The 67735-nt window shown below is 46.9% G+C and overlaps 3 protein-coding genes across 5 annotated transcripts; all 3 read left to right on the top strand.

Annotated features, from left to right (window-relative positions):
* Nucleotides 1–21673: 21673 nt before the first annotated feature.
* LOC112259648 lies at nt 21674–26919 on the top strand. The gene is made up of 10 exons (XM_042328992.1): nt 21674–22294; nt 22371–22489; nt 22568–23595; nt 24588–25642; nt 25719–25837; nt 25920–26023; nt 26093–26270; nt 26355–26558; nt 26635–26726; nt 26806–26919. Exons 1-10 carry the CDS (start codon nt 21722–21724, stop codon nt 26856–26858), a joined length of 3525 nt encoding a protein of 1174 aa, XP_042184926.1. The 5' UTR covers nt 21674–21721; the 3' UTR covers nt 26859–26919.
* An 8179-nt stretch (nt 26920–35098) lies between these two features.
* On the top strand, nt 35099–54468 carry LOC121847500 (mediator of DNA damage checkpoint protein 1-like). The gene is made up of 10 exons (XM_042328989.1): nt 35099–35751; nt 35826–35944; nt 36023–36383; nt 50453–53191; nt 53268–53386; nt 53469–53572; nt 53642–53819; nt 53904–54107; nt 54184–54275; nt 54355–54468. The coding sequence occupies exons 1-10, from the start codon at nt 35251–35253 to the stop codon at nt 54405–54407; spliced, it is 4470 nt and encodes a 1489-aa protein (XP_042184923.1). The 5' UTR covers nt 35099–35250; the 3' UTR covers nt 54408–54468.
* A 3483-nt stretch (nt 54469–57951) lies between these two features.
* On the top strand, nt 57952–61714 carry LOC112260841 (glutenin, high molecular weight subunit DX5-like). 3 transcript variants are annotated; one of them, XM_042328991.1, is made up of 4 exons: nt 57952–58595; nt 58672–58790; nt 58869–59983; nt 60563–61714. In XM_042328991.1, exons 1-4 carry the CDS (start codon nt 58023–58025, stop codon nt 61606–61608), a joined length of 2853 nt encoding a protein of 950 aa, XP_042184925.1. In that variant the 5' UTR covers nt 57952–58022; the 3' UTR covers nt 61609–61714. The 3 variants fall into 3 exon arrangements, with proteins under 3 accessions (XP_042184925.1, XP_042184924.1, XP_024291973.2); XM_042328990.1 differs by having other exon boundaries at nt 57953–58595; nt 58869–60325; nt 60818–61714; XM_024436205.2 differs by having other exon boundaries at nt 57953–58595; nt 58869–61714.
* Nucleotides 61715–67735: the final 6021 nt, after the last annotated feature.

Raw genomic sequence — 67735 nt, 5'->3', positions numbered from 1 at the left:
TTTATTGAAGATTCACCTCTTCAGGAGGTCATATGATTGAGTATAGTCTGCGCCAGGGGTGCGAAGCTGTCTCTGCCTGGCCAGCTTCCCTCTCTCCACTGGGATTCTCTGACCCTATTACAGGGGCTGAGTCACTGGCTTACTAGGTGCTCTTCCGTGCTGTCCCTAGGAGGGGTGTCTCACGTCATGCCAAGCTTTTTTGCGCTATACTCTACTCGAGTGGGTTGAATCACTTGCGGGATCTTCCTGACCGGTATCTTGTCTCAGGGTAGTAAGTTAGTGGTCTGTTGATATCCCTCTAGTGGTGTCGGGGCAGTGCTTTGGAAAAGTAGGTGTGGTTATATCCTGTCTGTTTGGCCTTGTCCGGGGAATCATCGTACAGGGCCACAGTGTCCTCCGACCCCCCTCCCCTCCCCTCCCCTCCCCTCCCTTGGAACCCTGACCTGTTCACCGGACATGCTACCTTGTTCCGGACCTGCTGTTTTCAACTCTACTGCACCTGCTGTCTCGACCTCTGAATGCTTGGCTATGTAAAGTCAACTGACATTTCCTCCTGAGGTGCTGACCTGTTGCACCCTCTACAACCACTGTGATTATTATTTGACTTTGCTGGTCATCTATGACCATTTGAACATCTTGGCCATGTTCTGTTATAATCTCCACCCGGCACGGCCAGAAGAGGACTGGCCACCCCTCATAGCCTTGTACCTCTGCCTTTCTAGGGAGCTTTTCCTAGCCAACATGCTTCTATATCTGCATTGCTTGCTGTTTGGGATTTAAGGCTGGGTTTCTGTATAAAGCACTTTGACATCTGCTGATGTAAAAAGTGTTTTATAAATACATTTGATTTCAATTTGATGTAGCAGGAGTCATGCTCATTTAAGTGGTCGATAACAAACAGTAATGTCATTATCCGAGTAGTTTAATCAATTCTGTTTGGTTTAATAAGTGAGGGGAATAGGGTATCTAGTCGTCTGGCTAATCACATTATAAACAACATTTGGTAACGGAATAGCAAGACAAGGCAATGTTTCTTAAAATTACATACGATGTAAACGGTACATGTAAAGTGTTGGTCCCATGTTTCATGAGCTGAAATAAAAGATCCCAGAAATGCTCCAGATGCACAAAAAGCTAATTTCTCTAAAATGTTGTGCACAGATTTGTTTCCATCCCTGTTAGTGAGCATTTCTCCTTTGCCATGATAATCAATCCACCTAACAGGTGTGGCATAGCAAGAAGCATGATCATTACACAGGTGCACCTTGTGCTGGGGACAATAAAAGGCCACTCTAAAATTGTGCAGTTCTGTCACAAAACACTGACACGAATGTCTCAAGTTTTGAGGGAGGGTGCCATTGGCATGCTGACTGCAGGAATGTTTACCAGAGCTGTTGCCAAAGAATTGAATGTTAATTTCTCTACCATTTGAAAGAATTTGTCAGTTTGTCCAACCGGCCTCACAACCACAGACCACGTTTATGATATTGTGTGGGCAAGCGGTTTGCTGATGTCAACGTTATGAACAGAGTGTCCCATGGTGGCAGTGGGGTATTAGAATGGGCAGTCATAAGCGACGGACAACGAACACAATTGAATTTTATTGGAGATTTGAATGCACAAAAGGACCGTGATGAGATACCAAGGCCCATTTTTTATTAAGGTATCTGAGACCAGATTCCCAGTCATTTGAAATCCATTGATTAGGGCCTAATGAATTTATTTCAATTGAATGATTTCCTCATATGAAGTTTAAGTCATTAAAATCAATAATCATTGCATATACACTAAATCATTGCATATACACTAACAATGACATTTCAATTCAGACTCATCCTCACAGTAGTTGCATCAGTCTTCAAAAGCAGTCAATCAAAACCATCTAACCCATAGAGTGCTTTTGTCACACTCACTCCTTTCCACGCAAACTACTTTCCTTTTGACACACCCACCTGCCCTCACCCTGGCCGCAGCCCTCGCCATATTGGGATGCAGCTACCCCCTTCTCCCAGTTATCCCTCTAGCTTCACTTCTTCCATATTTTTCCCAGAGTTCCCAGCTGTCTTGAAAACACCAAAGTCTTGTTCACACTGCAGGCCTTAGTGCTCAAATCAGTTTTGGTTTTGAAATCCATTTTGCAATACTGATTGTACAAACAGAAGGTTACAAGTGAACAAATCGGATGTGTGTGTGTTCAGACAGCAGTAATTTGCTGACATGGCTACGCTAGTTGTCATAGTAACGACGGGTGTGGGCGGAGTGGTGCAGGCTGATTGGTGGTGCTCGTGCTTCCTATCACACAGAAGTTATGTAGCAAGCTAAGGTGACAATGCCTGCCATGGACGTTTCTCAGATACTTTCAATGTTCAAAATCATGGTGCAAGAACCCTTAAAGCCTTAAAGGAAAATATGATCCAACTTTCAAAACGAGTCCTTTTTGGCTAGCCAAGGCAATTAAATAGCTAGCTAGGTAGCTGTTTAACTTTCAAGTACATTTAGCAATTTGTTTGTAAACAATTAACAAGCTAATTAGCTACCACATGTTCTTATCAAACTGTCAGGGTAGATAGCAAGCAACAATATATGCCAAATAACTAGGATTTGAGTCACGCTTGTTTCCCTCCACGATGCTCACGAGGATGTAGGACACATTCGAAAGGACAGTTACAAAATCGCATTTGAAAGCAATGCAGATATTCTTTTCTACATGTACCTTAATCAGCCTACCAGATGATCCCAATACATTTGATGCATTTTAGTCACCTCAAACCATTATATCGGCTGTAGTCAGACTTTTCTAGTTCTCGCGAAGGAGGAGCAACACTTTTTTGATGACATTATGAATGAATCAAACACGCCTTGCCGCTCTTTCAGCTGCTTCACACAGAGACAGAATCTGCATGGACACGACATGTGACATACAGCATCAAATAAATGCGACTAGTAAATCAAAAAACACTGTTTACACAACCTATGGTAGCCTAACACCCCATATCACCAATGGAGACAACAGTGTCACATCAAAGGTGACAGCCTAATGGTGCAGAAAGGACAGCGACTGTAATACCTGTGCACTCCATGGCGCTGAAGGAGAGACACTTTTGGTCAAACACAGACAAGGATGATAGACAGGGGACAGCAGTCACACACAGCATCAAATAATGTTAAAAAATAAGCAGACCATTCAGTCCAGCAGGCCCCATGATCGTTTGTATAGACGGACCAAGGCGCAGCGTATGTAGAGTTCCACATATTTATTAGACAGTGAAACTTAGGGGGAAAAAAAAGAATAAACAAAACGACAATGCAGTGCTAACTGGCAACTAAACATAAACAATATCCCATAACCCACAGGTGGAAAAAATGCTACTTAAGTATTATCCCCAATTAGAGACAACTATAACCAGATGCCTCTAATTGGGAATCATACAAATCACCAACATAGAAAATAGAAACTAGAACAACCCCCCCACCCCCCCATGAACACTGGAGTGATAGATGAGCAGATGATGATGTGCAAGTAGAAATACTGGTGTGCAAAAGAGCAGAAAAATAAATAAAAACAATATGGGGATGAGGTAGGTAGATTAGGTGGGCTATTTCCAGATGGACGATGTACAGCTGAAGCGATCGGTTAGCTGCTCAGATAGCTGATGTTTAAAGTTGGTGAGGGAAATATGTCTCCAGCTTCAGCGATTTTTGCAATTCGTTCCAGTCCTTGGCAGCAGAGAACTGGAAGGAAAGGCGGCCTAAGGGGGTGGCTTTGGGGACGACCAGTAAGATATACCTGCTGGAGCGTGTGCTACGAGTGGGTGTTGTTATCGTGACCAGTGAACCGAGATAAGACTGAGCTTTACCTAGCATAGACTTACAGATGACCTGGAGCCAGTGGGTCTGGTGATTAACATGTAGCGAGGGCCAGCTGACTAGAGCATACAGGTTGCAGTGGTGGGTGGTATAAGGGGCTTTGGTGACAAAAAGGATGACACTGTGATAAACTGCATCCAGTTTGCTGAGTAGAGTATTGGAAGCTATTTTGTAAATGACATCGCCGAAGTCAAGGATCGGTAGGATAGTCAGTTTTACGAGGGTAAGTTTGCCGGCGTGAGTGAAGGAGGCTTTGCTGCGAAATAGGAAGCCGATTCTAGATTTCATTTTGGATTGGAGATGTTTAATATGAGTCTGGAAGGAGAGTTTACAGTCTAGCCAGAGACCTAGGTAGTTGTCCACATATTCTAAGTCAGAACCGTCCAGAGTAGTGATGCTAGTCGGGCGGGCGGATGCGGACAGCGATCGGTTGAAAAGCATGCATTTAGTTTTACTAGCATTTAAGAACAGTTGGAGGCCACGGAAGGAGTGTTGTATGGCATTGAAACTAGTTTGGAGGTTAGTTAACACAGTGTCCAAAGAAGGGCCAGATGTATACAGAATGGTGTCGTCTGCGTAGAGGTGGATCAGGGAATCACCCGCAGCAAGAGCGACATCGTTGATATATATACAGAGAAAAGAGTCGGCCCTACTCTGACAGGAATGGGAGTGAAATTCTAGGGTCAAGTTCGGGGCAGGATCAACAGTCTACAGAACGGGCAATACATTAATAGTTATAACAGAGTTTTTTGGGCGGAAGTATGTCATGTGTGGAGCATCTAATTGTGACTATCTCTCCAGCAGGTCATCATTCTGACCACTATATTATGTACCCTACTGGTCATAGTTAAGACCTCGTAATGACCACCTGAGTAAAGCTTCCAAAATGTTTCTTCGGCTGTCCCCATTGGAGAAGCCTTTTTGGTTCCAGGGCGAAGCCTTTTTGGTTCCATGTAGAACCCATTTGGGTTTCACATAGAACCCTCTGTGGAAAGGGTCCTACATAGGACCACAAGGGGTTCTACCTGAAACCAAAAAGGGTTATTCAAAGGGTTCTCCTATTGGGACAGCCGAATAACCCTTTTAGGTTCTGGATAGCGATTTTTTTCTAAGAGTGTACTGTAAAACGTATTACAGAGGATAAAGTTGGATATTAAAAACATTGTTAGTTACATTTCTATGTGTTTCCACAATGACCAATTAAAGATAATCTGCAACATATTCTTACATTTAAAATAGATCAAGTAATGGCAAAAACAAATCTACATCACAATGTTTCACACATCTACATACAGTAATTGTTTCATAATTCACTCAGACATTAGATGCATAGAAAGACTGGGACAGAGTATATAAAGGCCCATTGTTTTATTTGATTAATGATTAATCAGAGCGGTGTGATGGGGTAGATCCTCGTCAAGGACCTCTGAACACAGAAGGCGATCTGGAGCCTAGTGGCCCTCTTGAAGAGTCATGTGATGGGTCAGATCTGCAGTGAATATAATCAGCGCATTACAACTTGATCAATTTGAGAATTTTAAGAGAACTAGAAAAGGATGTTCTTTTTGTGGCAGTTATAGCTTAGAGATTTCTTTAAAAAAAGAGAAACTTGCTCATATACATACTTTGCGTCCTTCTCCACCACAGCAGTCAGGGGCATATTTTAGAACTTTCCAGAGGGCCTGAAAGACACACCAACCTCCCGAGTTTTCTGGCTTTCATGACACTTACTGTAAAAAGAGAAGAAAATAAATGAATGATTTGCATAATGTGGGCATGCAGGACACGAGAGAACAGTAACGAACAGTAAAATATCTTTAACAGTCAGAATCTACGAAAAGTGGTAGCAAAGGCATGTTTGCTCCTCTGTCCCTTTTATATTAAAGTGGGACATTAAATGCATTGGTCATGAATCTGAAACATTTTAAGAAAGAGGATATCAAAATTAGATAGAAGTTAGATAATGACCATTTTTAACTCATCTCAGATTGTTGAGGGTGAAAAAAATGCATAACCTGGCGGGGGGTCTAGGTGTTCTCCCCCAGAACTTTTTTGGGCATCTAAAGCGCATTTCCTGAAATTTAACACAATCCAATATGCCGTCTATATTTAGAACAAAAAGTAATCAAAAATGCCCACATTCATCAAACTAGGTAAGAGATCATTATTAAATATGTTTAAGTGATTAATAATACTGAACGAGATCAAAGGTAATTTAATAATAAATCTTGTGTTGCACCTTTAACCAAAACCTTTAACCTTTATTTAACTAGGCAAGTCAGTTAAGAATACGTTCTTATTTACAATGACGGCCCACTCCGGCCAAAACCGGACGACGCTGGGCCAATTCTGCGCCTCCCTGCGGGACTCCCAATCACAGCCGGATGTGATACAGCCTGGATTCAAACAAGGGACTGTAGTGATGCCACTTGCAATGAGATGCAGTGCCTTAGACCTCTGCGCCACTCGGGAGCCCAAATGAACAACTGTTGAAAAAATACACACTTTTGATTGTCTTTATTAAGACATCCTCTATATCAAATTTCAGCCAGGCCGATCAGCCAGCCCGAGCCGCCTGCACACCCGACCCCCAGAAGTCTAGTCAATAACTCAACTCTCCCAACTCAATTTCTTTCCGAGGTGACACCTTGATTTGGAAACAAAATTCGAAACAAAAAACCCCACATAGACCTCAAATATACATGAACAAACAGAAACATCTCATAGGACTGATAATACCGTAGAGCACTTTTTTTAACTGGCAATATGGCTGGGTCGCCCCGTCCTGTCCCTAGGGGTCCAACACCCTGCAGCCCCCGAACTCAACACACCCCACAAAGCTTTAGGATCTTAGTGAAACATTCTTTATTTGTTTTGGGTGTGTTAGGTCAAGGCCATAGTGACAACCCACAGGGTGGCAGACCCCCAGGAGCCAGGACTAAGCAGCCCAGCAGCTTGGTATTGTTTAAAAAGGTATCTCCCTTGACGTGGGCATGTTTTCAATACAGACTCCTTTAGTCCTACTGTATTCCATATAAGGAATCCAGATCTTATGGAAGTTGCCCAGTAAACCCTTAATCTTGTAATAAATCAAATCTAGTGATACATAACTTGACATTGTGGAAAGATAACCAATCTTCCAATTAATGGCAATGCATTTCTTAGCCACTCTAAATGCTTGGTTACACAGTTTCTTCAGATAACAGTCTCCAGTATCAACATTTCCAATCAAACAAAAACAGGGAAATAAAATGCTAAAATAAAAAAAAACATACTCATAACATCACAAGACCCTAACATATGCAAACATGTCCCGTTTTGTGTTTTACACCTCCAGCAGAGGAATGACATTTCTGAGTGCATGTAATTCAGTTTCACTGGCATATAGTATGTTCTATGGATGGCCTTAAACTGCAGTAATTTATGTCTGAGATGATATGAACATAACTGGGTCTTCAACAATATCTGTAGGTTAGGCTACTATGGTGAGCGAGCGATGCACCTTTTCATTTTCAATAAGTATTGATTACCCATTTATTTGTCTCTGCCTGCAAATCGTCCTCATAAAAGGTAGGCTATATCCTATAGGGCAATTAAATAGAGCAGGCTTATAGCCTATGCATGGGCGGAGAAGCATGGGGCAGTTTTCTTTCCAAGGAAAAGTTCTTCCTAAACAGGGCTATGATCAGGCTTTAGTTTACCTCATTTCCTAGAAATAGGTCTAAATATTGATCACCCATATTTCTGTCTGAAAATCTTCCCACTCCTAAAAGGTATGCTATGAAAATAGCTCAAGCGAATGTGCAAGTCTGTCCAACTCTGCTCTCTTCAAGCTACACCTATCATCTTGGCTGATATGGTCCAGTAATACAAAATAAGGGCCATGTGAGAATCTCTGTTAACTTAACCTATTTCTTAAGATATTTTTGCCCATTTTATATTACCTATAGTGTGGTGTCACATACGCCTAAAATAACATTGTGGGACTACAGTTGGGTTTGGGACCAGTTCTTGTGCTAGCAAGTGGGAGTTGGATAGAAAGCCAGCTGGCGAGGGCAGGAGCTGGATGAAGAAAGCAAACCTCTACTGTGCAATGTAACGTTAGAGCTGTTTATTACTGTGTCAGTGTGTAAAGTAGGGAATTCGATAGGGAAACGACCAATAATGTTACATAGCCATACTGAATAATAAAACTCACATTGCACTTGTTTTGTAAATTCAACACCAGGGACAACTGAAGTCAATATTATATATTAAATGAATCACTCTTTATTATCAGCAAGCTGGAGAGGGTACAACAAATTTGGCACACAGTACAGGTTGATCAGAAAAAGCTCCTCCGGGGTGGTCGCTTCAGTTCTCTTATATACTGCTTACGCAGAAATACAGTACTTGCATGATTCACATGATTCATTATTCATCATTAACGTTAGCTCCTGCATGTGACTGACCAATAGCCTCACGAGGCTTCCTCTCTCCAAGTTGAGACCTTGAAACTGAGATACCTCGGTTCCCATAGCAATGTTCTGGGCATACTGACAAGTTGCTTATCAGTGATAGTGAGGATTCCTCCATACACGATCAGTCAGTCACCTGCATGAACCCATCTAATTGGTTATTAGAAAAGTAGCATTGGTTTGAAACACATACATCAAATTTTCCCTCACACACTGAAAAAACATCAGAATATCAATCTTCAATCTTTTGTTTAGCCAATGATTTCAATGTTTGATTCAGGTCTAGCATGATTGAGGCAAACAAATAACAGCTAATGTTAGCCAACTTTTGGCCAGCTCCCTCTCTAACGGTACATCAACTGGTGAAAGCTAGTCAAGTTCATTTACTTCTGAAATGGGACAAAACAAAGGCTACTGTCGTGTTTTTGACATCATTAAATTGAAGACTGTTATTTTATCAAATCAATTCTCTGTAATTATTATTACGTGATTAAACTATTCATGTAAATGTAATTAACTAGGAAGTCGGGGCACCAAGGAAAATCTTCAGATTAAAGTTATAATTTTCTTAATATAACTCTTCAGATATTTTAATATCTGATCAATTAGTCTTCTAATTAATGAATTATTCTTTACCTTACGTTAGTCTCCTTCCAAACATTGTAAATTGTTGGTTATCTGCACGAACCCAGACTTTACTATGAATCATCCATACATCAATTGTCTTAATCATTGATTTACTAACTAACTAAATAATCACAGAAATGCATAAACACACAAACACTAGATATGGTTACAAGGAAATTATAGGGAATTTTCCCTAGTGGGCTAAGCCGATATGACGGCTTGGTGGACAAAGGGAAGTGGGTGTGGACTGAAAAGGGCGGGAAAGACAAAAGGAGTCACTACACAGTTGATAATTATATTAATTGAAATTCTAATCCTTTGCACATGAATGCTCACTCATTCGGGAGTATTTGCAATCAATACATATTTACGCCCGGTGTGTCGTCGTGATCTCTGTTGGAATCGTCAGTCCTCCTGTTGGAGAGTGTGACGACCCTCCCACTCTGTCTGACGTATTCTGTCTTTGTTCTTGTTTCCTTATTAGGATGCCGGTGGGTGGAGTTGGGAGGGTCGTCAGCTTCATGGGAAACACCTGGGCCAGGTGTCTCCCAGGATAAATAGACCTCTTCCACATTCATGGAGGAGACTCTCTCCATGCAGACACCTTTGTAGATTGTGTTGTGGTTCTTGGTGGCCTTTTGTTTGTTTGCTTTGGCACCTTTCAACACCCTGCATTATCACATTCATACATGCAAAACACTCACTTACACTACTGATTACACACACCATTGTATATTTTCCTTAGTTGCTTTAGTTAATAAATATATATTTTGTTACTCCTTATCTCCATGTTGTCTCCCTTTGTTACGGGCTTTGAGCTGGTTCGTGACAGAGTTCATCCGAGTCTCTCTCTCTCTCTGCTTCCCTGAAGATCAAAGTCTTTCGTGGTTAGAATGGATACTTCAGAGTACCATTCAGAAATGTTCTCATAGGATAGATGTTTCAGCGGTTGTTGGTCTTCACATCCCAGGTTGACATAATTTCTAGCTGCACTAGTAATTAGTATCTAAGATTTCGATAGTCTCAAAGTTGAACCATTTCCAGCCGTGTAGCCAATGCTCCACGTGGTATGGTTAGGAATTAAATAACTATTCGCAATCACAGCTCACGCTGTGGGTTTGCTGAGTGTAAACTCAAACCTTTGCCCCCTCAGCTGACCGAGGTACGCATGGTCTGAAGAGGATTTCCTCAGGAGGGGGTTTTATTCGTAACAATAGAAAAGGCGGGTCTATGATGCCAGATCATGTCTGTGCTCACGGGGGCTGACCAATTACTTAGTTAAAATTTAAAGGGACTACAATTCTTTCACATTAAAGGTTTATCATATTACATCATTTCACAAATAGTTCCATCTTTAATCATTCATTTTATACAAGAATTAGATGCAAACTCCATTATTGAGGACATATTCAGAGATATAGTTGTGTGTTTCCTGTCCTCTTTAAGGTCACAAGACATTTTGTATCAAATCCCAATTTTGGAGTTCACCATGTCAAATCCTTTGTTCTCTCTTTCTGCATGGCCAGGGGGAGAGAGTCTCCTCCAGGAATTTATGACCTGAGATAACAGAACCTGGGTGTAGGCGAGTGATAGGGATGCCACGATCTATACCCAGAAAGGGCCACGTCATGACACTACCAAACATTTCCATACAAACAACATCTGTTAGATAGCAATATGAGGTGGCTATTATTACTATCTGACAGAAAACTACAGGCTAGAGCTGACTTGGCTGTGGTAGCTACTAGCTAGCATAGCTTATTCATTCACCTCAGTTGAGAGGGGACGAAACATTAGCTAACCTTTACCGTACATGTTAGTTACAATACTAGCTCATCCCTGCGAATAAACACTAGTTAATTTTCTTTCTGTTATGTTGAACAGCAGTTACCTTGCCAGCTACATAAGTAAACTATAGAGTAGCCAGTTTCTGCTCTGCTTGCTTTTACAACTCGGTGAAAGAGCACAACATACACACTGAACTATGCTCAACTCTCCGATGTTCAGCCAACCTTCCAGAAGCTTTGCCTTCCCACAGCCTGTCAGCCCGCTCTGTGGTGTCCAGACGGTTGAACACTCCAAACAGCCTACCTGACTGCTCAAAGGTGTCCGCATGGTCCTAAAGCACACCAATGCTGCTTCTTGTATCACATTGCAATGATAAAACTGGGGGGCAAAAATGCAATTTCAGAATGTGGGGGGACATGATCCCGTCCCACCATCCCGTCCCCAGTGAAAGTTGCACCACTGTGTAAATGTTAATGTGTTGTAAAAGATCATATGTGCTCAGTGCTCAGCTGTAGGCTACTGATTTATGCCGGAGCTGTTATGAGTAGACCATCCTGCTGGGGTCTGTCTCTGTCCTCAATATGGTATCCTTCTGCATGGCAGGATGCATTCCGAGTAAGGATTTCAGAGGCACCGTAGATCACCGACAAAGAGGATTGGTATCACCGTACCAGTTGATGGTCCACTAATGCCTCTGAAAGAGGCCAAGCCCGAAGCTGGAGGCAGTGCAGGTCCGGATGATACCGCAGTGTCCCCACAGTCTGAAAGAGCAGGTCAGGCCTCAGGGGCAGCTGCCATGGGGTCCCCAAGAGGAGGGACAACAGGGGGCTGAACCATGGTAGTCTCGGTCAGCATGGTGCCTTCAAGAGCAACTGGTGGTCCATCAAGATTACCCTGTCTGGTGTAGCTGTGATCAGGGGAAATTGTGGGAACACATAAAGCATAGTTTCCAGTCAATCGTGAGCCAGGGTATCCAGACCCAGAGCGTCTGTATGGTCCGACATCGAGAACAAGCTGGGGCAATGAGTGTTCTCCTGAGATGCAAACATGTCCACCTGTGCTTTCCTGAAACTGTCCCAAAGCTGTTGCACCACCTGAGGATGTAGATTCTTGTTCCCCTACGGCGGGCCGTCTCTCAGGAGCATTTTTGCTGCATTATTCAGGGCCCCGGGGATATGTGCTGCTCGCAGTGATGCCAAGCTTGTCTGGGCCCACGGCAAGAGCTCCGGGGCCATTGGACCAGGAAATGTTGTACTGCCAGGTAGGGTTGGAACTGTTGGAAAGCTAGGCGAACCACCCTGACCACTCCATTGGGGGCTCCAGCGGCCGCTGGCCACCATGCCTCTAACCACAGCACCCTAACCCCAATGAAGAGGCGTCAGAGCACACCAGTTCTCTATGTTGGACTCTGATCAGGCTCACAGGTAGAAGCGAGATAGCCAATTCGATACGGTCCGGTGACTCCTCATCTCCCAGAACTCGAATAAGGTTCAAGAAACTCATTGTGTCTGTTGTGGCCTATTCTCTGGATGGGGAAGACTATCCAATCTTCCAGGTAAAGCAGTTACTCCTCCAGTAGAATGTGCCATCACAGCGAAAGGCAAAGGCCAGCGGGCCAGCCAAAATGCTGTAGTAACCGTGTCCACCATGCAATGTGAGAGTCTGGTCGGATAGGCCCAGAACTCTCTCACCATAGTAAACAAAAACGCATAAAGCTTTCTTATTGCCTGTGTCTGTGAAACGTAAGTGTCTATTGCCATAGCCGGACATAACACAATGGGCGAACCCTCTAGTTCACTCACAACAGCGAGAAGGGCATGTGTGGACAAGTATAACGGCTGGTTAACATGTCTGGCAGACAGAGCCCTTAGCCCGAATGAGGGATTAGGATGAAGCTTGGTACTCCTTTCATCTGAACTCATTAGGGTTTCAAAACCAGAAGACCCTGAGACATTAGATGCCCTAGAACTATAGCAGTGGCCGGCATCGGAATTGGCATTCATAGCCTTCCATCACTGTATTCGGTAACCATGGGGACTCCACTTACCTCTCACAGTTTGGCCTTTGGCGGTGGCAAGCACCTCAGGATGACTGCCGAGTGCCACCCTTCATGTGGGTTGCGACACCTTGCATTTCTCAAGGCGAAATGCCATACTGGAAATGGTAGTGTATATCCTGCAGTGTAACAGAAAAATCTGTCATCCCCAGCTACCCACTACGTAAGACCAGCAGTGTAATCTAGCTGTTATGTGAGTTTCTAGGGAAAACTAGGATATTTACTGTCTGTACTGTAAAGTAGTGTAACAGAACTATAGCAAACCCAGCAATACAGTAAAACCCTCAGTGTAATAGAGCTGAGTTGTGAGTTTCCAAGGGAAACTAGCTAGGATAGTTACTGTACGTACTGTAAGGTAGTGTAACAGAAAAACTATTGAGCATCAACCCAGCAGCACACTGCTGGTTTTCACACAGTACAATACAGCTGTAATGTGAGTTTCCAATGGAAACTAGAACAGTTACTGTCTGTACGGTGAAGTAGTGCAATATAAAACTATAGTAAACCCTGCTACACACTGTGCAATACCACAGTGTAATATAGCTGAAAAATAGGTTCTAAGAAAAACCAGGATAGTTACTTACAACCAGGATACATACTGTCTGTACTGTAAAGTCGTGCAACAGAACTATAGTTAACACGGCTACTCAATCAAACCCTCAGTGTAAAAGAGCTGAGATGTGAGTTTCCAAGGGAAACTAAGATAGTTACTGTTTTACTGTAAAGTAGTGCAAAAGAAAACTATCTTAAACCCCACCGTCACCCCGTGTGAAAACAGAGAGAAGGTCTAGCTAGACACATCATTGTTTTTTATGGCCCCACCCATTGCAAATCAAAATGTGATTGGTTCATTCCACTGTCACTCCAAAATTCTGCTCTAACACAGTGTCCAGCTAATGGCTAACTGAGCTAGCTAGATGTTTCTACCAAGAAACCAACAAAGCAAATCCTGATTGGATATGTTTTTCTCTTCAGTATTAACCCTTCTCTTTCCAACACAAACTGAAGAGATGAACTCAGATCATTAAAATTATTGTAAAGATGAACTAGAAATTAAAACAACATTTTATTTAAATAATATAACACAGAAAGAAACCATGTTGCCTTACCTTGCAAGTAGTGTAAGCAGATAGGGGCCAGCTATGGACATAAACACTCATGAAAATACGAAAGGTATTGTCTATCACAGAATGTCCCTTCCGCCATAACAATTTGTCATTTTTGAAGAGACGTTTGACACATACAGCATGTCTGGAACCAATTATAAATAATATATAATAATATATGCCATTTAGCAGAGGCCTTTAGCCAAAGCAACTTACAGTCATGCATGCATCCATTTGTTTGTAGGGGTGGCCCAGGAAATCAAACCTACAACCCTGGTGTGGGCCATGCTCTTACCAACTGAGCCATACACGACCACCCAACTGATTGGTCTTCTGGTTAAAGTGTCTGTCCTGAGATTGGAAGGTTGGGGTATCGATCCCCAGTCAAATCGAACCAAAAGACTAAAAATGATATATAATAAGACCTGATGCCTCTACTTGGCACTCATAATTAAGGAAATGGATTAGTGGTAAGGCCCTTTAACAGATGTAAATGTCTTATGATTTATATTATCTTGTTTGATATTGTAAATTTAATTGTTAACATCATGTCCAGGGGATGAACTTGTTCAAGTTGCCTCATGTGAAGACTTGCTTGTCCAAGGTTTACTTAGTTAAAGGAGTAGTTCATGATTTTTCTACTTATTGTAACATGGTTCCTCACCCTGTAAGTATTCTATGGGCCAGGATGAATTGTAATCCATGGTTTGGTTTTCAATTGCGGATTCTAGCTTTAAAGGGCAGCTGAACTAGAAAACCAACTTATCTGTCTGAAAACAGCCAGTGTTGCATCAATATTAGTCAGAAACATTGATTCCAGTGTAAAAATGTACGACAAAGTATATGCATATTCATGAGGTCTGTAAACAACAGACAGTGTCATCAACCGATGGATGAAAACTTTCTGAGCTAAGGTTATTACTGGTAGCTGGTGAAAAATGTGGCAAACTCCCCCGGGATAGCTGTACGGACCTGAATTTTAAAACATACAATCCATCTGTAGTGAAGCCGCTCAACAATTCCATTACATTCCAATAATTTAGCAGATGTTCCCATCCAGAGAGACCCACAGGTGCAATCAGGGTCAAGCTCCTTGCCCAAGGGCACATCCCCTAGCCAGCCGACTCGGGGACCCAAACCAGCGATATTTCGGCCAGCAGCCCAACCGTTAGGCCACCATCTAAGACTCACACACAGATTGTTAGTAGGAACTAACTGTATTGAGGAAAATAATAAACCAGATAATATAAGCTAGCTGACACTAATGTTAGTGTTCCTCAACAACTGAATAAAAAAATATTGATAAGTGAAAAATTAAAACTTTTATGTAGCTGACATTGCATGACCGCTAAATGAACGACTGACTTACCTTTCCAAGAAGTTGGAGTTGGTTCTCACTTCTTTTCTCAATGAACTTGAAATACCTTCGCCTTAGAATTCGGTGGTTGACGACAACACCGCTCGTCCAATATTCAACACCCCACATTGAATATTCAAAGCAAGTTCAAATAAGGGCATGTATCCACTAATCCAAAAAGAGGAATTGACAGCTCCCCATTCCGAATTTGTGGGCAACGATCCCCATTGTTAGGGTGGAGACAAGACCATCTCGTCATTATATAGAGTATCTCTGGTAATAGATAGTGAGAAAGTTGTAAGCACAAAATGGCGCTGAAACACTTTGCCACTAGCCAGTGACTTAGCTAACGTGGCCTGCATGCCCTGGGACTGAACACCTCCCTCTGCAACTGGATACTAGACTTCCTGATGGGCCGCCCCCAGGTGGTGAGGGTAGACAACAACACATCCGCCATGGTGACCCTCAGCCACGGGGGCCCCTCAAGGGTGCGTGCCTAGTCCCCTCCTGCACTCCCTGTTCACCCACGACTGCATGGCCGCTCATGACTCCAACACCATCATTAAATTTGCCGACGTCATGATAGTGGTAGGCCTGATCACTAACGACGATGAGACAGTCTATAGGGAGGAGGTCAGAGATCTGGCAGTGGGGTGCCAGGACAACAACTCTCCCTCAAAGTCAGTAAAATAATGGAACGGATTGTGGACTACAATAAACAGAAGGCCGAGCATGCCCCCATTCACATCGACAGGGCTGTAGTGGAGTGGGTCTGGAGCTTCAAGTTCCTCGGTGTCTACATCACTAAGGATCTATCATGGTCAAAACACACCAACGCAGTTGTGAAGAGGGCACGACATTGCCTCTTCCCACTCAGGAGGCTGAAAAGATTTGGCATGGGCCCTCAAATCCTCAAAAAGTTCAACAGCTGCACCATCGAGAGCATCTGGACTGGCTGCATCACCGCTTGGTATGGCAACTGCTTGGCATCAGATCGCAAGGCGCGACAAAGGGTAGTACATCACTGGGGCCGAGCTCCCTGCCATCCAGAACCTCTATACTAGGCAGTGTCAAAGGCCAAAAAAATGTCAAAGACTCCAGCCACAGACTGTTTTCTCTGCTAATGCATGGCAAGTGGTAACAATACACCAAGTCTGGAACCAACAGGACCCTGAACAGCTTCTACCTCCAAGCCATAAACAAGACTGCTAAATAGCTAATGAAATGGCTACACAGACTACCTGCATTGACCCTTTATTGCACTAACCCACTTGCACTGACTATGTGCACACATACTGGACTCTACCCACACACTCACACATACTTTCACTAACACCCCAACACACCCACACACACAAACATGCCCACACACACATAACATGCACACACATGCATACTGACACCACACACACACACACACACACACACACTGCTGCTACTGTCTATTATTTATACTGTTGCCTAGTTACTTTAGCTCTATGTACAGCACATAGCTACCTCAATTACCTTGCACCCCTGCACATCAACTCGGTACTGGTACTCCCTGTAGGTAGCCATGTTATTTTTACTCATTATTTTAATTTGTTTTTCACTGTGTATTTATTCCTTGTGTCACTATTTCAATTTTTCATGTTAACTTTAGGTCTGCATTGCTGGAAATGGACCCGTAAGTAAGACATGACACATACAATTCCATTTTTTTGATCAATGTGCCTGCTGCTGTTAGCAAGCTTCATTGACAAACACAGGGATGGAACTTAGCTAGATAGTGATTTTGGGCACTGGTAAACTGTGTGTAGTTTGTTCTTTATTTCTGATAGTTTGACAGCTTGCTGATGAAGTTGTAGACATGTTCTCAGAAATCAGTCCTGCACTGCAGCAGCTGACTAGAATCTGTCTTGAGAAATACTGCACCAAACACCTTAGCTAGATGTAAAATTGTGTGACTAAGACTTCCTTAGCAAAACATCCATATTAAATATTTCTTGATTCCTCAGATTAATTCAGACTATTTTGATGGTGACACACTGATACTTGTTTTTTATTACCCACCTACTAACCCTACACTCATTAAAACCCATCACCTTAATCCACTACTTGAACCCTATCTGATCCTACCCCACGCCAACGACCTGAGAGGATGGGACGCTATCACTCCACACATGCAGTAACTCATAAGAATTCAAATGTTGTACCCCTAAGTTCTTCTCTGCTGCTGCCACCACAACATCTATTTCCTGTGATTTACATTCCATTTCTGTGGTACAGTTGATAACCATTGCTATGAACGCTAAAAAGCCAACCTTACTCAAGCTTATATTCCCGCCCCATGACGCAACACAAGGTGTGTGGTTAAATTATAGTCAACTTTATTATCGTGAGCACCTGTGTGATCCTATAGCAATACAATATATAGAGCAGCGGAGGCTGCTGAGGGGAGGACGGCTCATAATAATGTCTGGAACGGTGCGAATGGAATGGCATCAAACCATGTGTTTGATGTATTTAATAACATTCCACTCATTCTTCTCCAACCATTACCACTATCCGTCCTCCCCAATTAATGTGCCACTAACCTCCTGTGATGTAGAGCTCAAACCATTATAGAAAAGAAAGTATTCTTCTTCTTCTATGATATTTTGGCAGTCCGCAAACAGATGTTAAAAGGTGCATGCTGCAACCCACTGTGCTGGAGTGTTTGGTCCATCACTATTTACAACATTAGCTCCACATTTCTAAATCCTCCTACCTAACTCAGTACTTCTGAGAAAATTAAAAAGAGCCCTACGAACTTCTAATAGACCCTCCCCCTTCCCCGAAATCCCTTCCAACCCCCCCATCCAACCTCAATGACCCTACAGTTCAGTGTTTCCCTCCCTTAAACAAACTTACAACAATATAACACCTACTTTTTTGATTAATTGAACATACACTACAAACACAAAATCCATTCACTAGCTTGCCAACCAGATATAATGACGATTTCAATGTACAATGTCATAGGCGCAATCGAGCAAACACCACCTCTTTCTTCCTAATCTGACCTTTTGAATATTGGTGAACCAACCTTTCTTTGGAGAGCATATAAATGCCGGCCCTTGGGATCAGATTCCAATCTCTACTGCCACACATCTATCAAAATGTCTCTGCTGCACAGGAGCAATCAGGATCAAGGGCACATCGACAGATTTCCCCACCCAGCTGACAGGAGGCATGATCTGTAGTGCTGAGAAACTGCCTGTGTTGAACTTTCTGAGCTAATGTTACTGGTAGGCAGCTAAAAATGTGGCATACCTCTACGGACCTGAATTTTAAAGTGCAGTGAAGCTACTCAACGTTTACATGCATTTCTAGTCATTTAACAGACGCTCCCATCCAGAACGACCCACAGGAGCAATCAGGATCAAGGGCACATCGACAGATTTCCCCACACAGCTGACTTGGGGATCCGAACCATGACATTTCGGCCAGGCCACCCCTAACCATCCACGACCCCATATTGTTAGTAGAAAACTATTGTGCATTGGGGAAAATAAGCTAGTTAACGGAGTCAGTTATCAAGAACCAAACAGCAATTTCATCTGAAGAAAAATGTGTAATTTACACACCTGACTTTATAGGTGAATGACCGACATACTTGCAAGAAGTTGGTGTTGATTTTCACTTCTCAATTTGAATTAACTTCATCCTAGAATTCAGGAGGTTGACGACAACACCCCTCTTTGAATATTCAAAGCATTTTCAAATAAGGTTGTATCCAAAAAGCGCAATAGGTGAAGCTTGACCGCTCCCAGTTCTGAATTTGTTAGCAACGATCCCCATTGTTAGGGCAGAGACAAGACCATGTCATTATATATCTCTGGCAGTGGTGTGAAGTACTTAAGTAGTTTTTGGAGTAGCTGTACTTTGTTTTTACTATTTATATTGTTGACTACTTTTACTTCACTACATTCCTAAAGAAAATGGATCTACTTTTTACTCCATACATTTTCCCTGACACCCAGAAGTTCTAGTTAGAATTTGAATGGTTAGCAGTAATGGAAAAAGGTCCAATTCACACACTTATCAAGAGAAGGTCCCTTATCTTCCCTACTGCCTCTGATCTAGTGGACCCATTCAACAAATGCTTCCTTTAAATAAATTGTGTTGGAGTGGCTGTCTAAAGGAATATATGAAATTGTGCCACTGTTTCTGCTAAAGATGAGGAATAGGATGTGTAGCTTTTACTGTGTACTTTCACTCAAGTATGACAATGTAGTACTTTTTCCACCTCAGATCTGTTTAATCGAAAGTTGCAAGCACTGAAACACTTTGCTGCTAGCCAGTGACTTGATACGTTTATTTAGCTAATGTGGCCTGCCTGCCCTGGGACTGAACACCTCCCCCTGCAACTGGATCCTGGACTTCTTGACAGGTTGCCCCCAGATGGTGAGGGTAGGCAACAACACATCCGGCACGCTGACCATCAACACGGGGCACCTCAAGTGTGCGTGCTTAGTCCCCTCCTGCACGACTCCAACACCATTAAGTTTGCCAACGTTGGTAGGTCTGATCACCAACGATGACACAGCCTAGCAGTGTGGTGCCAGGACAATCTCTCCCTCAACGTCAGTAAAACGATGGGTCTGATTGTGGACTACAGGAAATGGAAGGCCGAGATACGCCCCCCATTCATATTGACAGGGCTGTAGTGGAGGGGGTCCAAACACAACACAGTTGTGAAGAGTGCACAGCAATGCCTCTTACCCAAAGATTTGGCATAGACCCTCTGATACTCAAAGTTCTACAGCTACACCATAGAGAGCATCTGGACTGGCTGCATCACCACTTGGTATGGCAACTGCTTGGCATCCGACCGCAAGGCGCTACAGAGGGTCATGCGTATGGCCTAGTACAGGGGGGGCAGAACATAATTAGCAAATCATTTGTAGACTGCAAATTGACCTAAAGAAACCCAAACATATGTTTGAATGAAACATAATTTCAAACCGGTCACGTGTCTCTATGCGTGGGAATACCTTGGAACATAGTTCTTAAATTAAAATCACTTGGAGCTGATTTACTGGTGTTTTTAGTCTTTCATGTTTTGCTCAGAAAACTTGGGAGGGCAGATATGACCATCCGCGGGCGAAATTCGGCCTCTGTGCGCACACACTCACACATACTTTCACTAACGCCCCCCACACACACACACACACACACACACACACACACACACACACACACACACACACACACACACACACACACACACACACACACACACACACACACACACACACTGCTGCTACTGTCTATTATTTATACTGTTGCCTAGTTACTTTAGGATCACGATTTCAATTTCTTGTTAACTTCAGCTCTGCATTGCTGGAAATGGACCCGTAAGTAAGACATGTGACACATACAATTCCATTTTTTTATTTTTTTACATTTGCTCAATGTGCCTGCTGCTGTTAGCAAGCTTCATTGACAAACACAGGGATGGAACTTAGCTAGATAGTGATTTTGGACACTGGTAAACTGTGTGTAGTTTGTTCTTTATTTCTGATAGTTTGAAAGCTTGCTGATGAAGTTGTAGACATGTTCTCAGAAATCAGTCCTGCACTGCAGCAGCTGACTAGAATCTGTCTGTAGTGCACTACTGGTTTTCAGGCAACTTTTTGTACTTGAGAAATACTAATCTGACCATTGAATATTGGTCTATCAACCTTTCATTGGAGAGCATATAGTTTGATATGAATTATAATTTAATTCATCACTCCCTGTCTCTCAATTCTCCATTATAACATGAATAACTCTAATAGTAGGTCACTCCTATTAGATTAGCCAGAAGATAAACAATTCAATACAGACAGGGAATCTGAGCGTATTATAATTCTGACAGGTTGTATGTCCTCCACCCACTGGAGGGAAACTACTATCGCCAACAGTTCAAATGATTATACTGACAGTTCATCTGTTAGTCTTCTACATATCTGCACATCAAGTTCAGGAACATAAACACCTGCTAGCTGTGCGCCCACTTTCTGGGTCCTTGGATTCATCTGTGAAAAGCGATAGAAATGCATAAAAACTTCAACCATAGTAATTGTGTATCAGTTTCCCAATATCACTGATGTCTGACCAATCCTTAATTTTCTCTACCAAGGTTAGCTCAACAGGATCTGGGAGTAACATCCACTATAGAAAAGCATGTCTGTTCTACATATTACATTTCTATGAACACTCTCTAAAGTTGAGCCCTCCTCAATAAAGCTCCAGGTGTATGTGATTTTGTGTGCACAAAGGCAACCAATGACAATCAACTTCACATTTTTCAGCCCCTGTTTAATTAATCAGGTCTGGACAATAATCAAGCTGATTTCTAAATGGGGTAGAGCCTTTGTCAGACAATGTGGCTATAAAATGGTTTGACAGACTTTGTGGAAGAATTGATGAGAATATCTTATGTCTATTTGGAGTGATGGGGTTCAGGCAAGTGTCTGCAGTGTCTGCAGCGCTGCTGTTGATCGTGGCGTTTGGCTGTGTTAGTGATGCTTGGATCTCCAGATGGTTTTATCCGAGATTGGGGTTTCTGCATGACGGTGGAGTTTCAGCCCAGTTTGACACTCAGAAACCAGTGCAAGAAGACCCTGCGGGAGAGGACCCTGTGGGACAAGAACCTAGTGAGCCCATTGTTGAGCCTGTGGTGCAGGAGCCCGTGGGACAGGAAACTAGCCAGGCTGAAGACCCTGAGAGCTTCCAGTCCAAGCAGACATTTGAGAACCCTCTGACTTGGCTCTATCCTTCGATTGAGAAGCATGAGTGCAATTCTACAGTGTTTGAGCGGCTAAAGCAGGTGGCAGCCAACAGTGTGGTGGCTTGGTGTGGGCAAAGTGTGGTCCGTGTGGAGGTGAAACAGGAACTTCTGGGGATTGGCTGGCTCATCCAGCCAGAGCGTATCACTCTAAGATGCTGTGCTGCCATTGAGGAGGACGCTGAAGCTCTTGTGCTCACATTTGAATCAGAGCTGCATGGCTGTGGCAGTGAGCTGACGGTATGTCACATTTTGTTGTTTAACTTCCTGAAGGATGATATCATTATCTGATACATGATTTGTGATCTGTTCCTAGATGACTGAGGATGTGCTGATCTACACCTTCACTCTTGTATATGAGCCAAAACCTCTTGCTAACATTTCTATATTGAACACCAGTAAAGCTATGGTTGATATTGAGTGCCACTACTTGAGGTAACTCTTGTTGCATTCTTCACTTTGACAACATCTATAAATCTGTAGTTTGAGTAATGGTTTGTTCTGTGTTTCTAGGAATCATGAAGTGCGCAGCAATTCCCTGAAGTATGCTGTTGAACCTAGCAAGCCTGTGGGCCAAGAACCTAGCCAGCTTGTTATAAAGCCTGTAGAGGTAGAGCCTGTGGGCCGGGAACCTAGCGTAGAGCCTGTGGGCCGGGAACCTAGCGTAGAGCCTGTGGGCCGGGAACCTAGCGTAGAGCCTGTGGGCCGGGAACCTAGCGTAGAGCCTGTGGGCCGGGAACCTAGCGTAGAGCCTGTGGGCCGGGAACCTAGCGTAGAGCCTGTGGGCCGGGAACCTAGCGTAGAGCCTGTGGGCCGGGAACCTAGTGAGCGTGTTGGAGAGCAGCCTGTAGGCCAGGAACCTGTTGGAGAGCAGCCTGTGGTCCAAGAGTCTGTGGGCCATGAACCTGGAGAGCAACCTATGGGCCATGAGCCTGTGGGTCAAGAACCTAGTGAGCCTTTGGGACAGCAACCTGTTGGAGAGCAGCCTGTGGGCCAGGAACTTAGCCAGCAGCCTGTTGGCGAGCCTTTGGTCCAGGAATCTAGTGAGCATGTTGGCGAGCAGCCTGTGGGCCAGGAACCTGTTGGAGAGCAGCTTGTGGGCCAGGAACCTAGCCATCAGTCTGTTGGAGAGCCTTTGGGTCAAGAACCTAGTGAGCATGTTGGAGAGCCTGTTGACCATGACCCTGTGGGCCGGGAACCTAGCGAGCCTGTGGGCCGGGAACCTAGCGAGCCTGTGGGCCGGGAACCTAGCGAGCCTGTGGGCCGGGAACCTAGCGAGCCTGTGGGCCGGGAACCTAGCGAGCCTGTGGGCCGGGAACCTAGCGAGCCTGTGGGCCGGGAACCTAGCGAGCCTGTGGGCCGGGAACCTAGCGAGCCTGTGGGCCGGGAACCTAGCGAGCCTGTGGGCCGGGAACCTAGCGAGCCTGTGGGCCGGGAACCTAGCGAGCCTGTGGGCCGGGAACCTAGCGAGCGTGTTGGAGAGCAGCCTGTCGGCCAGGAACCAAATGAGATTTTGGGTAATGAACTTAGCGAGCCTGTGGGCCAGGAACCTAGCCAGCCTTTGGGCCAAGAACCTAGTGTGCATGTTGGGGAGCCTGTGGGCCAGGAACCTAGCGAGCCTGTGGGCCAGCAACCTGTTGGAGAGCAGCATGTGATCCAAGAGCCTGTGGGCCATGACCCTGAGAGCAACCTGTGGGCCATGACCCTGGAGAGCAACCTGTGGGCCATGACCCTGGAGAGCAACCTGTGGGTCATGAGCCTGTGGGTCAAGAACGTAGTGAGCCTTGGGGCCAGCAACCTGTTGGAGAGCAGCCTGTGGGCCAGGAACTTAGCCAGCAGCCTGTTGGTGAGCCTTTGGGTCAAGAACCTAGTGAGCATGTTGGAGAGCCTGTTGACCATGACCCTGTGGGCCGGGAACCTAGCGAGCCTGTGGGCCGGGAACCTAGCGAGCCTGTGGGCCGGGAACCTAGCGAGCCTGTGGGCCGGGAACCTAGCGAGCGTGTTGGAGAGCAGCCTGTCGGCCAGGAACCAAATGAGATTTTGGGTAATGAACTTAGCGAGCCTGTGGGCCAGGAACCTAGCCAGCCTTTGGGCCAAGAACCTAGTGTGCATGTTGGGGAGCCTGTGGGCCAGGAACCTAGCGAGCCTGTGGGCCAGCAACCTGTTGGAGAGCAGCATGTGATCCAAGAGCCTGTGGGCCATGAACCTGGAGAGCAACCTGTGGGCCATGAACCTGGAGAGCAACCTGTGGGCCATGAACCTGGAGAGCAACCTGTGGGTCATGAGCCTGTGGGTCAAGAACGTAGTGAGCCTTGGGGCCAGCAACCTGTTGGAGAGCAGCCTGTGGGCCAGGAACTTAACCAGCAGCCTGTTGGCGAGCTTTTGGGTCAAGAACCTACTGAGCATGTTGGAGAGCCTGTTGACCATGACCCTGTGGGCCAAGAACCTAGTGAGCCTGTGGGTCAGGAACCTAGGGAGAATCTTGAAGAGCTTGTGGGCCAGGAACCAAGTGAGATTTTGGGTAATGAACTTAGTGAGCCTGTGGGCCAGGAACCTATCAAGCAGCCTTTGGGCCAGCAACCTGTTGGAGAGCAGCCTGTGGGCCAGGAACTTAACCAGCAGCCTGTGGGCCAAGACCCTAATGAACCTGTGGGAGAGCAGCCTGTGGGCCAGCAATTTAGCCAGCAACCTGTTGGCGAGCCTTTGGGCCAAGAGTCTAGTGAGCATGTTGGAGAGCCTGTGGGCCAAGATCCTAGTGAGCCTGTGGGAGAGCAGCCTGTGGGTCAGGAACCTAGTGAGCCTGTGGGAGAGCAGCCTGTGGGTCAGGAACCTAGCCAGTCTGTGGCCCAAGAGCCTGTGGGCCATGAACCTGGAGACCAGCCTTTGAGCCAGGAATCTGTTGGAGAGCAGCCTATGGGCCAGCCTTTGGGGCAAGAACGTAGTGAAGATGTGGGCCAAGAACCTAGTGAGCAGCCTGTTGTCGAGCCTTTGGGTCAGGAATCTAGCGAGCCTTTGGTCCAAGAACCTAGTAAATATGTTGAAGAGCCCGTGGGCCAGGAACCAAGTGAGATTTTGGGTAATGAACTTAGCGAGCCTGTGGGTGAGCCTGTGGGCCAGGAACCTAGCGAGCAGCCTGTTGGCGAGCCTTTGGTTCAGGAACCTAGCGAGCCTTTGGGCCAAGAACCTAGTGAGGGTGTTGGAGCACAGCCTGTGGGCCAGCAACCTGTTGGAGAGCAGCCTGTGGGCCAGGAACATGTTGGTGTGTCTAGCCAGGGAAAAGACCTTGAGCGCTCCCAGTCCAAGCAGACGTCTGAGAACCCTTTGACTTGGAGCTATCCGCAAGTTGCAAAGCCTGAGCACAGGCCTACTGTGTCTGAGCGGCTGAAGCAGGTGGCGGCCAACAGTGTGTCGGCTCAGTGTGGGGAGAGTGTGGTCCGCGTGCAGGTGAACCAGGACCTGCTGGGGATTGGCCGGCTCATACAGCCAGAGCGTATCACTCTAGGAGGTTGTGCTGCCACTGAGGAGGACGCTGAAGCTCATGTGATCACCTTTGAATCAGAGCTGCATGGCTGTGGCAGTGAGCTGACGGTATGTCACATTTGCTGTTTAACTTCCTGACTGAATCATTATCTTTGTGCTACATCACTTGTGATCCTGTTCCTAGATGACTGAGGATGTGCTGATCTACACCTTCACGCTTGTCTATGAGCCAAAACCTCTTGCTAACACTTCTATAGTGAAAACCAGTGCAGCTATGGTTGATATTGAGTGCCACTACTTGAGGTAACTATTGTTGCGTTCTTCACTTTGACAACCCATATCATTCTGAGGTTTGAGTAATGCCATAGTCCATGTTTGTTTCTAGGAATCACGATGTGAGCAGCAATGCCCTGAAGCCAACCTGGATCCCCAACATTTCCAACATGGTGGCAGAGGAACTCCTCTACTTCTCCCTGAGGTTAATGACTGGTAGGTAAACCTGACTGGAAGCCTCTTCCTTTGTGTAAACCCCCACTGACATGCCACTCCTCTTTCCAGCTGACTGGCAGTTTGAGAGGCCCTCCAACCATTACTATCTTGGTGACATCATCAACATGGAAGCCTCGGTCATGCCGTACCACCACGTTCCCCTCCGTGTCTTTGTGGACCGCTGTGTCGCCACCTTGGCGCCTGATGTCCACACTGTCCCTAGATATTCTTTCATTGAGGACCATGGGTGAGTTTAGTTGTCAGTTTGACTGCTCTTATATTACCTTAAATGTAACCCCTGAAGCCTAACGTTGACCCTTGGTCTCCTCAGGTGTCTGGTTGATGCCAAGTTGACCGGCTCCAGCTCCCAGTTCCTGTCCAGATCCCAGGATGACAAGATCCAGTTTCAGCTGGAGTCCTTCAGGTTCCAACCACAGAATGATTCCCAACAGCTCTACATAACATGTCATCTGAAAGCATCTGCAGCCTCTTCCCCCATTGATGCTGAGAACAAGGCCTGCTCTTTCACAGATGGGTATGTATAAACTGGGTTGTGGGTATAGTACCTTTGACATGCTCCTATATAAACTAACCTTCATATTTATCTGTAGCTGGAAGGCTGCAGGTGGGGATGACCTGGTTTGTGGCTGCTGTGACTCCAGCTGTGCTGTGAGCAAGGCTAGAGATCTGGACAGTGATTTAGGTAAGTGTCAATCAAAGCCAGAGTTTTATTACCAGTTTAAAATGTAATGTATTCCATCACTGTTCTCTAATCTCCTCAGATATGCAGAAGGAAGGTGAAGCTACCTTGGGCCCTATCATGGTCCAAGAGTAATATTACAAGAATCTTGCCTATTTTTAACTTTTTGAGGAGAATAAATCTGTTACAATGTTCACATCTGACTGGATTTATTTGGGATGTAAAATTCAGGAATTTTATGATATCAAATAGGAAAATGTGTGTAGCTGATCACTCTTTATTCACAGAACTTTGTCATGAGCTACATTTCTCAGGTTTGTAATGTTGCTACTGTACAGTTCCCCTAGGCCCCATCAATTTCCAGGAGTGATTTGTCAATTGACTAGATTTATTTTCAAAATAAACATTTTAGTGTTTGGATTCATGTGCGATCGACTTGGATGACATTTGTGAGGGAATGTCCAATATGTCATTTTAGGCAGGAGGCATTCATGTCTAAACTGACCTCGGAACCATTGCAGCTGTAACAGACGATTATGGTGTGGACAGGAGGCATGATCTGTAGTGCTGAGAAACTGCCTGTGTTGAACTTTCTGAGCTAATGTTACTGGTAGGCAGCTAAAAATGTGGCATACCTCTACGGACCTGAATTTTAAAGTGCAGTGAAGCTACTCAACGTTTACATGCATTTCTAGTCATTTAACAGACGCTCCCATCCAGAACGACCCACAGGAGCAATCAGGATCAAGGGCACATTGACAGATTTCCCCACACAGCTGACTTGGGGATCCGAACCATGACATTTCGGCCAGGCCACCCCTAACCATCCACGACCCCATATTGTTAGTAGAAAACTATTGTGCATTGGGGAAAATAAGCTAGTTAACGGAGTCAGTTATCAAGAACCAAACAGCAATTTCATCTGAAGAAAAATGTGTAATTTACACACCTGACTTTATAGGTGAATGACCGACATACTTGCAAGAAGTTGGTGTTGATTTTCACTTCTCAATTTGAATTAACTTCATCCTAGAATTCAGGAGGTTGACGACAACACCCCTCTTTGAATATTCAAAGCATTTTCAAATAAGGTTGTATCCAAAAAGCGCAATAGGTGAAGCTTGACCGCTCCCAGTTCTGAATTTGTTAGCAACGATCCCCCATTTTTAGGGCAGAGACAAGACCATGTCATTATATATCTCTGGCAGTGGTGTGAAGTACTTAAGTAGTTTTTGGAGTAGCTGTACTTTGTTTTTACTATTTATATTGTTGACTACTTTTACTTCACTACATTCCTAAAAAAAATGGATCTACTTTTTACTCCATACATTTTCCCTGACACCCAGAAGTTCTAGTTAGAATTTGAATGGTTAGCAGTAATGGAAAAAGGTCCAATTCACACACTTATCAAGAGAAGGTCCCTTATCTTCCCTACTGCCTCTGATCTAGTGGACCCATTCAACAAATGCTTCCTTTAAATAAATTGTGTTAGTGGCTGTCTAAAGGAATATATGAAATTGTGCCATCTGTTTCTGCTAAAGATGAATAGGATGTGTAGCTTTTACTTTGTACTTCTACTCAAGTATACAATGTAGTACTTTTTCCACCACTGTACTTAAGTACATTTAAATCTGATAATCTTACTCTAGTGTTTAACTTGAGTCATTTTATATTAAGATATCGTGACTTTTAATAAAGTGTGACAACGTAGTACTTTTACACCTCTAATCAAAAGTTGCAAGCACAAAATGGCACTGGAACACTTTGCCACTAGCCAGTGACTTGATACGTTTATTAAGCTAATGTGGCCTGCCTGCTCTGGGACTGAACACCTCCCCCTGCAACTGGATCCTGGACTTCTTGACAGGCTGCCTCCAGGTTGTGAGGGTAGGCAACAACACATCTGGCATGCTGACCGTCAACACGGGGGACCTCAAGGGTACGTGCTTAGTCCCCTCCTGCACGACTCCAACACCATTAAGTTTGCCAACGTTGGTAGGTCTGATCACCAACGATGACAAAGCCTAGCAGTGTGGTGCCAGGACAACCTCTCCCTCAACGTCAGTAAAACAATTGATCTGATTGTGGACTACAGGAAATGGAATGCCGAGATACGCCCCCATTCATATTGACAGGGCTGTAGTGGAGGGGGTCCAAACACAACACAGTTGTGAAAAGCGCACGGCAATGCCTCTAACCCCAAGATTTGGCATAGGCCAAATATGGTATTTCCGGTGCCGACAGAGATGGCCGCCTCGCTTCGCGTTCCTAGGAAACTATGCAGTTTTTTGTTTTTTTACGTGTTATTTCTTACATTGGTACCCCAGGTCATCTTAGGTTTCATTACATACAGTCGAGAAGAACTACTGAACATAAGAGCAGCGTCACCTCACCATCAGTACGACCAAGAATATGACTTTCGCGAAGCGGATCCTGTGTTCTGCCTTTCACCCAGGACAACGGAATGGATCCCAGCCGGCGACCCAAAAAAACAACTTCGTAAAAGGGGAAACGGAGCGGTCCTCTGGTCAGACTCCGGAGACGGGCACATCGTGCACATCTCCCTAGCATTCTTCTCGCCAATGTCCAGTCTCTTGACAACAAGGTTGATGAAATCCGAGCAAGGGTAGCATTCCAGAGGGACATGAGACTGTAACGTTCTTTGCTTCACGGAAACATGGCTCACTGGAGAGACTCTATCGGAGTCGGTGCAGCCAACTGGTTTCTCCACGCATCGCGCAGACAGAAACAAACATCTTTCTGGTAAGAAGAGGGACAGGGGCGTATGCTTCATGGTTAACGTGACGTGGTGTGATCATAACAACATACAGGTACTCAAGTCCTTCTGTTCACCTGATTTAGAATTCCTCACAATCAAATGTCGACCGCATTATCTACCAAGGGAATTCTCTTCGATTATAATCACAGCCGTATATATTTCCCCCAAGCAGACACATCGATGGCTCTGAACGAACTTTATTTGACTCTTTGCAAACTGGAATCCATTTATCCGGAGGCTGCATTCATTGTAGCTGGGGATTTTAACAAGGCTAATCTGAAAACAAGACTCCCTAAATTTTGTCAGCATATCGATTGCGCAACCAGGGCTGGAAAACCTTGGATCACTGCTATTCTAACTTCCGCGACGCATATAAGGCCCTGCCCCGCCCTCCTTTCGGAAAAGCTGACCACGACTCCATTTTGTTGATCCCTGCCTACAGACAGAAACTAAAACAAGATGCTCCCCGCTGAGGTCTGTTCAACGCTGGTCCGACCAATCTGATTCCACACTCCAAGACTGCTTCCATCACGTTGACTGGGATATGTTTCGTATTGCGTCAGACAACAACATTGACGAATACGCTGATTCAGTGAGCGAGTTCATTAGAACGTGCGTTTAAGATGTCGTTCCCATAGCAACGATTAAAACATTCCCAAACCAGAAACTGTGGATTGATGGCAGCATTCGCGTGAAACTGAAAGCCCGAACCACTGCTTTTAATCAGGGCAATGTGACCGGAAACATGACCGAATACAAACAGTGTAACTATTCCCCCCCGCAAGGCAATCAAACAAGCTAAGCGTCAGTATAGAGACAAAGTAGAATCTCAATTCAACGGCTCAGACACAAGAGGTATGTGGCAGGGTCTACAGTCAATCACGGATTACAAAAGAAAACCAGCCCAGTCACGGACCAGGATGTCTTGCTCCCAGGCAGACTAAATAACTTTTTTGCCCGCTTTGAGGACAATACAGTGCCACTGACACGGCCCGCTAAAACATGCGAACTAAAACATGCGGACTCTCCTTCACTGCAGCTGACGTGAGGAAAACATTTAAACGTGTTAACCCTCGCAAGGCTGCAGGCCCAGACGGCATCCCCAGCCGCGCCCTCAGAGCATGCGCAGACCAGCTGGCTGGTGTGTTTACGGACATATTCAATCAATCCCTATCCCAGTCTGTTGTTCCCACATGCTTCAAGAGGGCCACCATTGTTCCTGTTCCCAAGAAAGCTAAGGTAACTGAGCTAAACGACTACCGCCCCGTAGCACTCACTTCCGTCATCATGAAGTGCTTTGAGAGACTAGTCAAGGACCATATCACCTCCACCCTACCTGACACCCTAGACCCACTCCAATTTGCTTACCGCCCAAATAGGTCCACAGACGATGCAATCTCAACCACACTGCACACTGCCCTAACCCATCTGGACAAGAGGAATACCTACGACTACAGCTCGGCATTTAACACCATAGTGCCCTCCAAGCTCGTCATCAAGCTCGAGACCCTGGGTCTCGACCCCGCCCTGTGCAACTGGGTACTGGACTTCCTGACGGGCCACCCCAGGTGGTGAGGGTAGGCAACAACATTTCCACCCCGCTGATCCTCAACACCGGGGCCCCACAAAGGTGCGTTCTGAGCCCTCTCCTGTACTCCCTGTTCACCCACGACTGCGTGGCCACGCACGCCTCCAACTCAATCATCAAGTTTGCGGACGACACAACAGTGGTAGGCTTGATTACCAACAACGATGAGACAGCCTACAGGGAGGAGGTGAGGGCCCTCGGAGTGTGGTGTCAGGAAAATAACCTCACACTCAATGTCAACAAAACTAAGGAGATGATTGTGGACTTCAGGAAACAGCAGAGGGAACACCCCCCTATCCACATTGATGGAACAGTAGTGGAGAGGGTAGTAAGTTTTAAGTTCCTCGGCGTACACATCACAGACAAACTGAATTGGTCCACCCACACAGACAGCATCGTGAAGAAGGCGCAGCAGCGCCTCTTCAACCTCAGGAGGCTGAAGAAATTCGGCTTGTCACCAAAAGCACTCACAAACTTCTACAGATGCACAATCGAGAGCATCCTGTCGGGCTGTATCACCGCCTGGTACGGCAACTGCTCCGCCCACAACCGTAAGGCTCTCCAGAGGGTAGTGAGGTCTGCACAACGCATCACCGGGGGCAAACTACCTGCCCTCCAGGACACCTACACCACCCGATGTCACAGGAATGCCATAAAGATCATCAAGGACAACAACCACCCGAGCCACTGCCTGTTTACCCCGCTATCATCCAGAAGGCGAGGTCAGTACAGGTGCATCAAAGCTGGGACCGAGAGACTGAAAAACAGCTTCTATCTCAAGGCCATCAGACTGTTATACAGCCACCACTAACATTGAGTGGCTGCTGCCAACACACTGACTCAACTCCAGCCACTTTAATAATGGGAATTGATGGGAAATGATGTAAAATATATCACTAGCCACTTTAAACAATGCTACCTAATATAATGTTTACATACCCTACATTATTTATCTCATATGTATATGTATATACTGTACTCTATATCATCTACTGCTATGCCACTTTGTTTACATACTCATCTCACCAACTTCTCATTTGATAGGCCCTCAGATAATCAAAAGTTCTTCAGCTGCACCATCGAGAGCATCTGGACTGGCTGCATCACCGCTTGTTATGGTAACTGCTTGGCATCCGACCGCAAGGCGCTACGGAGGGTCATGCATATGGCCTAGAACATCACTCCCTGCCATCCAGGACCTCTATAGTAGGCAGTGTTCGGATGGGTTGTTAATTAAGGCCAAAAAATTGTCAGACTCCAGCCACCCAAGCCACATACTGAGTTCTCTGTTTCCGCATGACAAGCGGTACCAGTGCACCAAGTCTGGCACCAACAGGACCCAGAACAGCTTCTACCTCCAAGCCATAAGACTTCTTAACAAGACTGCTATATAGCTAATCAAATGGCTACACATACTGCTGTACCTGCATTGACCCTTTTTGTACTAACCCATTTGCACTGACTCCATGCCAGGGATCATCAACTAGATTCAGCCGAGGGCCAATTGTTTTGTTGAGTGCATGGTCGGGGGCCAGAACATAATTAACAAATCATTTGTAGACTGCAAATTGACCTCAAGAAGCCCAAACAGATAGGTTTGACTAAAACATCATCATTTCAAACCTTGCATTTCAAACTGGTCACGTGTCTATTATGTGTGGGAATACCTTGGAACAGAGTTCTTAAATTAAAATCACTTGGAGCTGATATCCTGGTGGTTTTAGTCTTTCATGTTTTGCTCAGAAAACTTGGGAGGGCAGATATGACCAACCGCGGGTCAAATTCTGCCCACGGGCCACCAGTTGGGGAACCCTGCTCTATGCGCACACACTCACACACACTTTCGCTAACACTCCAATACACACACACACAAACACACACACATAACATGCACACACATGCATACTGATGCCACACACACACACACACTGCTGCTACTGTCTATTATTTATACTGTTGCCTAGTTACTTTAGCTCTATGTACAGCACATAGCTACCTCAATTACCTTGCACCCCTGCACATCAACTTGGTACTGGTACTCCCTGTAGGTAGCCATGTTATTTTTACTCATTAATTTAATTTGTTTTTCACTGTGTATTTATTCCTTGTCACTATTTCAATTTTTTTTATGTTAACTTCAGCTCTGCATTGCTGGAAATGGACCCGTAAGTAAGACATGTGACACATACAATTCCATTTTTTTTATATATATTTTTTTTTTACATTTGCTCAATGTGCCTGCTGCTGTTAGCAAGCTTCATTGACAAACACAGGGATGGAACTTAGCTAGATAGTGATTTTGGGCACTGGTAAACTGTGTGTAGTTTGTTCTTTATTTCTGATAGTTTGACAGCTTGCTGATGAAGTTGTAGACATGTTCTCAGAAATCAGTCCTGCACTGCAGCAGCTGACTAGAATCTGTCTGTAGTGCACTACTGGTTTTCAGGCAACTTTTTGTACTTGAGAAATACTGCACCAAACACCTTAGCTAGATGTAAAATTGTGTGACTAAGACTTCCTTGGCAAAACCATCCAAATGACAGATTTCTTGATTCATCAGAATAATTCAGACAATTTTGACAGTGACACGCAGATACATATTTTTATTACTTTACCAACTAACCCTATACTCATCAAAACCCATCACCTTAATCCACTACTTGAACCCTATCTGATCCTACCCCACGCCAACGACCTGAGAGGACGGGACACTACTGTTACATCACCTCTTCCTTCCTAATCTGACCATTGAATATTGGTCTACCAACCTTTCTTTGGAGAGCATATAAATGCCGGCCCTTGGCATCAGATTCCCATGCCACACATCTATCAAAATGTCTCTGATCTTACGTTGGCTTCATCTCACCCCGTGGAACATTAATTAAAATGTTATCTTGTTTTAAATCTCTTCGAGCTAACTGGTCCACAATTTCATTCCCTTCCACAAGCGAATAGGCTGGGATCCAGTAGAACCTCACTACTTGCCCTTTATCTTTTATAAAGCCTGGAATAAAAGAAAAAGACTACCTGCAATTAAAGTGTAAAAAATATTTAGCTTCTGAGTGGTAAATGGCATGTTTCTTATTTTCTCCTATATTTATTTATCTATATATGTTATGTATGTATGTGTATATATACAGTATGTATGTATTTTATTTTACTGTTCTAGCAATGTAATTATTGTTTGGATAACCTTAATTACTATTATGTATTCATTTTGACCTGACTTTTTTCCAATCTTTTTGTGATGCACAATGCAAAGAACGCCGGAAGAAGAATGATAATTGAATTACCATAGTGAATTATTGTAACGTTTGTGTCAATATATCCCATAAGCGATTGGTTGCCAATTGACGGTTTGACATGAATTACAATTTAATTCATTCATTCATCACTCCCTGTCTCTCAATTCACCATAAAAACATGAATAGCTCCAATAGTAGGTCACTCCTATTAGATTAGCCAGATGATAAACAATTCAATTCAGACAGGGAATCTGAGCGTACTATAATTCTGACAGGTTGTATGTCCTCCACCCACTGGAGGGTAACTACTATCGCCAACAGTTCAAATTATTATACTGACAGTTCATCTGTTAGTCTTCTACATATCTGCACATCAAGTTCAGGAACGTAAACACCTGCTAGCTGTGCGCCCACTTTCTGGGTCCTTGGATTCATCTGTGAAAAGCGGTAAAAATGCATAAAAACTTCCACCATAGTAATTGTGTATCAGTTTCCCAATATCACTGATGTCTAACCAATCCTTAATTTTCTCTACCAAGGTTAGCTCAACAGGATCTGGGAGTAACATCCACTATAGAAAAGTATGTCTGTCCTACATATTACATTTCTATGAACACTCTCTAAAGTTGAGCCCTCCTCAATAAAGCTCCAGGTGTATGTGATTTTGTGTGCACAAAGGCAACCAATGACAATCAACTTCACATTCTTCAGCACCTGTTTAAATAATCAGGTCTGGACAATAATCAAGCTGATTTCTGAATGGGGTGGGGCCTTTGTCAGACATCGTGGCTATAAAATGGTTTGACCGACTCTGTGGAAGAATTGACAAGAATAACTTATATCTATTTGGGGTGATGGGGTTCAGTCAAGTGGCTGCAGTGCTGCTGTTGGTCGTGGTGTTTGGCTGTGTTAGTGATGCTTGGATCTCCAGATGGTTTTATCCAAGATTGGGGTTTCTGCATGAAGATGAAGTTTCAGCACCGCTTTGACACTCAGAAGCTAGTGCAAGAAGACCCTGTGGGAGAGGACCCTGTGGGACAAGAACCTAGCGAGCCCGTTGTCGTTCCTGTGGGGCAGGAGCCCGGCATCGAAACTAGCCAGGCTGAAGACCCTGAGAGCTTCCAGTCCAAGCAGACATTTGAGAACCCTCTGACTTGGCTCTATCCTACGATTGAGAAGCATGTGCGCAATTCTACAGCGTTTCAGCGGCTAAAGCAGGTGGCAGCCAACGGTGTGGTGGCTTGGTGTGGGAAAAGTGTGGTCCGTGTGGAGGTGAAACAGGAACTTCTGGGGATTGGCCGGCTCGTCCAGCCAGAGCGTATCACTCTAGGAGGCTGTGCTGCCATTGAGGAGGATGCTGAAGCTCTTGTGCTCACATTTGAATCAGAGCTGCATGGCTGTGGCAGTGAGCTGACGGTATGTCACATTTGTTGTTTAACTTCCTGAAGATGTCATCATTATCTGATGCATGATTTGTGATCTGTTCCTAGATGACTGAGGATGTGCTGATCTACACCTTCAGTCTTGTCTATGAGCCAAAACCTCTTGCTAACATTTCTATATTGAACACCAGTAAAGCTATGGTTGATATTGAGTGCCACTACTTGAGGTAAGTATTGTTGCATTCTTCACTTTGACAACATCTATAATTATGAAGTTTAAGTAATGGTATTTTCTGTGTTTTTAGGAATCATGAAGTAAGCAGCAATTCCCTGAAGTATGCTGTAGAACCTAGCAATCTTGTGGGCCAAGAACCTAGCCAGGTTGTTATAAAGCCTGTGGTAGAGCCTGTGGGCTGGGAACCTAGCATAGAGCCTGTGGGCCGGGAACCTAGTGAGCAGCCTGTGGGCCAGGATCTGGTTGGAAAGACTGTTGGACAGGAACATAGAAAGCTTTTTGGTGGGCTTTTGGGTCTAGAAACTAGCAAACCTGTGGGCCAGGCAGCTGGAGGGCAGCCGGTGGGCCAGGCAGCTGGAGGGCAGCCGGTGGGCCAGGCAGCCGGTGGGCCAGGCAGCTGGAGGGCAGCTGGAGGGCAGCCTGTGGGCCAGTTAGCTGGAGGGCAGCCTGTTGTCTGGGAAGCTAGCGGCGAGCCTGTGGGCCGGGAACCTGGCGAGCCTGTGGGCCGGGAGCCTGTGGGCGGGAGCCTGGCGAGCCTGTGGGCCAGCAACCTGTTGGAGAGCAGCTTGTAGTCCAGGAGCCTGTGGGCCATGAAAATGGCGAGCAGCCTGTGGGCCAAGAACCTATTGAGCCTGTGGGCCGAGAACCTAGTGAGCCTGTGGGAGAGCAGCCTGTGGGCCAGGAACTTAGCCAGCAGCCTGTTGGCGAGCCTTTGGGCCAGGAACCTAGCGATCCTTTCGAACAAGAATCTAGTGAGCATGTTGGAGAGCCTGTGGGCCATGAACCTGGGGAGCAGCCTGTGGGCCATGAACCTGGGGAGCAGCCTGTGGGCCATGAACTTGGGGAGCAGCCTGTGGGCCATGAACTTGGGGAGCCAGCCTGCCTGGGCCATGAACTTGGGGAGCAGCCTGTGGGCCATGAACTTGGGGAGCAGCCTGTGGGCCATGAACTTGGGGAGCAGCCTGTGGGCCAGGAACTTGGGGAGCAGCCTGTGGGCCAGGAACTTGGGGAGCAGCCTGTGGGCCTTGGGGAGCAGCCTGTGGGCCAGGAACTTGGGGAGCAGCCTGTGGGCCAGGAACTTGGGGAGCAGCCTGTGGGCCAGGAACTTGGGGAGCAGCCTGTGGGCCAGGAACTTGGGGAGCAGCCTGTGGGCCAGGAACTTGGGGAGCAGCCTGTGGGCCAGGAACTTGGGGAGCAGCCTGTGGGGGAGCAGCCTGTGGGCCAGGAACTTGGGGAGCAGCCTGTGGGCCAGGAACTTGGGGAGCAGCCTGTGGGCCAGGAACTTGGGGAGCAGCCTGTGGGCCAGGAACTTGGGGAGCAGCCTGTGGGCCAGGAACTTGGGGAGCAGCCTGTGGGCCAGGGACTTAGGGAGCAGCCTGGGCCAGGGTGGGCCCAGGCCAGGGACCTGGCGAGCAGCCTGTGGGCCAGGGACCTAGCGAGCAGCCTGTGGGCCAGGGTCCTAGCGAGCAGCCTGTGGGCCAAGAACGTAGTGAGCATGTTGGAGAGCTTGTGGGCCATGAACCTGGAGAGCAGCCTGTGGGCCAGGAGCCAAGCCAGCAGCCTGTGGGCCAGGAACCAAGCGAGCCTGTGGGCCAGGTTCCCAGTGAGCAGCCTGTGGCCCAAGAGCCTGTGGGCCATGAACCTGTAGAGCAGCCTGTGGGCCAGCCTTTGGGCCAAGAACCTAGTGAGCAAGTTGGGGAGCCTGAGGGCCATGGCCCTAGCGAGCCATTGGGAAAGGAACCAAGCGAGCCATTGGGAAAGGAACCAAGCGAGCCTGTGGGCCAGGAACCAAGTGAGATTTTAGGTAATAAACCTAGGGAGCAGCCTGTGGGCCAGGAACCTAGCCAGCAGCCTGTGGGTCAGGAACCTAGCCAGCCTGTGGCCCAAGAGCCTGTGGGCCATGAACCTGGAGAGCAGCCTGTGAGCCAGGAACCTATTGGAGAGCATCCTGTTGGTGAACCTTTGGGCCAAGAACCTAGTGAGCATGTAGGAGAGCCTGTGGGCCAAGATTCTAGTGAGCCTGTGGGCCAAGAACCTAGTGATCCTGTGGGAGAGCAGCCTGTGGGCCAAGAACTTAGCCAGCAGCCTGTTGGCGAGCCTTTGGGCCAAGAACCTAGTGAGCATGTTGGAGAGCTTGTGGGCCATGAACCAAGTGAGATGTTGGGTAGTGAACTAAGCGAGCCTGTGGGCCAGGATCCTAGCGAGCAGCCTGTGGCCCAAGAGCCTGTGGGCCATGAACCTGTAGAGCAGCCTGTGAGCCAGGAACCCTTTGGAGAGCATCCTGTTGGCCAGCCCTTGGGCCAGGAACCTAGCGAGCCTTTAGGCCAAGAGTCCAGTGAGCATGTTGGAGAGCCTGTTGGCCAAGATTCTAGTGAGCCTGTGGGCCAGCAACCTGTTGGAGAGCAGCCTGTGGGCCAGGAACAAAGCCAGCAGCCTGTTGGCGAGCCTTTTGGCCAAGAACCTAGTGAGCATGTGGGCCAGCAACCTGTTGGAGAGGAGTCTGTGGGCCATGAGCCTGTGGGCCAAGAACGTAGTGAGCCTGTGGGCCAAGAACCTAGTGAGCCTGTGGGAGAGCAGCCTGTGGGCCAGGAACCTGGAGAGCAACCTCTGGACCAAGAACCTAGTGAGCCTGTGGGCCAGCAACCTGTTGGAGAGGAGCCTGTGGGCCAAGAACGTAGTGAGCCTGTGGGCCAAGAACGTAGTGAGCCTGTGGGCCAAGAACGTAGTGAGCCTGTGGGCCAAGAACGTAGTGAGCCTGTGGGCCAAGAACGTAGTGAGCATGTTGGAGAGCTTGTGGGCCATGAACCTGGAGAGCAGCCTGTGGGCCAGGAGCCAAGCCAGCAGCCTGTGGGCCAGGAACCAAGCGAGCCTGTGGGTCAGGATCCTAGTGAGCAGCCTGTGGCCCAAGAGCCTGTGGGCCATGATCCTGTAGAGCAGCCTGTGGGCCAGCCTTTGGGCCAAGAACCTAGTGAGCATGTGGGGAGCCTGAGGGCCAGGGACCTGGGGAGCCTGAGGGCCAGGGACCTGGGGAGCCTGAGGGCCAGGGACCTGGGGAGCCTGAGGGCCAGGGACCTGGGGAGCCTGAGGGCCAGGGACCTGGGGAGCCTGAGGGCCAGGGGAGCCTGAGGGCCAGGGACCTGGGGAGCCTGAGGGCCAGGGACCTGGGGAGCCTGAGGGCCAGGGACCTGGGGAGCCTGAGGGCCAGGGACCTGGGGAGCCTGAGGGCCAGGGACCTGGGGAGCCTGAGGGCCAGGGACCTAGCGAGTTATTGGGAAAGGAACCAAGCGAGATTTTAGGTAATGAACGTAGCGAGCAGCCTGTGGGCCAGGAACCTAGCGAGCAGCCTGTGGGTCATGAACCTAGCCAGCCTGTGGCCCAAGAGCCTGTGGGCCATGAACCTGTAGAGCAGCCTGTGGGCCAGCCTTTGGGCCAAGAACCTAGTGAGTATGTAGGTGAGCCTGTGGGCCAAGATTCTAGTGAGCCTGTGGGCCAAGATTCTAGTGAGCCTGTGGCCCAAGAACCTAGTGAGCCTGTTGGAGAGCAGCCTGTGAGCCAGGAACCTGTTGGAGAGCAGCCTGTGGGCCAGGAACCTAGCGAGCAGCCTGTGGGCCAGGATCCTGTTGGATTGCCTTTGGGCCAGAAACCTATCCAGGATGAAGACCCTGAGAGCTCCCAGTCGAAGCAGGCGTCTGAGAACCCTTTGACTTGGAGCTATCCTGAAGTTGCAAAGCCTGAGCACAGGCCTACTGTGTCTGAGCGGCTGAAGCAGGTGGCGGCCAACAGTGTGTCGGCTCAGTGTGGGGAGAGTGTGGTCCGCGTGCAGGTGAACCAGGACCTGCTGGGGATTGGCCGGCTCATACAGCCAGAGCGTATCACTCTAGGAGGTTGTGCTGCCACTGAGGAGGACGCTGAAGCTCATGTGATCACCTTTGAATCAGAGCTGCATGGCTGTGGCAGTGAGCTGACGGTATGTCACATTTGCTGTTTAACTTCCTGACTGAATCATTATCTTTGTGCTACATCACTTGTGATCCTGTTCCTAGATGACTGAGGATGTGCTGATCTACACCTTCACGCTTGTCTATGAGCCAAAACCTCTTGCTAACACTTCTATAGTGAAAACCAGTGCAGCTATGGTTGATATTGAGTGCCACTACTTGAGGTAACTATTGTTGCGTTCTTCACTTTGACAACCCATATCATTCTGAGGTTTGAGTAATGCCATAGTCCATGTTTGTTTCTAGGAATCACGATGTGAGCAGCAATGCCCTGAAGCCAACCTGGATCCCCAACATTTCCAACATGGTGGCAGAGGAACTCCTCTACTTCTCCCTGAGGTTAATGACTGGTAGGTAAACCTGACTGGAAGCCTCTTCCTTTGTGTAAACCCCCACTGACATGCCACTCCTCTTTCCAGCTGACTGGCAGTTTGAGAGGCCCTCCAACCATTACTATCTTGGTGACATCATCAACATGGAAGCCTCGGTCATGCCGTACCACCACGTTCCCCTCCGTGTCTTTGTGGACCGCTGTGTCGCCACCTTGGCGCCTGATGTCCACACTGTCCCTAGATATTCTTTCATTGAGGACCATGGGTGAGTTTAGTTGTCAGTTTGACTGCTCTTATATTACCTTAAATGTAACCCCTGAAGCCTAACGTTGACCCTTGGTCTCCTCAGGTGTCTGGTTGATGCCAAGTTGACCGGCTCCAGCTCCCAGTTCCTGTCCAGATCCCAGGATGACAAGATCCAGTTTCAGCTGGAGTCCTTCAGGTTCCAACCACAGAATGATTCCCAACAGCTCTACATAACATGTCATCTGAAAGCATCTGCAGCCTCTTCCCCCATTGATGCTGAGAACAAGGCCTGCTCTTTCACAGATGGGTATGTATAAGCTGGGTTGTGGGTATAGTACCTTTGACATGCTGCTATATAAACTAACCTTCATATTTATCTGTAGCTGGAAGGCTGCAGGTGGGGATGACCTGGTTTGTGGCTGCTGTGACTCCAGCTGTGCTGTGAGCAAGGCTAGAGATCTGGACAGTGATTTAGGTAAGTGTCAATCAAAGCCAGAGTTTTATTACCAGTTTAAAATGTAATGTATTCCATCACTGTTCTCTAATCTCCTCAGATATGCAGAAGGAAGGTGAAGCTACCTTGGGCCCTATCATGGTCCAAGAGTAATATTACAAGAATCTTGCCTATTTTTAACTTTTTGAGGAGAATAAATCTGTTACAATGTTCACATCTGACTGGATTTATTTGGGATGTAAAATTCAGGAATTTTATGATATCAAATAGGAAAATGTGTGTAGCTGATCACTCTTTATTCACAGAACTTTGTCATGAGCTACATTTCTCAGGTTTGTAATGTTGCTACTGTACAGTTCCCCTAGGCCCCATCAATTTCCAGGAGTGATTTGTCAATTGACTAGATTTATTTTCAAAATAAACATTTTAGTGTTTGTATTCATGTGCGATCGACTTGGATGACATTTGTGAGGGAATGTCCAATATGTCATTTTAGGCAGGAGGCATTCATGTCTAAACTGACCTCGGAACCATTGCAGCTGTAACAGACGATTATGGTGTGGACAGGAGGCATGATCTGTAGTGCTGAGAAACTGCCTGTGTTGAACTTTCTGAGCTAATGTTACTGGTAGGCAGCTAAAAATGTGGCATACCTCTACGGACCTGAATTTTAAAGTGCAGTGAAGCTACTCAACGTTTACATGCATTTCTAGTCATTTAACAGACGCTCCCATCCAGAACGACCCACAGGAGCAATCAGGATCAAGGGCACATCGACAGATTTCCCCACACAGCTGACTTGGGGATCCGAACCATGACATTTCGGCCAGGCCACCCCTAACCATCCACGACCCCATATTGTTAGTAGAAAACTATTGTGCATTGGGGAAAATAAGCTAGTTAACGGAGTCAGTTATCAAGAACCAAACAGCAATTTCATCTGAAGAAAAATGTGTAATTTACACACCTGACTTTATAGGTGAATGACCGACATACTTGCAAGAAGTTGGTGTTGATTTTCACTTCTCAATTTGAATTAACTTCATCCTAGAATTCAGGAGGTTGACGACAACACCCCTCTTTGAATATTCAAAGCATTTTCAAATAAGGTTGTATCCAAAAAGCGCAATAGGTGAAGCTTGACCGCTCCCAGTTCTGAATTTGTTAGCAACGATCCCCCATTGTTAGGGCAGAGACAAGACCATGTCATTATATATCTCTGGCAGTGGTGTGAAGTACTTAAGTAGTTTTTGGAGTAGCTGTACTTTGTTTTTACTATTTATATTGTTGACTACTTTTACTTCACTACATTCCTAAAGAAAATGGATCTACTTTTTACTCCATACATTTTCCCTGACACCCAGAAGTTCTAGTTAGAATTTGAATGGTTAGCAGTAATGGAAAAAGGTCCAATTCACACACTTATCAAGAGAAGGTCCGTTATCTTCCCTACTGCCTCTGATCTAGTGGACCCATTCAACAAATGCTTCCTTTAAATAAATTGTGTTAGTGGCTGTCTAAAGGAATATATGAAATTGTGCCATCTGTTTCTGCTAAAGATGAATAGGATGTGTAGCTTTTACTTTGTACTTCTACTCAAGTATACAATGTAGTACTTTTTCCACCACTGTACTTAAGTACATTTAAATCTGATAATCTTACTCTAGTGTTTAACTTGAGTCATTTTATATTAAGATATCGTGACTTTTAATAAAGTGTGACAACGTAGTACTTTTACACCTCTAATCAAAAGTTGCAAGCACAAAATGGCACTGGAACACTTTGCCACTAGCCAGTGACTTGATACGTTTATTAAGCTAATGTGGCCTGCCTGCTCTGGGACTGAACACCTCCCCCTGCAACTGGATCCTGGACTTCTTGACAGGCTGCCTCCAGGTTGTGAGGGTAGGCAACAACACATCTGGCATGCTGACCGTCAACACGGGGGGACCTCAAGGGTACGTGCTTAGTCCCCTCCTGCACGACTCCAACACCATTAAGTTTGCCAACGTTGGTAGGTCTGATCACCAACGATGACAAAGCCTAGCAGTGTGGTGCCAGGACAACCTCTCCCTCAACGTCAGTAAAACAATTGATCTGATTGTGGACTACAGGAAATGGAATGCCGAGATACGCCCCCATTCATATTGACAGGGCTGTAGTGGAGGGGGTCCAAACACAACACAGTTGTGAAAAGCGCACGGCAATGCCTCTAACCCCAAGATTTGGCATAGGCCAAATATGGTATTTCCGGTGCCGACAGAGATGGCCGCCTCGCTTCGCGTTCCTAGGAAACTATGCAGTTTTTTGTTTTTTTACGTGTTATTTCTTACATTGGTACCCCAGGTCATCTTAGGTTTCATTACATACAGTCGAGAAGAACTACTGAACATAAGAGCAGCGTCACCTCACCATCAGTACGACCAAGAATATGACTTTCGCGAAGCGGATCCTGTGTTCTGCCTTTCACCCAGGACAACGGAATGGATCCCAGCCGGCGACCCAAAAAAACAACTTCGTAAAAGGGGAAACGGAGCGGTCCTCTGGTCAGACTCCGGAGACGGGCACATCGTGCACATCTCCCTAGCATTCTTCTCGCCAATGTCCAGTCTCTTGACAACAAGGTTGATGAAATCCGAGCAAGGGTAGCATTCCAGAGGGACATGAGACTGTAACGTTCTTTGCTTCACGGAAACATGGCTCACTGGAGAGACTCTATCGGAGTCGGTGCAGCCAACTGGTTTCTCCACGCATCGCGCAGACAGAAACAAACATCTTTCTGGTAAGAAGAGGGACAGGGGCGTATGCTTCATGGTTAACGTGACGTGGTGTGATCATAACAACATACAGGTACTCAAGTCCTTCTGTTCACCTGATTTAGAATTCCTCACAATCAAATGTCGACCGCATTATCTACCAAGGGAATTCTCTTCGATTATAATCACAGCCGTATATATTCCCCCCCAAGCAGACACATCGATGGCTCTGAACAAACTTTATTTGACTCTTTGCAAACTGGAATCCATTTATCCGGAGGCTGCATTCATTGTAGCTGGGGATTTTAACAAGGCTAATCTGAAAACAAGACTCCCTAAATTTTGTCAGCATATCGATTGCGCAACCAGGGCTGGAAAAACCTTGGATCACTGCTATTCTAACTTCCGCGACGCATATAAGGCCCTGCCCCGCCCTCCTTTCGGAAAAGCTGACCACGACTCCATTTTGTTGATCCCTGCCTACAGACTATTCCCCCCCCCGCAAGGCAATCAAACAAGCTAAGCGTCAGTATAGAGACAAAGTAGAATCTCAATTCAACGGCTCAGACACAAGAGGTATGTGGCAGGGTCTACAGTCAATCACGGATTACAAAAAGAAAACCAGCCCAGTCACGGACCAGGATGTCTTGCTCCCAGGCAGACTAAATAACTTTTTTGCCCGCTTTGAGGACAATACAGTGCCACTGACACGGCCCGCTAAAACATGCGAACTAAAACATGCGGACTCTCCTTCACTGCAGCCGACGTGAGGAAAACATTTAAACGTGTCAACCCTCGCAAGGCTGCAGGCCCAGACGGCATCCCCAGCCGCGCCCTCAGAGCATGCGCAGACCAGCTGGCTGGTGTGTTTACGGACATATTCAATCAATCCCTATCCCAGTCTGTTGTTCCCACATGCTTCAAGAGGGCCACCATTGTTCCTGTTCCCAAGAAAGCTAAGGTAACTGAGCTAAACGACTACCGCCCGTAGCACTCACTTCCGTCATCATGAAGTGCTTTGAGAGACTAGTCAAGGACCATATCACCTCCACCCTACCTGACACCCTAGACCCACTCCAATTTGCTTACCGCCCAAATAGGTCCACAGACGATGCAATCTCAACCACACTGCACACTGCCCTAACCCATCTGGACAACAGGAATACCTACGACTACAGCTCGGCATTTAACACCATAGTGCCCTCCAAGCTCGTCATCAAGCTCGAGACCCTGGGTCTCGACCCCGCCCTGTGCAACTAGGTACTGGACTTCCTGACGGGCCACCCCCAGGTGGTGAGGGTAGGCAACAACATTTCCACCCCGCTGATCCTCAACACCGGGGCCCCACAAAGGTGCGTTCTGAGCCCTCTCCTGTACTCCCTGTTCACCCACGACTGCGTGGCCACGCACGCCTCCAACTCAATCATCAAGTTTGCGGACGACACAACAGTGGTAGGCTTGATTACCAACAACGATGAGACAGCCTACAGGGAGGAGGTGAGGGCCCTCGGAGTGTGGTGTCAGGAAAATAACCTCACACTCAACGTCAACAAAACTAAGGAGATGATTGTGGACTTCAGGAAACAGCAGAGGGAACACCCCCCTATCCACATTGATGGAACAGTAGTGGAGAGGGTAGTAAGTTTTAAGTTCCTCGGCGTACACATCACAGACAAACTGAATTGGTCCACCCACACAGACAGCATCGTGAAGAAGGCGCAGCAGCGCCTCTTCAACCTCAGGAGGCTGAAGAAATTCGGCTTGTCACCAAAAGCACTCACAAACTTCTACAGATGCACAATCGAGAGCATCCTGTCGGGCTGTATCACCGCCTGGTACGGCAACTGCTCCGCCCACAACCGTAAGGCTCTCCAGAGGGTAGTGAGGTCTGCACAACGCATCACCGGGGGCAAACTACCTGCCCTCCAGGACACCTACACCACCCGATGTCACAGGAATGCCATAAAGTTCATCAAGGACAACAACCACCCGAGCCACTGCCTGTTCACCCCGCTATCATCCAGAAGGCGAGGTCAGTACAGGTGCATCAAAGCTGGGACCGAGAGACTGAAAAACAGCTTCTATCTCAAGGCCATCAGACTGTTATACAGCCACCACTAACATTGAGTGGCTGCTGCCAACACACTGACTCAACTCCAGCCACTTTAATAATGGGAATTGATGGGAAATGATGTAAAATATATCACTAGCCACTTTAAACAATGCTACCTAATATAATGTTTACATACCCTACATTATTTATCTCATATGTATATACTGTACTCTATATCATCTACTGCTATGCCACTTTGTTTACATACTCATCTCATATGTATATACTGCACTCAATACCATCTACTGTATCTTGCCTATGCCGCTCTGTACCATCACTCATTCATATATCTTTATGTACATATACTTTATCCCTTTACACTTGTGTCTATAAGGTAGTAGTTTTGGAATTGTTAGCTAGATTACTTGTTGGTTATTACTGCATTGTCGGAACTAGAAGCACAAGCATTTCGCTACACTCGCATTAACATCTGCTAACCATGTGTATGTGACAAATAAATTTAGATTTGATTTGATAGGCCCTCAGATAATCAAAAAGTTCTTCAGCTGCACCATCGAGAGCATCTGGACTGGCTGCATCACCGCTTGTTATGGTAACTGCTTGGCATCCGACCGCAAGGCGCTACGGAGGGTCATGCATATGGCCTAGAACATCACTCCCTGCCATCCAGGACCTCTATAGTAGGCAGTGTTCGGATGGGTTGTTAATTAAGGCCAAAAAATTGTCCGACTCCAGCCACCCAAGCCACATACTGAGTTCTCTGTTTCCGCATGACAAGCGGTACCAGTGCACCAAGTCTGGCACCAACAGGACCCAGAACAGCTTCTACCTCCAAGCCATAAGACTTCTTAACAAGACTGCTATATAGCTAATCAAATGGCTACACATACTGCTGTACCTGCATTGACCCTTTTTTGTACTAACCCATTTGCACTGACTCCATGCCAGGGATCATCAACTAGATTCAGCCGAGGGCCAATTGTTTTGTTGAGTGCATGGTCGGGGGGCCAGAACATAATTAACAAATCATTTGTAGACTGCAAATGGACCTCAAGAAGCCCAAACAGATATGTTTGACTAAAACATCATCATTTCAAACCTTGCATTTCAAACTGGTCACGTGTCTATTATGTGTGGGAATACCTTGGAACAGAGTTCTTAAATTAAAATCACTTGGAGCTGATATCCTGGTGTTTTTAGTCTTTCGTGTTTTGCTCAGAAAACTTGGGAGGGCAGATATGACCATCCGCGGGTCAAATTCTGCCCACGGGCCACCAGTTGGGGAACCCTGCTCTATGCGCACACACTCACACACACTTTCGCTAACACTCCAACACACACACACACAAACACACACACATAACATGCACACACATGCATACTGATGCCACACACACACACACACACTGCTGCTACTGTCTATTATTTATACTGTTGCCTAGTTACTTTAGCTCTATGTACAGCACATAGCTACCTCAATTACCTTGCACCCCTGCACATCAACTCAGTACTGGTACTCCCTGTAGGTAGCCATGTTATTTTTACTCATTATTTTAATTTGTTTTTCACTGTGTATTTATTCCTTGTCACTATTTCAATTTTTTTATGTTAACTTCAGCTCTGCATTGCTGGAAATGGACCCGTAAGTAAGACATGTGACACATACAATTCCATTTTTTTATTTTTTATTTTTTTACATTTGCTCAATGTGCCTGCTGCTGTTAGCAAGCTTCATTGACAAACACAGGGATGGAACTTAGCTAGATAGTGATTTTGGGCAGTGGTAAACTGTGTGTAGTTTGTTCTTTATTTCTGATAGTTTGACAGCTTGCTGATGAAGTTGTAGACATGTTCTCAGAAATCAGTCCTGCACTGCAGCAGCTGACTAGAATCTGTCTGTAGTGCACTACTGGTTTTCAGGCAACTTTTTGTACTTGAGAAATACTGCACCAAACACCTTAGCTAGATGTAAAATTGTGTGACTAAGACTTCCTTGGCAAAACCATCCAAATGACAGATTTCTTGATTCATCAGAATAATTCAGACAATTTTGACGGTGACACGCAGATACATATTTTTTATTACTTTACCAACTAACCCTATACTCATTAAAACCCATCACCTTAATCCACTACTTGAACCCTATCTGATCCTACCCCACGCCAACGACCTGAGAGGACGGGACACTACTGTTACATCACCTCTTCCTTCCTAATCTGACCATTGAATATTGGTCTACCAACCTTTCTTTGGAGAGCATATAAATGCCGGCCCTTGGCATCAGATTCCCATGCCACACATCTATCAAAATGTCTCTGATCTTACGTTGGCTTCATCTCACCCCGTGGAACATTAATTAAAATGTTATCTTGTTTTAAATCTCTTCGAGCTAACTGGTCCACAATTTCATTCCCTTCCACAAGCGAATAGGCTGGGATCCAGTAGAACCTCACTACTTGCCCTTTATCTTTTATAAAGCCTGGAATAAAAGAAAAAGACTACCTGCAATTAAAGTGTAAAAAATATTTAGCTTCTGAGTGGTAAATGGCATGTTTCTTATTTTCTCCTATATTTATTTATCTATATATGTTATGTATGTATGTGTATATATACAGTGTGTATGTATGTATTTTATTTTACTGTTCTAGCAATGTAATTATTGTTTGGATAACCTTAATTACTATTATGTATTCATTTTGACCTGACTTTTTTTCCAATCTTTTTGTGATGCACAATGCAAAGAACGCCGGAAGAAGACTGATAATTGAATTACCATAGTGAATTATTGTAACGTTTGTGTCAATATATCCCATAAGCGATTGGTTGCCAATTGACGGTTTGACATGAATTACAATTTAATTCATTCATTCATCACTCCCTGTCTCTCAATTCACCATAAAAACATGAATAGCTCCAATAGTAGGTCACTCCTATTAGATTAGCCAGATGATAAACAATTCAATTCAGACAGGGAATCTGAGCGTACTATAATTCTGACAGGTTGTATGTCCTCCACCCACTGGAGGGTAACTACTATCGCCAACAGTTCAAATTATTATACTGACAGTTCATCTGTTAGTCTTCTACATATCTGCACATCAAGTTCAGGAACGTAAACACCTGCTAGCTGTGCGCCCACTTTCTGGGTCCTTGGATTCATCTGTGAAAAGCGGTAAAAATGCATAAAAACTTCCACCATAGTAATTGTGTATCAGTTTCCCAATATCACTGATGTCTAACCAATCCTTAATTTTCTCTACCAAGGTTAGCTCAACAGGATCTGGGAGTAACATCCACTATAGAAAAGTATGTCTGTCCTACATATTACATTTCTATGAACACTCTCTAAAGTTGAGCCCTCCTCAATAAAGCTCCAGGTGTATGTGATTTTGTGTGCACAAAGGCAACCAATGACAATCAACTTCACATTCTTCAGCACCTGTTTAAATAATCAGGTCTGGACAATAATCAAGCTGATTTCTGAATGGGGTGGGGCCTTTGTCAGACATCGTGGCTATAAAATGGTTTGACCGACTCTGTGGAAGAATTGACAAGAATAACTTATATCTATTTGGGGTGATGGGGTTCAGTCAAGTGGCTGCAGTGCTGCTGTTGGTCGTGGTGTTTGGCTGTGTTAGTGATGCTTGGATCTCCAGATGGTTTTATCCAAGATTGGGGTTTCTGCATGAAGATGAAGTTTCAGCACCGTTTGACACTCAGAAGCTAGTGCAAGAAGACCCTGTGGGAGAGGACCCTGTGGGACAAGAACCTAGCGAGCCCGTTGTCGTTCCTGTGGGGCAGGAGCCCGGCATCGAAACTAGCCAGGCTGAAGACCCTGAGAGCTTCCAGTCCAAGCAGACATTTGAGAACCCTCTGACTTGGCTCTATCCTACGATTGAGAAGCATGTGCGCAATTCTACAGCGTTTCAGCGGCTAAAGCAGGTGGCAGCCAACGGTGTGGTGGCTTGGTGTGGGAAAAGTGTGGTCCGTGTGGAGGTGAAACAGGAACTTCTGGGGATTGGCCGGCTCGTCCAGCCAGAGCGTATCACTCTAGGAGGCTGTGCTGCCATTGAGGAGGATGCTGAAGCTCTTGTGCTCACATTTGAATCAGAGCTGCATGGCTGTGGCAGTGAGCTGACGGTATGTCACATTTGTTGTTTAACTTCCTGAAGATGTCATCATTATCTGATGCATGATTTGTGATCTGTTCCTAGATGACTGAGGATGTGCTGATCTACACCTTCAGTCTTGTCTATGAGCCAAAACCTCTTGCTAACATTTCTATATTGAACACCAGTAAAGCTATGGTTGATATTGAGTGCCACTACTTGAGGTAAGTATTGTTGCATTCTTCACTTTGACAACATCTATAATTATGAAGTTTAAGTAATGGTATTTTCTGTGTTTTTAGGAATCATGAAGTAAGCAGCAATTCCCTGAAGTATGCTGTAGAACCTAGCAATCTTGTGGGCCAAGAACCTAGCCAGGTTGTTATAAAACCTGTGGTAGAGCCTGTGGGCTGGGAGCCTGTGGGCCGGGAACCTAGTGAGCAGCCTGTGGGCCAGGATCTGGTTGGAAAGACTGTTGGACAGGAACATAGAAAGCTTTTGGGTCTAGCAACTAGCAAACCTGTGGGCCAGGCAGCTGGAGGGCAGCCGGTGGGCCAGGCAGCTGGAGGGCAGCCGGTGGGCCAGGCAGCTGGAGGGCAGCCGGTGGGCCAGGCAGCTGGAGGGCAGCCGGTGGGCCAGGCAGCCGGTGGGCAGCCTGTTGTCTGGGAAGCTAGCGGCGAGCCTGTGGGCCGGGAACCTGGCGAGCCTGTGGGCCGGGAACCTGGCGAGCCTGTGGGCCAAGACACAAGTGAGCCTGTGGGCCAGCAACCTGTTGGAGAGCAGCTTGTAGTCCAGGAGCCTGTGGGCCATGAAAATGGCGAGCAGCCTGTGGGCCAAGAACCTAGTGAGCCTGTGGGAGAGCAGCCTGTGGGCCAGGAACTTAGCCAGCAGCCTGTTGGCGAGCCTTTGGACCAGGAACCTAGCGATCCTTTCGAAGAAGAATCTAGTGAGCATGTTGGAGAGCCTGTGGGCCATGAACCTGGGGAGCAGCCTGTGGGCCATGAACCTGGGGAGCAGCCTGTGGTCCAGGAACTTGGGGAGCAGCCTGTGGTCCAGGAACTTGGGGAGCAGCCTGTGGTCCAGGAACTTGGGGAGCAGCCTGTGGGCCAGGGACCTAGCGAGCAGCCTGTGGGCCAGGGACCTAGCGAGCAGCCTGTGGGCCAGGGACCTAGCGAGCAGCCTGTGGGCCAGGGTCCTAGCGAGCAGCCTGTGGGCCAGGGACCTAGCGAGCAGCCTGTGGGCCAAGAACGTAGTGAGCATGTTGGGGAGCCTGAGGGCCAGGGCCCTAGCGAGCCATTGGGAAAGGAACCAAGCGAGCCATTGGGAAAGGAACCAAGCGAGCCTGTGGGCCAGGAACCAAGTGAGATTTTAGGTAATAAACCTAGGGAGCAGCCTGTGGGCCATGAACCTGGAGAGCAGCCTGTGAGCCAGGAACCTATTGGAGAGCATCCTGTTGGTGAACCTTTGGGCCAAGAACCTAGTGAGCATGTAGGAGAGCCTGTGGGCCAAGATTCTAGTGAGCCTGTGGGCCAAGAACCTAGTGAGCCTGTGGGAGAGCAGCCTGTGGGCCAAGAACTTAGCCAGCAGCCTGTTGGCGAGCCTTTGGGCCAAGAACCTAGTGAGCATGTTGGAGAGCTTGTGGGCCATGAACCAAGTGAGATGTTGGGTAGTGAACTCAGCGAGCCTGTGGGCCAGGATCCTAGCGAGCAGCCTGTGGCCCAAGAGCCTGTGGGCCATGAACCTGTAGAGCAGCCTGTGAGCCAGGAACCTGTTGGAGAGCATCCTGTTGGCCAGCCTTTGGGCCAGGAACCTAGCGAGCCTTTAGGCCAAGAGTCCAGTGAGCCTGTGGGCCAGCAACCTGTTGGAGAGCAGCCTGTGGGCCAGGAACAAAGCCAGCAGCCTGTTGGCGAGCCTTTTGGCCAAGAACCTAGTGAGCATGTGGGCCAGCAACCTGTTGGAGAGGAGTCTGTGGGCCATGAGCCTGTGGGCCAAGAACCTAGTGAGCCTGTTGGCCAAGAACCTAGTGAGCCTGTGGGAGAGCAGCCTGTGGGCCAAGAACCTAGTGAGCCTGTGGGCCAAGAACCTAGTGAGCCTGTGGGCCAGCAACCTGTTGGAGAGGAGCCTGTGGGCCAAGAACGTAGTGAGCCTGTGGGCCAAGAACGTAGTGAGCCTGTGGGCCAAGAACGTAGTGAGCATGTTGGAGAGCTTGTGGGCCATGAACCTGGAGAGCAGCCTATGGGCCAGGAGCCAAGCCAGCAGCCTGTGGGCCAGGAACCAAGCGAGCCTGTGGGTCAGGATCCTAGTGAGCAGCCTGTGGCCCAAGAGCCTGTGGGCCATGAACCTGTAGAGCAGCCTGTGGGCCAGCCTTTGGGCCAAGAACCTAGTGAGCATGTTGGGGAGCCTGAGGGCCAGGGACCTGGGGAGCCTGAGGGCCAGGGACCTGGGGAGCCTGAGGGCCAGGGACCTGGGGAGCCTGAGGGCCAGGGACCTGGGGAGCCTGAGGGCCAGGGACCTGGGGAGCCTGAGGGCCAGGGACCTGGGGAGCCTGAGGGCCAGGGACCTAGCGAGTTATTGGGAAAGGAACCAAGCGAGATTTTAGGTAATGAACGTAGCGAGCAGCCTGTGGGCCAGGAACCTAGCGAGCAGCCTGTGGGTCATGAACCTAGCCAGCCTGTGGCCCAAGAGCCTGTGGGCCATGAACCTGTAGAGCAGCCTGTGGGCCAGCCTTTGGGCCAAGAACCTAGTGAGTATGTAGGTGAGCCTGTGGGCCAAGATTCTAGTGAGCCTGTGGGCCAAGATTCTAGTGAGCCTGTGGCCCAAGAACCTAGTGAGCCTGTTGGAGAGCAGCCTGTGAGCCAGGAACCTGTTGGAGAGCAGCCTGTGGGCCAGGAACCTAGCGAGCAGCCTGTGGGCCAGGATCCTGTTGGATTGCCTTTGGGCCAGAAACCTATCCAGGATGAAGACCCTGAGAGCTCCCAGTCGAAGCAGGCGTCTGAGAACCCTTTGACTTGGAGCTATCCTGAAGTTGCAAAGCCTGAGCACAGGCCTACTGTGTCTGAGCGGCTGAAGCAGGTGGCGGCCAACAGTGTGTCGGCTCAGTGTGGGGAGAGTGTGGTCCGCGTGCAGGTGAACCAGGACCTGCTGGGGATTGGCCGGCTCATACAGCCAGAGCGTATCACTCTAGGAGGTTGTGCTGCCACTGAGGAGGACGCTGAAGCTCATGTGATCACCTTTGAATCAGAGCTGCATGGCTGTGGCAGTGAGCTGACGGTATGTCACATTTGCTGTTTAACTTCCTGACTGAATCATTATCTTTGTGCTACATCACTTGTGATCCTGTTCCTAGATGACTGAGGATGTGCTGATCTACACCTTCACGCTTGTCTATGAGCCAAAACCTCTTGCTAACACTTCTATAGTGAAAACCAGTGCAGCTATGGTTGATATTGAGTGCCACTACTTGAGGTAACTATTGTTGCGTTCTTCACTTTGACAACCCATATCATTCTGAGGTTTGAGTAATGCCATAGTCCATGTTTGTTTCTAGGAATCACGATGTGAGCAGCAATGCCCTGAAGCCAACCTGGATCCCCAACATTTCCAACATGGTGGCAGAGGAACTCCTCTACTTCTCCCTGAGGTTAATGACTGGTAGGTAAACCTGACTGGAAGCCTCTTCCTTTGTGTAAACCCCCACTGACATGCCACTCCTCTTTCCAGCTGACTGGCAGTTTGAGAGGCCCTCCAACCATTACTATCTTGGTGACATCATCAACATGGAAGCCTCGGTCATGCCGTACCACCACGTTCCCCTCCGTGTCTTTGTGGACCGCTGTGTCGCCACCTTGGCGCCTGATGTCCACACTGTCCCTAGATATTCTTTCATTGAGGACCATGGGTGAGTTTAGTTGTCAGTTTGACTGCTCTTATATTACCTTAAATGTAACCCCTGAAGCCTAACGTTGACCCTTGGTCTCCTCAGGTGTCTGGTTGATGCCAAGTTGACCGGCTCCAGCTCCCAGTTCCTGTCCAGATCCCAGGATGACAAGATCCAGTTTCAGCTGGAGTCCTTCAGGTTCCAACCACAGAATGATTCCCAACAGCTCTACATAACATGTCATCTGAAAGCATCTGCAGCCTCTTCCCCCATTGATGCTGAGAACAAGGCCTGCTCTTTCACAGATGGGTATGTATAAGCTGGGTTGTGGGTATAGTACCTTTGACATGCTGCTATATAAACTAACCTTCATATTTATCTGTAGCTGGAAGGCTGCAGGTGGGGATGACCTGGTTTGTGGCTGCTGTGACTCCAGCTGTGCTGTGAGCAAGGCTAGAGATCTGGACAGTGATTTAGGTAAGTGTCAATCAAAGCCAGAGTTTTATTACCAGTTTAAAATGTAATGTATTCCATCACTGTTCTCTAATCTCCTCAGATATGCAGAAGGAAGGTGAAGCTACCTTGGGCCCTATCATGGTCCAAGAGTAATATTACAAGAATCTTGCCTATTTTTAACTTTTTGAGGAGAATAAATCTGTTACAATGTTCACATCTGACTGGATTTATTTGGGATGTAAAATTCAGGAATTTTATGATATCAAATAGGAAAATGTGTGTAGCTGATCACTCTTTATTCACAGAACTTTGTCATGAGCTACATTTCTCAGGTTTGTAATGTTGCTACTGTACAGTTCCCCTAGGCCCCATCAATTTCCAGGAGTGATTTGTCAATTGACTAGATTTATTTTCAAAATAAACATTTTAGTGTTTGTATTCATGTGCGATCGACTTGGATGACATTTGTGAGGGAATGTCCAATATGTCATTTTAGGCAGGAGGCATTCATGTCTAAACTGACCTCGGAACCATTGCAGCTGTAACAGACGATTATGGTGTGGACAGGAGGCATGATCTGTAGTGCTGAGAAACTGCCTGTGTTGAACTTTCTGAGCTAATGTTACTGGTAGGCAGCTAAAAATGTGGCATACCTCTACGGACCTGAATTTTAAAGTGCAGTGAAGCTACTCAACGTTTACATGCATTTCTAGTCATTTAACAGACGCTCCCATCCAGAACGACCCACAGGAGCAATCAGGATCAAGGGCACATCGACAGATTTCCCCACACAGCTGACTTGGGGATCCGAACCATGACATTTCGGCCAGGCCACCCCTAACCATCCACGACCCCATATTGTTAGTAGAAAACTATTGTGCATTGGGGAAAATAAGCTAGTTAACGGAGTCAGTTATCAAGAACCAAACAGCAATTTCATCTGAAGAAAAATGTGTAATTTACACACCTGACTTTATAGGTGAATGACCGACATACTTGCAAGAAGTTGGTGTTGATTTTCACTTCTCAATTTGAATTAACTTCATCCTAGAATTCAGGAGGTTGACAACAACACCCCTCTTTGAATATTCAAAGCATTTTCAAATAAGGTTGTATCCAAAAAGCGCAATAGGTGAAGCTTGACCGCTCCCAGTTCTGAATTTGTTAGCAACGATCCCCCATTGTTAGGGCAGAGACAAGACCATGTCATTATATATCTCTGGCAGTGGTGTGAAGTACTTAAGTAGTTTTTGGAGTAGCTGTACTTTGTTTTTACTATTTATATTGTTGACTACTTTTACTTCACTACATTCCTAAAGAAAATGGATCTACTTTTTACTCCATACATTTTCCCTGACACCCAGAAGTTCTAGTTAGAATTTGAATGGTTAGCAGTAATGGAAAAAGGTCCAATTCACACACTTATCAAGAGAAGGTCCCTTATCTTCCCTACTGCCTCTGATCTAGTGGACCCATTCAACAAATGCTTCCTTTAAATAAATTGTGTTGGAGTGGCTGTCTAAAGGAATATATGAAATTGTGCCACTGTTTCTGCTAAAGATGAGGAATAGGATGTGTAGCTTTTACTGTGTACTTTCACTCAAGTATGACAATGTAGTACTTTTTCCACCTCAGATCTGTTTAATCGAAAGTTGCAAGCACTGAAACACTTTGCTGCTAGCCAGTGACTTGATACGTTTATTTAGCTAATGTGGCCTGCCTGCCCTGGGACTGAACACCTCCCCCTGCAACTGGATCCTGGACTTCTTGACAGGTTGCCCCCAGATGGTGAGGGTAGGCAACAACACATCCGGCACGCTGACCATCAACACGGGGGCACCTCAAGTGTGCGTGCTTAGTCCCCTCCTGCACGACTCCAACACCATTAAGTTTGCCAACGTTGGTAGGTCTGATCACCAACGATGACACAGCCTAGCAGTGTGGTGCCAGGACAATCTCTCCCTCAACGTCAGTAAAACGATGGATCTGATTGTGGACTACAGGAAATGGAAGGCCGAGATACGCCCCCATTCATATTGACAGGGCTGTAGTGGAGGGGGTCCAAACACAACACAGTTGTGAAGAGTGCACAGCAATGCCTCTTACCCAAAGATTTGGCATAGACCCTCTGATACTCAAAGTTCTACAGCTACACCATAGAGAGCATCTGGACTGGCTGCATCACCACTTGGTATGGCAACTGCTTGGCATCCGACCGCAAGGCGCTACAGAGGGTCATGCGTATGGCCTAGTACAGGGGGGGCAGAACATAATTAGCAAATCATTTGTAGACTGCAAATTGACCTAAAGAAACCCAAACATATGTTTGAATGAAACATAATTTCAAACCGGTCACGTGTCTCTATGCGTGGGAATACCTTGGAACATAGTTCTTAAATTAAAATCACTTGGAGCTGATTTACTGGTGTTTTTAGTCTTTCATGTTTTGCTCAGAAAACTTGGGAGGGCAGATATGACCATCCGCGGGCGAAATTCGGCCTCTGTGCGCACACACTCACACATACTTTCACTAACGCCCCAAAACACACACACACACACACACACACACACTGCTGCTACTGTCTATTATTTATACTGTTGCCTAGTTACTTTAGGATCACGATTTCAATTTCTTGTTAACTTCAGCTCTGCATTGCTGGAAATGGACCCGTAAGTAAGACATGTGACACATACAATTCCATTTTTTTATTTTTTTACATTTGCTCAATGTGCCTGCTGCTGTTAGCAAGCTTCATTGACAAACACAGGGATGGAACTTAGCTAGATAGTGATTTTGGACACTGGTAAACTGTGTGTAGTTTGTTCTTTATTTCTGATAGTTTGAAAGCTTGCTGATGAAGTTGTAGACATGTTCTCAGAAATCAGTCCTGCACTGCAGCAGCTGACTAGAATCTGTCTGTAGTGCACTACTGGTTTTCAGGCAACTTTTTGTACTTGAGAAATACTAATCTGACCATTGAATATTGGTCTATCAACCTTTCATTGGAGAGCATATAGTTTGATATGAATTATAATTTAATTCATTCATTCATTCATTCATCACTCCCTGTCTCTCAATTCTCCATTATAACATGAATAACTCTAATAGTAGGTCACTCCTATTAGATTAGCCAGAAGATAAACAATTCAATACAGACAGGGAATCTGAGCGTATTATAATTCTGACAGGTTGTATGTCCTCCACCCACTGGAGGGAAACTACTATCGCCAACAGTTCAAATGATTATACTGACAGTTCATCTGTTAGTCTTCTACATATCTGCACATCAAGTTCAGGAACATAAACACCTGCTAGCTGTGCGCCCACTTTCTGGGTCCTTGGATTCATCTGTGAAAAGCGATAGAAATGCATAAAAACTTCAACCATAGTAATTGTGTATCAGTTTCCCAATATCACTGATGTCTGACCAATCCTTAATTTTCTCTACCAAGGTTAGCTCAACAGGATCTGGGAGTAACATCCACTATAGAAAAGCATGTCTGTTCTACATATTACATTTCTATGAACACTCTCTAAAGTTGAGCCCTCCTCAATAAAGCTCCAGGTGTATGTGATTTTGTGTGCACAAAGGCAACCAATGACAATCAACTTCACATTTTTCAGCCCCTGTTTAATTAATCAGGTCTGGACAATAATCAAGCTGATTTCTAAATGGGGTAGAGCCTTTGTCAGACAATGTGGCTATAAAATGGTTTGACAGACTTTGTGGAAGAATTGATGAGAATATCTTATGTCTATTTGGAGTGATGGGGTTCAGGCAAGTGTCTGCAGTGTCTGCAGCGCTGCTGTTGATCGTGGCGTTTGGCTGTGTTAGTGATGCTTGGATCTCCAGATGGTTTTATCCGAGATTGGGGTTTCTGCATGACGGTGGAGTTTCAGCCCAGTTTGACACTCAGAAACCAGTGCAAGAAGACCCTGCGGGAGAGGACCCTGTGGGACAAGAACCTAGTGAGCCCATTGTTGAGCCTGTGGTGCAGGAGCCCGTGGGACAGGAAACTAGCCAGGCTGAAGACCCTGAGAGCTTCCAGTCCAAGCAGACATTTGAGAACCCTCTGACTTGGCTCTATCCTTCGATTGAGAAGCATGAGTGCAATTCTACAGTGTTTGAGCGGCTAAAGCAGGTGGCAGCCAACAGTGTGGTGGCTTGGTGTGGGCAAAGTGTGGTCCGTGTGGAGGTGAAACAGGAACTTCTGGGGATTGGCTGGCTCATCCAGCCAGAGCGTATCACTCTAAGATGCTGTGCTGCCATTGAGGAGGACGCTGAAGCTCTTGTGCTCACATTTGAATCAGAGCTGCATGGCTGTGGCAGTGAGCTGACGGTATGTCACATTTTGTTGTTTAACTTCCTGAAGGATGATATCATTATCTGATACATGATTTGTGATCTGTTCCTAGATGACTGAGGATGTGCTGATCTACACCTTCACTCTTGTATATGAGCCAAAACCTCTTGCTAACATTTCTATATTGAACACCAGTAAAGCTATGGTTGATATTGAGTGCCACTACTTGAGGTAACTCTTGTTGCATTCTTCACTTTGACAACATCTATAAATCTGTAGTTTGAGTAATGGTTTGTTCTGTGTTTCTAGGAATCATGAAGTGCGCAGCAATTCCCTGAAGTATGCTGTTGAACCTAGCAAGCCTGTGGGCCAAGAACCTAGCCAGCTTGTTATAAAGCCTGTAGAGGTAGAGCCTGTGGGCCGGGAACCTAGCGTAGAGCCTGTGGGCCGGGAACCTAGCGTAGAGCCTGTGGGCCGGGAACCTAGCGTAGAGCCTGTGGGCCGGGAACCTAGCGTAGAGCCTGTGGGCCGGGAACCTAGCGTAGAGCCTGTGGGCCGGGAACCTAGCGTAGAGCCTGTGGGCCGGGAACCTAGCGTAGAGCCTGTGGGCCGGGAACCTAGTGAGCGTGTTGGAGAGCAGCCTGTAGGCCAGGAACCTGTTGGAGAGCAGCCTGTGGTCCAAGAGTCTGTGGGCCATGAACCTGGAGAGCAACCTATGGGCCATGAGCCTGTGGGTCAAGAACCTAGTGAGCCTTTGGGACAGCAACCTGTTGGAGAGCAGCCTGTGGGCCAGGAACTTAGCCAGCAGCCTGTTGGCGAGCCTTTGGTCCAGGAATCTAGTGAGCATGTTGGCGAGCAGCCTGTGGGCCAGGAAACTGTTGGAGAGCAGCTTGTGGGCCAGGAACCTAGCCATCAGTCTGTTGGCGAGCCTTTGGGGGAAGAACCTAGTGAGCATGTTGGAGAGCCTGTTGACCATGACCCTGTGGGCCGGGAACCTAGCGAGCCTGTGGGCCGGGAACCTAGCGAGCCTGTGGGCCGGGAACCTAGCGAGCCTGTGGGCCGGGAACCTAGCGAGCCTGTGGGCCGGGAACCTAGCGAGCCTGTGGGCCGGGAACCTAGCGAGCCTGTGGGCCGGGAACCTAGCGAGCCTGTGGGCCGGGAACCTAGCGAGCCTGTGGGCCGGGAACCTAGCGAGCGTGTTGGAGAGCAGCCTGTGAGCCAGGAACCAAATGAGATTTTGGGTAATGAACTTAGCGAGCCTGTGGGCCAGGAACCTAGCCAGCCTTTGGGCCAAGAACCTAGTGAGCATGTTGGGGAGCCTGTGGGCCAGCAACCTGTTGGAGAGCAGCATGTGATCCAAGAGCCTGTGGGCCATGAACCTGGAGAGCAACCTGTGGGCCATGACCCTGGAGAGCAACCTGTGGGTCATGAGCCTGTGGGTCAAGAACGTAGTGAGCCTTGGGGCCAGCAACCTGTTGGAGAGCAGCCTGTGGGCCAGGAACTTAGCCAGCAGCCTGTTGGTGAGCCTTTGGGTCAAGAACCTAGTGAGCATGTTGGAGAGCCTGTTGACCATGACCCTGTGGGCCGGGAACCTAGCGAGCCTGTGGGCCGGGAACCTAGCGAGCCTGTGGGCCGGGAACCTAGCGAGCCTGTGGGCCGGGAACCTAGCGAGCCTGTGGGCCGGGAACCTAGCGAGCGTGTTGGAGAGCAGCCTGTCGGCCAGGAACCAAATGAGATTTTGGGTAATGAACTTAGCGAGCCTGTGGGCCAGGAACCTAGCCAGCCTTTGGGCCAAGAACCTAGTGTGCATGTTGGGGAGCCTGTGGGCCAGGAACCTAGCGAGCCTGTGGGCCAGCAACCTGTTGGAGAGCAGCATGTGATCCAAGAGCCTGTGGGCCATGAACCTGGAGAGCAACCTGTGGGCCATGAACCTGGAGAGCAACCTGTGGGCCATGAACCTGGAGAGCAACCTGTGGGCCATGAACCTGGAGAGCAACCTGTGGGTCATGAGCCTGTGGGTCAAGAACGTAGTGAGCCTTGGGGCCAGCAACCTGTTGGAGAGCAGCCTGTGGGCCAGGAACTTAACCAGCAGCCTGTTGGCGAGCTTTTGGGTCAAGAACCTACTGAGCATGTTGGAGAGCCTGTTGACCATGACCCTGTGGGCCAAGAACCTAGTGAGCCTGTGGGTCAGGAACCTAGGGAGAATCTTGAAGAGCTTGTGGGCCAGGAACCAAGTGAGATTTTGGGTAATGAACTTAGTGAGCCTGTGGGCCAGGAACCTATCAAGCAGCCTTTGGGCCAGCAACCTGTTGGAGAGCAGCCTGTGGGCCAGGAACTTAACCAGCAGCCTGTGGGCCAAGACCCTAATGAACCTGTGGGAGAGCAGCCTGTGGGCCAGCAATTTAGCCAGCAACCTGTTGGCGAGCCTTTGGGCCAAGAGTCTAGTGAGCATGTTGGAGAGCCTGTGGGCCAAGATCCTAGTGAGCCTGTGGGAGAGCAGCCTGTGGGTCAGGAACCTAGTGAGCCTGTGGGAGAGCAGCCTGTGGGTCAGGAACCTAGCCAGTCTGTGGCCCAAGAGCCTGTGGGCCATGAACCTGGAGACCAGCCTTTGAGCCAGGAATCTGTTGGAGAGCAGCCTATGGGCCAGCCTTTGGGGCAAGAACGTAGTGAAGATGTGGGCCAAGAACCTAGTGAGCAGCCTGTTGTCGAGCCTTTGGGTCAGGAATCTAGCGAGCCTTTGGTCCAAGAACCTAGTAAATATGTTGAAGAGCCCGTGGGCCAGGAACCAAGTGAGATTTTGGGTAATGAACTTAGCGAGCCTGTGGGTGAGCCTGTGGGCCAGGAACCTAGCGAGCAGCCTGTTGGCGAGCCTTTGGTTCAGGAACCTAGCGAGCCTTTGGGCCAAGAACCTAGTGAGGGTGTTGGAGCACAGCCTGTGGGCCAGCAACCTGTTGGAGAGCAGCCTGTGGGCCAGGAACATGTTGGTGTGTCTAGCCAGGAAAAGACCTTGAGCGCTCCCAGTCCAAGCAGACCTCTGAGAACCCTTTGACTTGGAGCTATCCGCAAGTTGCAAAGCCTGAGCACAGGCCTACTGTGTCTGAGCGGCTGAAGCAGGTGGCGGCCAACAGTGTGTCGGCTCAGTGTGGGGAGAGTGTGGTCCGCGTGCAGGTGAACCAGGACCTGCTGGGGATTGGCCGGCTCATACAGCCAGAGCGTATCACTCTAGGAGGTTGTGCTGCCACTGAGGAGGACGCTGAAGCTCATGTGATCACCTTTGAATCAGAGCTGCATGGCTGTGGCAGTGAGCTGACGGTATGTCACATTTGCTGTTTAACTTCCTGACTGAATCATTATCTTTGTGCTACATCACTTGTGATCCTGTTCCTAGATGACTGAGGATGTGCTGATCTACACCTTCACGCTTGTCTATGAGCCAAAACCTCTTGCTAACACTTCTATAGTGAAAACCAGTGCAGCTATGGTTGATATTGAGTGCCACTACTTGAGGTAACTATTGTTGCGTTCTTCACTTTGACAACCCATATCATTCTGAGGTTTGAGTAATGCCATAGTCCATGTTTGTTTCTAGGAATCACGATGTGAGCAGCAATGCCCTGAAGCCAACCTGGATCCCCAACATTTCCAACATGGTGGCAGAGGAACTCCTCTACTTCTCCCTGAGGTTAATGACTGGTAGGTAAACCTGACTGGAAGCCTCTTCCTTTGTGTAAACCCCCACTGACATGCCACTCCTCTTTCCAGCTGACTGGCAGTTTGAGAGGCCCTCCAACCATTACTATCTTGGTGACATCATCAACATGGAAGCCTCGGTCATGCCGTACCACCACGTTCCCCTCCGTGTCTTTGTGGACCGCTGTGTCGCCACCTTGGCGCCTGATGTCCACACTGTCCCTAGATATTCTTTCATTGAGGACCATGGGTGAGTTTAGTTGTCAGTTTGACTGCTCTTATATTACCTTAAATGTAACCCCTGAAGCCTAACGTTGACCCTTGGTCTCCTCAGGTGTCTGGTTGATGCCAAGTTGACCGGCTCCAGCTCCCAGTTCCTGTCCAGATCCCAGGATGACAAGATCCAGTTTCAGCTGGAGTCCTTCAGGTTCCAACCACAGAATGATTCCCAACAGCTCTACATAACATGTCATCTGAAAGCATCTGCAGCCTCTTCCCCCATTGATGCTGAGAACAAGGCCTGCTCTTTCACAGATGGGTATGTATAAACTGGGTTGTGGGTATAGTACCTTTGACATGCTCCTATATAAACTAACCTTCATATTTATCTGTAGCTGGAAGGCTGCAGGTGGGGATGACCTGGTTTGTGGCTGCTGTGACTCCAGCTGTGCTGTGAGCAAGGCTAGAGATCTGGACAGTGATTTAGGTAAGTGTCAATCAAAGCCAGAGTTTTATTACCAGTTTAAAATGTAATGTATTCCATCACTGTTCTCTAATCTCCTCAGATATGCAGAAGGAAGGTGAAGCTACCTTGGGCCCTATCATGGTCCAAGAGTAATATTACAAGAATCTTGCCTATTTTTAACTTTTTGAGGAGAATAAATCTGTTACAATGTTCACATCTGACTGGATTTATTTGGGATGTAAAATTCAGGAATTTTATGATATCAAATAGGAAAATGTGTGTAGCTGATCACTCTTTATTCACAGAACTTTGTCATGAGCTACATTTCTCAGGTTTGTAATGTTGCTACTGTACAGTTCCCCTAGGCCCCATCAATTTCCAGGAGTGATTTGTCAATTGACTAGATTTATTTTCAAAATAAACATTTTAGTGTTTGGATTCATGTGCGATCGACTTGGATGACATTTGTGAGGGAATGTCCAATATGTCATTTTAGGCAGGAGGCATTCATGTCTAAACTGACCTCGGAACCATTGCAGCTGTAACAGACGATTATGGTGTGGACAGGAGGCATGATCTGTAGTGCTGAGAAACTGCCTGTGTTGAACTTTCTGAGCTAATGTTACTGGTAGGCAGCTAAAAATGTGGCATACCTCTACGGACCTGAATTTTAAAGTGCAGTGAAGCTACTCAACGTTTACATGCATTTCTAGTCATTTAACAGACGCTCCCATCCAGAACGACCCACAGGAGCAATCAGGATCAAGGGCACATTGACAGATTTCCCCACACAGCTGACTTGGGGATCCGAACCATGACATTTCGGCCAGGCCACCCCTAACCATCCACGACCCCATATTGTTAGTAGAAAACTATTGTGCATTGGGGAAAATAAGCTAGTTAACGGAGTCAGTTATCAAGAACCAAACAGCAATTTCATCTGAAGAAAAATGTGTAATTTACACACCTGACTTTATAGGTGAATGACCGACATACTTGCAAGAAGTTGGTGTTGATTTTCACTTCTCAATTTGAATTAACTTCATCCTAGAATTCAGGAGGTTGACGACAACACCCCTCTTTGAATATTCAAAGCATTTTCAAATAAGGTTGTATCCAAAAAGCGCAATAGGTGAAGCTTGACCGCTCCCAGTTCTGAATTTGTTAGCAACGATCCCCCATTTTTAGGGCAGAGACAAGACCATGTCATTATATATCTCTGGCAGTGGTGTGAAGTACTTAAGTAGTTTTTGGAGTAGCTGTACTTTGTTTTTACTATTTATATTGTTGACTACTTTTACTTCACTACATTCCTAAAAAAAATGGATCTACTTTTTACTCCATACATTTTCCCTGACACCCAGAAGTTCTAGTTAGAATTTGAATGGTTAGCAGTAATGGAAAAAGGTCCAATTCACACACTTATCAAGAGAAGGTCCCTTATCTTCCCTACTGCCTCTGATCTAGTGGACCCATTCAACAAATGCTTCCTTTAAATAAATTGTGTTAGTGGCTGTCTAAAGGAATATATGAAATTGTGCCATCTGTTTCTGCTAAAGATGAATAGGATGTGTAGCTTTTACTTTGTACTTCTACTCAAGTATACAATGTAGTACTTTTTCCACCACTGTACTTAAGTACATTTAAATCTGATAATCTTACTCTAGTGTTTAACTTGAGTCATTTTATATTAAGATATCGTGACTTTTAATAAAGTGTGACAACGTAGTACTTTTACACCTCTAATCAAAAGTTGCAAGCACAAAATGGCACTGGAACACTTTGCCACTAGCCAGTGACTTGATACGTTTATTAAGCTAATGTGGCCTGCCTGCTCTGGGACTGAACACCTCCCCCTGCAACTGGATCCTGGACTTCTTGACAGGCTGCCTCCAGGTTGTGAGGGTAGGCAACAACACATCTGGCATGCTGACCGTCAACACGGGGGACCTCAAGGGTACGTGCTTAGTCCCCTCCTGCACGACTCCAACACCATTAAGTTTGCCAACGTTGGTAGGTCTGATCACCAACGATGACAAAGCCTAGCAGTGTGGTGCCAGGACAACCTCTCCCTCAACGTCAGTAAAACAATTGATCTGATTGTGGACTACAGGAAATGGAATGCCGAGATACGCCCCCATTCATATTGACAGGGCTGTAGTGGAGGGGGTCCAAACACAACACAGTTGTGAAAAGCGCACGGCAATGCCTCTAACCCCAAGATTTGGCATAGGCCAAATATGGTATTTCCGGTGCCGACAGAGATGGCCGCCTCGCTTCGCGTTCCTAGGAAACTATGCAGTTTTTTGTTTTTTTTACGTGTTATTTCTTACATTGGTACCCCAGGTCATCTTAGGTTTCATTACATACAGTCGAGAAGAACTACTGAACATAAGAGCAGCGTCACCTCACCATCAGTACGACCAAGAATATGACTTTCGCGAAGCGGATCCTGTGTTCTGCCTTTCACCCAGGACAACGGAATGGATCCCAGCCGGCGACCCAAAAAAACAACTTCGTAAAAGGGGGAAACGGAGCGGTCCTCTGGTCAGACTCCGGAGACGGGCACATCGTGCACATCTCCCTAGCATTCTTCTCGCCAATGTCCAGTCTCTTGACAACAAGGTTGATGAAATCCGAGCAAGGGTAGCATTCCAGAGGGACATGAGACTGTAACGTTCTTTGCTTCACGGAAACATGGCTCACTGGAGAGACTCTATCGGAGTCGGTGCAGCCAACTGGTTTCTCCACGCATCGCGCAGACAGAAACAAACATCTTTCTGGTAAGAAGAGGGACAGGGGCGTATGCTTCATGGTTAACGTGACGTGGTGTGATCATAACAACATACAGGTACTCAAGTCCTTCTGTTCACCTGATTTAGAATTCCTCACAATCAAATGTCGACCGCATTATCTACCAAGGGAATTCTCTTCGATTATAATCACAGCCGTATATATTCCCCCCCAAGCAGACACATCGATGGCTCTGAACGAACTTTATTTGACTCTTTGCAAACTGGAATCCATTTATCCGGAGGCTGCATTCATTGTAGCTGGGGATTTTAACAAGGCTAATCTGAAAACAAGACTCCCTAAATTTTGTCAGCATATCGATTGCGCAACCAGGGCTGGAAAAACCTTGGATCACTGCTATTCTAACTTCCGCGACGCATATAAGGCCCTGCCCCGCCCTCCTTTCGGAAAAGCTGACCACGACTCCATTTTGTTGATCCCTGCCTACAGACAGAAACTAAAACAAGAAGCTCCCGCGCTGAGGTCTGTTCAACGCTGGTCCGACCAATCTGATTCCACACTCCAAGACTGCTTCCATCACGTGGACTGGGATATGTTTCGTATTGCGTCAGACAACAACATTGACGAATACGCTGATTCAGTGAGCGAGTTCATTAGAACGTGCGTTTAAGATGTCGTTCCCATAGCAACGATTAAAACATTCCCAAACCAGAAACCGTGGATTGATGGCAGCATTCGCGTGAAACTGAAAGCCCGAACCACTGCTTTTAATCAGGGCAATGTGACCGGAAACATGACCGAATACAAACAGTGTAACTATTCCCCCCCCCGCAAGGCAATCAAACAAGCTAAGCGTCAGTATAGAGACAAAGTAGAATCTCAATTCAACGGCTCAGACACAAGAGGTATGTGGCAGGGTCTACAGTCAATCACGGATTACAAAAAGAAAACCAGCCCAGTCACGGACCAGGATGTCTTGCTCCCAGGCAGACTAAATAACTTTTTTGCCCGCTTTGAGGACAATACAGTGCCACTGACACGGCCCGCTAAAACATGCGAACTAAAACATGCGGACTCTCCTTCACTGCAGCTGACGTGAGGAAAACATTTAAACGTGTTAACCCTCGCAAGGCTGCAGGCCCAGACGGCATCCCCAGCCGCGCCCTCAGAGCATGCGCAGACCAGCTGGCTGGTGTGTTTACGGACATATTCAATCAATCCCTATCCCAGTCTGTTGTTCCCACATGCTTCAAGAGGGCCACCATTGTTCCTGTTCCCAAGAAAGCTAAGGTAACTGAGCTAAACGACTACCGCCCGTAGCACTCACTTCCGTCATCATGAAGTGCTTTGAGAGACTAGTCAAGGACCATATCACCTCCACCCTACCTGACACCCTAGACCCACTCCAATTTGCTTACCGCCCAAATAGGTCCACAGACGATGCAATCTCAACCACACTGCACACTGCCCTAACCCATCTGGACAAGAGGAATACCTACGACTACAGCTCGGCATTTAACACCATAGTGCCCTCCAAGCTCGTCATCAAGCTCGAGACCCTGGGTCTCGACCCCGCCCTGTGCAACTGGGTACTGGACTTCCTGACGGGCCACCCCAGGTGGTGAGGGTAGGCAACAACATTTCCACCCCGCTGATCCTCAACACCGGGGCCCCACAAAGGTGCGTTCTGAGCCCTCTCCTGTACTCCCTGTTCACCCACGACTGCGTGGCCACGCACGCCTCCAACTCAATCATCAAGTTTGCGGACGACACAACAGTGGTAGGCTTGATTACCAACAACGATGAGACAGCCTACAGGGAGGAGGTGAGGGCCCTCGGAGTGTGGTGTCAGGAAAATAACCTCACACTCAATGTCAACAAAACTAAGGAGATGATTGTGGACTTCAGGAAACAGCAGAGGGAACACCCCCCTATCCACATTGATGGAACAGTAGTGGAGAGGGTAGTAAGTTTTAAGTTCCTCGGCGTACACATCACAGACAAACTGAATTGGTCCACCCACACAGACAGCATCGTGAAGAAGGCG

The sequence above is a fragment of the Oncorhynchus tshawytscha genome, linkage group LG10 (assembly GCF_018296145.1).
Source record: "Oncorhynchus tshawytscha isolate Ot180627B linkage group LG10, Otsh_v2.0, whole genome shotgun sequence".
NCBI classification, from domain to species: Eukaryota; Metazoa; Chordata; class Actinopteri; order Salmoniformes; family Salmonidae; genus Oncorhynchus; species Oncorhynchus tshawytscha.
Note: the sequence above shows the minus strand (reverse complement) of the source record. Positions and strands in the feature narration are given on the sequence as shown.

Excerpts from the sequence above, each read along its gene's own strand:
- LOC112259648 (XM_042328992.1), top strand. The coding sequence starts at position 21,722 with ATGGGGTTCAGGCAAGTGTCTGCAGTGTCTGCAGCGCTGCTGTTGATC. Across the intron at positions 22,490-22,567 it reads ATTGAGTGCCACTACTTGAG|GAATCATGAAGTGCGCAGCA; the intron begins GTAACTCTTGTT and ends CTGTGTTTCTAG. Across the intron at positions 25,643-25,718 it reads GCTGTGGCAGTGAGCTGACG|ATGACTGAGGATGTGCTGAT; the intron begins GTATGTCACATT and ends TCCTGTTCCTAG.
- LOC121847500 (XM_042328989.1), top strand. The coding sequence starts at position 35,251 with ATGCTTGGATCTCCAGATGGTTTTATCCAAGATTGGGGTTTCTGCATG. Across the intron at positions 35,752-35,825 it reads GCTGTGGCAGTGAGCTGACG|ATGACTGAGGATGTGCTGAT; the intron begins GTATGTCACATT and ends ATCTGTTCCTAG. Across the intron at positions 54,108-54,183 it reads GCCTGCTCTTTCACAGATGG|CTGGAAGGCTGCAGGTGGGG; the intron begins GTATGTATAAGC and ends ATTTATCTGTAG.
- LOC112260841 (XM_024436205.2), top strand. The coding sequence starts at position 58,023 with ATGGGGTTCAGGCAAGTGTCTGCAGTGTCTGCAGCGCTGCTGTTGATC. Across the intron at positions 58,596-58,671 it reads GCTGTGGCAGTGAGCTGACG|ATGACTGAGGATGTGCTGAT; the intron begins GTATGTCACATT and ends ATCTGTTCCTAG. Across the intron at positions 58,791-58,868 it reads ATTGAGTGCCACTACTTGAG|GAATCATGAAGTGCGCAGCA; the intron begins GTAACTCTTGTT and ends CTGTGTTTCTAG.